Below are 69217 nucleotides of genomic sequence, written 5' to 3' on the forward strand. Positions count from 1 at the left end.
TCACTCTAAACACAGGCTTTTTCCTTTACACTTCCCTTCTCTGATTCTCATTAGAGTGGTGTAAGATACACACTTGGGGGTGGGCATTTGGCTTAGAGGTTAAGATGCTCCTTGGGACTGCACATCCTATATCAGAGTCCTTGGTTTGAAGCCTGGTTCTGCCTCCAACCCTAGGCTCCTGCTAGTGCACACCCTGGCAAGCAGCAGTTGATGGCTCAACAATGTGGGAAACCCAGATAGAATTCCAGGCTCCTGGGTGTTGCCTGCCATGGCCTGGCTCTTACAGGCATTGGAGATTGAGCCAGCAGTTGGAAGATATCTATGTCTCTCTTTCTTATAATAACAATGATAATAAATGAATAACATAATAAAAAGCCTAAACCCTGACACTGAGCAGGTGTTGGCAAAAGTTCATTCCTAGAATTTCAGCATTTACCACAGATACAGGCAATGACACCTAGGATTACATTGTCATCTCTTCTAAAATGAGCGTGGAGGCATCTGGGAAATGTCCCAGCTCAGTTAGTGGAGGAAATGAGCACTCAGTTGATCCCAGAAAAGCCAGCTGGGTGGTTAAAGTGAAGGCAAAGCCAGGATGTTGGAGCTGCCTCCTCCACTTCTATCACTTGTCATGTCACACAGGGTGTGATCACACTGGCCCTGCCAACTCCACAGGCCATTTAGGTTTACCTGTGGGGCAGGTGTTTAATTGGAGTTTAAGAAGCCCATGTCCCACTCTGGAGTGCTTGAGTAAAGTCCTGCAACTGGCTCTTGACTCCAGCTTCCTGCCAATACGTAGCCTGGGAACCAACAGTGATGGCTCAAGTGATTGGATCCTTGAACAGAGTTGTTGGTTCCTGGCTTTGGCCTGACCAAGCCCTGGTCGTGGTGGGTATTTGGAGAATGAACCATCAGATGGGAGCTTGCTGGCTCTCTGCTGTTCAAATAAATGTCTACATGCAAAATTTAAGTGAAAAATAATTTTGCCCATAACATTGCTAGTATTCACTTGCTTTAACCCAGGGATACAGTAAGAAGCAAGATGTGTTTAATTAGGGGCTTCTGTTGTGAAGCAGCAGGTTAAAGCACCACCTGTGATGCCAGCATCCCGTGTCAGAGCGCTGGTTCAGGTTCTGATGCTCCGTGTCTCATCCAGCTGTTGTGTCTGAGAGAGCAGTGGAGCATGGCCTGAGTGCTTGGCTCCCTATCACCCACATGGGAAACCCCAGTGGAGTTCCTGGCTCCAGGCCTAGTTCAGCCCTGTTTTAGCCATTTGAGGAGTGAACCAACAAATGGAAGATCTCTCTCAATCATTCTGTCTCTCTTTCTCTCTCCCTCCCTATCTCCTTGTTTCTCCCTCTCTCTCCATTTTAAATAAATAATTTTTTTAAAGAAAGATTCAGTGATCCACCCATCATCCCCAGACATGCATGTTGATTGCTAAGCATTCACCACCACCAACAGCTAGTGGAGCTGTGTGATTTGGGAAGCTTGCAGCCTTGCAAAATAAAAGTCATCACCCCCACTTTACAGAGAGGAAAAAAGACAGTCTGACACTTGCCATAGGTGAAATTGGTATAGAGAAGGCCCTACTTCCAAGTTTAGCCTGACAGGGCTGCCAGATTTAGACAAGAAAAAAACAGAAGTACCTGAAACAATAACACCCAAATGCCCAGTTCCATTTGTAGATAAACTTCGAATGACATGACCCCTTAGTGTATCATATCCTAAATGTTCCATGGAATGTAATATATTTGTTTTTTTTTCCATTCATCTGACATGTGAATTGATCTGGATTGATCAGAAATGCAAATGCATCTAAATATTGCATAGAATATTGAATAAACTCACAAATTATGAATTGGGCAACTGTTGAGAAAATTCATCTTGGAGTCCTGTATTTTTCCTTTAAAAGATATTTTAAAGATCCTTATATTTATTTGAAAAGCAGAGTGACAGCACAGCAGGGAGAGACAGAGATATGTTCCATCCACGGATAGACTCCTGAAATCCTTGCAACAGATGGGGCAGGGCCAGGCTAGAGCAGTGAGCCAGGGCCTCATTTCAGCTCTCCCATGTGGGGGGCAGGAACCCAATTACTTGAGCCCTTGGCGTTGCCTCCCAGTTCTGCAGTAGCAGGAAGCTGGAGTCAGGAGCAGAGCCAGGCATCAAACACAGGCACTCTGATGTGTAAAAGAGGCAGGGAAACTCCACTTTTTGAATAAGTTATCCTTTCTTTTTAGAATTCCCTGTGGTACTGAGTAAAAAAATTCAATTGAGCATATTTGTGTGGCCTATTTGGGTTCTCTGTTCTATTTGTCTATGTCTGTCCTTTCCCCAGTGTCACAAATTCTTGATTACTGCATCTACAGAGTGAGACTTGACATTGACTGCAGTGAATCTTCCCACTTTGTTCTTCCCACTCTCCCAAGACTGTCTTAACTCTCCATATGAATTTTAGAATAAGTTCACCTAGACCTACAAAAATCTTGCTGGGATAGTGATGGAATTGTATTAGAGTTATTTACTAATTTGGGGTAACCAGTGCCTTTATTACATTTATCCTGTAATCCATGGGCACAGTACGGTTTCCAGTTCTTTAGATGTACTTTGCCTTTTTTAAATCAGTATTTTGTTATTTATAGTGTACAATATTATACATATTTTGTTAATACTATACATAAGCATTTGATTTTCTCAAATTAGTTGAAAGTGGCATAGTTAATTTCAGGTTCTACATTTCCATTGTTAGTATTCAGAAAGAGAATCAAATTTTTCATGTTTTGTAGCTGGAAAACTTGCTAGAGAGAGAGAGAGAGAGAGAGAGAGAGAGAGAGAGAGAGACTCAGGCAGCATGGCCCTTTGCAGTAACCAGGAGAGGCCAGGCCCACACGGCTGGGACAACCTGTCCCCAAATCATCATGACATGAAGAGAGCAAGTCCCACTCACCTGGACCTGAATCCATCCACGTGTCCTGAACTTGCTTGCTGCCTAGAAAACAAACTCCAGCTCAGCCGGTCACTTGACACAGGAGTGGCCTCTAACTGCTGTAGAATATGGAAGGAGCAGTGCTTGGCAATGATGACATCATGGAGTGCAGTCACAATGGCACCCTCCTAGATCAGCAAGTCTCGGGGTCAGGGTTCCCAACCCCCTGAGGAATCAGAATCCCCTAGCAGGGGGCCTGTGGTCTCTTCTGGGATCAAGAGAAAAGGACAGATGTGTGGGAGGTAAGTCATGGGCTCAGATGTCCCGGTGCCTTCTGTCACCCACTGGACAAGGTCCCAGATCCATGCCACTCTCCATCCTCCATCCTCCTTTTCCTACTCTACAATTATATTTTGTATTGACTTTTGAGCATTTGCATTTTGGATTAATATGAGTGCAATGGGTGCCCTCACAATTGGTATACAACTACCTGAGGTCTCCCTACTTTCCCCACCCTTGCAAATGACCAGAACTGGGGAATCCATGTGGCACAAACTCCTGCCACAAGACAGGCTTACTCCAGCACTGCTGATCCAGGCTGTGCCTCCTGCCCTCCTCTGGTGTTTCCTTGCTGCTGCTGTTGCTTTTGGGTGTCAAAGAGTCCAGGGACTAGGGTGAGTGGTGAGGCAGGCTGCCTGCCTCCTGCCTGGGACCGTGAGCCAGCAGGGACCAGACTGCAGAAGGAACAAGAACTCTGTTCTGGACAAAGGCAAGAGTGAAGTATTGAGTCACTGTGACTTCACCACCAGCCCCTGACACTGGTGCTGACCACACAGAGGCTGATGGTGTCAATAAGCATGTGAGGCAGGAGCACCCACAATCTCCAGGGCTCCCAGATGAGGGACATCTATGTCTGGGGGACACCTTCACATCAGCACCATTAGGCCCCTTCCAGCTCCTCAGCTGGGCATGGTTGCCTCTGGTCCTGCAAGGACAGTGAATGCCTTGCAGGATTTGTGGAGCCTCCTGGGTCTTGCTGTGGCCAAGCTTGTCACTACTCTCCCTGTCCTGGGGGGCCTGAGCTGTAATATCCCACTGGGTACAAGTGTGAGCCTGTGTGTGTGTTTGTGTGCACAAGCCCACGTGTGTTCCTAGCTATGCAGGTTCCATTGCTGCTGTTGTATTCACCTGTCTCCTCATCACCCTTGTCTGGTCTCCCCTGGAGGTGAGGATGGAGGGAGGCCAAGGGCAGGGTCCTGTGAGGAAGCTGGGCCCTGGCTGGTGGAGGTGAGTGTGGTGTGGTGCTGGGTGTGTTCTGCAGGGCAGGGATCCCCACCCTGCCCCAGACATCATCACATTCAGTGGCTCCAAGGATGAACCACTTCCCAAGGTCTCAGGGCAGCTGGGTTACCAGGTACTGCTGACCAGGCCATGGGTTGAGTAATACAAGAAGAAAGATGGGAGAACTCACCTCAGGGACATTGCTTCTGTCAGAAGGTCATATGGGGGCACCTCCCATCTGTCATGCCCTCCTCTGCTATCCACCTGAATCACTGGAGACTAACCAGGAGGGAGTAATGATGAACATGTCCTTGCAGCCTGTCCTACCCTCCTGATGCCCCACAGGGTCCCACTCCCTGCTCCTGAACCATGACTCATGCTGTGACAACCCCACACCATTGCTGGCCTGGCCAGGGCATGTGACCATCAGGGTTAAGGAAATGACAAAGCTCCTCCCACACAGAGGAGCCTGAAGCCTCCCAGCCCTGCTCCTGCCAGGACAGTCATTCAGGCCTCACCTAACCTGTGCTTAGTCTTGGACCCCACCCACTCTTAGGCTGCTACACTCCTGCCTGATGATTCTCCATCATCCCCTCATGGTCCTGCTTGTGCTGATCTCCTGTGAGCTCACAGCTTGCCCAGGAACTGAGCCTACAGTGTCCAGTGTCTCCAAGGACTGCACTTCCACAGTGTCTGCTCAGGACAGCCACCAGCGCGTCCTTATCCCAAGGAGACTCTTCATGTCCATGAACTCACCAGTTGTCTCCATCACCCACTGGTCTACTTCTTCAGTTGTTAAATTATAGTATATATAGTAATTATTCTTAGTCATTTTGTTTCTCTGCTCTAGGTTGAATCCAAAGATTTTGTTCAAATAATTAAAAGAAGAAATATTTATAGAAGATAATTCACATTTTTCCATTTCTAATGTTTAGATGCCTATCAACAAACACTGTGCATTTTCTGTGAATCCGTAGAGTCTTGTGGTTTCTGGTCCATAACATGAAGCATTTATTGAATGAATGCATTATTTTGAAACAAACAAGTGTCTGTTGCATGTTACAACAATGTAAAAAAAGCTCCAATATAAAAACATTTTAATAGGTTGTGAAATATACAATTATAAAATCTCTAAATATTACCTATAAAATTAGTACCTTGTTTTAAATTATTCTATAAAAACAAAAATAACACATTTGTAATAACTCTTGAGGTTTAAGAATATCCCCCATCAATACTACAAACCACAAACACATAAAAATCCTACAGATATTATTTAGATATTTAAATAAAACTATGATTACAGTAAATATATTCATTTCTCAAGTACAATACATTAGAATTGTGGCTTAGAGACACTAAGAACACAATTATAGGTGCAGTTGCATCAATTTTCATCATCCATATATAGCTCACTTGTTGCTTGCTAAATTATATGGTCAACTTAATCAATTTTTAAAACAAATTTTACTGGTGTAAGTGTAGAGAGTCAGAGCAAGACCAGAATAGTAATCACATATACAAATCCTAGTAAACATTAAAAAAAGCTTCTATTTGGAGAAATAGGACTTAGGGCCCAGCACTGTGGCATAGCAGGTAAATGGCATCCTATATGGGTGCTTGTTCATGTCCTGGGTGTTCCACTTTTGCTCTAGCTCCCTGCACCTGGGAAAACAGTGGATGATGGCCCAAGTCCTAGGGCTCCTGTGCCCATGTGGGAGAACCAGGTGAAGCTCCTGTCTCCTGGCCTCAGATGGACCCAGCTCTGGCCATTGAGGCCACTTGGGGACTGAGTCAGTGGATGAAAGATCTCTCTCTCTCTCTCTCTCTCTCTCTCTCTCACTCTCTCTCTTGCTCACTCTCACTTTCGCTCTGATTCTCTAACTCTAAGAAAGAATGCTATTCTGTTAGTATCAAAGACACTGCCCACTCCAGAATTATCAGGCTCTTTCCAGCCCCATATCCAATTTCACACAAGCCCCTCTTCTCTGGTGGGCTGAGCAAGTGTCTCCACCCCCACCATCCACACACATCTTCCAGTTCTGCTCTTTCACTGTGTGACAGGGGAACTGGATCACAGCCTGGTGAGGACCTCTATGTCCAGTGTTTGCCTCATGGGGGAAGAGGAATTGCACCAACATAGGTGACATGGGGCCGGCTGAAGCGTGCTGCATGTGTGTAACTCATCTTCTGAATCTTTGCTCGCAAGGGCTGAGATAACACCCATTCTGGCCAGGTCCAGAAGAGAACTGGAGTAGCCCCTGCTCAGTATCTGGGGCTCCTGTGTTCTCTGCACCCCTCCTCTGGAGGCAGTGGTGGTCCCGTTGCATCTCCTACACATGTGTGTGCCACCCTGGCCTGCTTTGGTCTGCTGCTTCTTGTTAGGATATGGAGCCTCAGGAAGAAAGGGATGTTTTTAAAATATTGGGGAAATGATTTCAGACACCTGGAGGCAAATGTGGAGCTGTAATCTGAGTCCACTCAGGGCAGCGCACATAAGGACTTGTCCATGTGTGCTGGGAACTTTACAACTTCAAAACCACAGTGCGGATGCCTAGTTGCTTCATGTTTACATTCAGCAGTTCAACATACTTTAAATGTATTTTAATTCATGCTATATATTGTGGCTTTGTGTTTCAAATAATGTTTACTCTTCTGTTTTGGCACCAGATAAGACAGTTTCTAAAGAATAAATTTTTTATCTTTCTTAACTTCAGAATATTAATTTTGGAAAATCAGCTAAACTTGTGTGTTATGTGGCTGTAAATGATGTACATGCTATAAAATAAGACTGTCACTGTTATGTGGGATTATAATTTCTAAATGTTACTCATTGAAATGAGCATACAATAAAAAGCATTTATTGTAAAAAAATCAACCAGAAAATGCATGTTTCTGGGATTCTGTTAGAATCCTGGTAAAGAGATAATGACTACTTATAATTGAGTTATTCCAATGGATGGAGCTTAAATTTGATGAGCAAAGCTTCACAGAGTCACCACTTTATTGTAACAATGCCATAGAAGTAACCCCTATGTTGTGGCTCCTTCACTCACAGCAGCCCCCAATGTCCAGATTCCAGACCCAGTGATATTTTTACACAATATTTTACTTGCTTACAATAAATGCATGGTAGAAATGTCATGGGCATTGCATGGGTTTCACTTGAAAAAGCCGCTCTGGGGGTCCTTGCAGCCACTGTGTCACACCAGCATCATGTGCAGGCACCCATGGCCGGTACTCACCTCAGTGCATACATATTTGCTCTCTTTCCATTTGCAATGCATTTTCAGGATGCTGTGAGTAGGTCTTCCTCAACACAAAAAAGCAAACTGGAAGAGCAAGTTTGATGTGTGACTTCCAGTGACCAAAGTGGAACAGAAGCATTGTTTCCTCTGTTATTCTTGACCTGTACACCCTGTCCTGTGGTCTGAATGGCAGGATCACTCCATCTCCCAAAATATCTGCAGCTCAGGGTTGTTTCAGGGCCAGGGATTCTGCATTATCATCTATTTCTAAGACTGGGTGTATGTGAGACTCACCTGTCTTGTTGATATAACATGGATACCTGTCCACACAGCACTGGTCTGATCTCCTTCCAGCATGATGACTTCCAGGACATGCAAAGCCCATTTTACCTGTTTCCACTCCTGAAGAGGAGTCCAAGACATTAGGACCTCTGCCACAAGGTATTATGGTCCTATAAGAGGCCACATGTTCCCTGGCAGGAAACCCAAATACTGTGGACTGTGAGAGATGTCAAACCCATGCACAGTCATCAGGGATGCTGAGGCACTCTGGGCCAGATTCTGAAAGAACACTCCCAGAGCTGTAAGCAGATGCAGAGTCTTTATTCAGCCAGGAGCAGCACCAGCAGCACAGGGGACCTAGCAGAACAGCAGCATCCCACAAGGCTCTTTCTACGCAGGGTTACACAATAATGGCCATTAGCCAAGGAGGTACTTGGATTGAGATCCCGGCTCCAGACTACAGTCCTGGCTGAGACCTGAACATCGCAGGCATTTAAATCGTAAACCATCAGATAAAATCACATGTACATGCTCTCTCTCTCCTACACACTCTCTCAACTAAATAAAATTTTCACAAGTTAAATGGTAGTAGAAGAGGAAGCATCAAATCAATAGTGACGCTTATACAGCTTAGTATGGTAGCAGTTTGTACTAAGGGAACTGCAATGGATTCCTTTGAAATTTCATAAATTATTGGACACTGTTATGCCAAAATGCAGATATAATAGTACATATATTTTAGACTTTTTCTTGGGTATTCATTAAAATCTTGCAATCCACTTGTGAGCTTCAGCTTAATATATATCTGTTGCATCGAAAAGATCCACAGATTATTTTTCATTTTTGTTATATTTACAATAAATTTAATGTATATACATAGCAAGATGTAAATCATGTATTTCCAGCCTCCTCTTGAGAATTACAACTGATTTAGACTGCTTAAATTCCTGATTTCCTAATTCTATCCAGAATTTTGAATCTAAAATAGTCATGACTTCCATATGAAATATATTTTGTACCAGTCTATAACCATCAGTGTGATGATATATTTATGATGTATTTACCAATTGATTTTCTTATACTTGTTGAAATAATTATAAAAGTATGTTCATTAGTTTTGAAGTATGTCTTAAATGTTCCTTTTTTGATTTATTGAACATCTATTAGTATTTTATTAGTGGAAACTATTTTTTGTTTTCATTCTTTTTCCAATGATATAAATTGTTTTTGTATTTTTAATTAAGATATATAGAAAATTTTTATTCCCAACAATCTTTCCCAAGGCATTTCAGAGTACATTGACACTCCATGGGTTCTCACCAAGTGTATCAGTGTGTATTTCCCAAAGCAGGGACAGTCTCTGGTATATACAAATGGTAATGACTGAAGTCAGGCAATTGGAACATGTTGCTACTACTGGAGCCTTAGGACACTTCTAGGCTTTGCAGTTGTCTCAAAAATGCCTTTTATGGGTGCGAGCATTGTGGCATAGGCAGCTAAGCCACTACTTGCAACACTGGCATCCCATGTGGAGCACAGGTTCCAGTCCTGACTACTTTAATTCCAATCCAGCTTCCTCTTAATGAGCCAGTTAGGGCCACCCAAGTGAGAGACCCAAATGGAGGTCCTGGCCCCTTTCTCTGTGATTACTGAATGCTTTGGGACTTTGAAGAGAAGCAGACATGACTGTTTCCCATTGTACAAAGGGGACTGATCTCTGGCACATGCTTCCCAGCATTGCCCAAACAACAACATGAAATGGCCACACAGCCACCTGGTGTACCAGGTGTTTTTTAAAAATCCCCTTTTGCATACACTAGAGAGGCAGAGAGAGAGACAGAGGAACAACAGACAGACCTCTCATCTACCGATTCCTCCCACAAATGTTCAAAGTAGTCCCTGGTTGGGGCCAAAGCCAGGACGTGGGGTCCCCAGCCAACTCCATCCTGTGTGTGACAGGAATCCAATAATTACTTGAGACATCTGCTGCCTCCCAGGGTCTGCACTACAGGGTTCTTAGGAGCATGGTTGCAAAGTGAACCCAGGTGAACTCAGGTGGGACACGGGCATCTTAACCTCTGCACTAAAGATTTGGCTCCATGTTATGAGCTCCTAATTTGTTCCACCTGGCAAGGGAAGGATGCACTCCTGAAATGTTCTCACTTTCCTCCCTTGAGAGTGCTCAGGAACCATTCTATGGTTTCTCAGCTGTCTCTGTCATAAGAAATACAGACCCTGAGCCACAGTGGCTCAGACGCTCATGAGGCAGACGGAGTTCCTGGCCCAAGATGTAATATCTTTTTAAGAACCTTACTGGTCATCTCTGCCTTTCCCTTTCCTGGATTCCCCTGGTTAACTTCTGCTGTTTGACACAGCAGGGACTACACCCCTTGAGACAGCAACATCCTGTATCAGAGTGCCTGAGTTCAAGTCCTGGCTCCACGTCCAGGTGTAGATTTCTGCTAACACACACACTTGGAGGCAGCAGGCAGCGGCTCCAGTTGTTGGGTCCTTTCCTTTCCAGGGTTTCTGTCTCTTCTTCTATTTAACGGGTCCACCGGCCTATTGCCTGGTGGTCGTAGCATTGCACTTGTCATGGGCATACCAGTGGATCTCTCTCTTTCTCTCTCTCTCCCTCTCCCTCTCTGTTTCTCTTTGTCTCTTTCTCAGCTTCTCAGAGACACTGAGTCAGTCCAGGGACATAAGTTTGGTTCTACAGTTGCCAACAATCCCCTTGGAGGGAGGCTTCCACCAGTTGTACACCACCATTGGGGCCTGGCTGGCATGTGGGCCACCTCCTACCCTTTGCTCAACAGTCAGGCAGCAAGGGGCCCAAGGCTCACTGCACTGTGCAGAAGAAAAACAGCCAAATTTCATAGTTCCCTGTGTGCTTCCTGTGATGATGTGCTGACAGGAAATGATCATTTCTTTCTTTCTTTTTTTTTTTTTTGGACAGGCAGAGTGGACAGTGAGAGAGAGAGACAGAGAGAAAGGTCTTCCTTTTTGCCATTGGTTCACCCTCCAAAGGCTGCCACAGCTGGCACACTGTGACCGACACACCCCTCTGATCCAAAGGCAGGAGCCAAGTGCTTCTCCTGGTCTCCCATGGGGTGCAGGGCACAAGCACTTGGGCCATCCTCTACTGCACTCCCTGGCCACAGCAGAGAGCTGGCCTGGAAGAGGAGCAACTGGACAGAATCCGGAGCCCCAACCGGGACTAGAACCCAGTGTGCAGGTGCTGCTAGGTGGAGGATTAGCCTATTGAGCCATGGTGCCGGCCCGATCATTTTCCTTTGTTTTGTAAACCAGTATGGAGAAAGACCCATGAAATTCAAGGGGATACATTAATATGTTGTTGAAAGTGAATATCCCCACTAAGATTCCAGAAGAGTCCCACACACCTTTCTAATGACACTCCCTCACTGTCTTGAGAGATTCTCATGCTCATCTTGAGTATATGCATTCTTGCATTCACCTTAGAACTGCCTCCTTACTGTGCACTCCCAGCAGGTCTGCTTTAACCTGTACTCACATGGTATTGGACTATGTCTGGCTTTTTTCACTAGACTTGATGCATGTAGACACGTCCTGTGGCATAGAAGCAATCTTGACTACAGTTATCAGAAGACACCTAGAATTCCAGGTTCCAGTGTTATACTAATCCATGTATTTGTGAGGTTTAAAGATTATGGAGCAAAATATTCAACCCAAATAATTAACAAAACCAAACTTTAATATAAATGGGGTCCTGGAATGAACAGAGTCAGGTTTCATGGTATCCACCAGAGGAAGTTCTTAGCACCTGAGAGGGAGACAGAAAGAAATCAAATGAGAGTCTTGGTCAGGGCCTGCTGCCAGCTGAGTCTGGAGGGACTGCTCAGCAGTGACAGAGACTAGGACCAAACTCAGCTCATCTGCAGGGCATGAGTTACTAAGAAAACCTAGAACCTACAAAACAATTCTAAGTCAGACATTCTGAAAACCATTTGACTTAATAGTCCAACAGAAAGAATACAGATTTTTTTCCCAAAACCCTCAAATGAGATATAAATACTTAAGAGTAAATAATTTGTTCAGCAACAAAAGTTTAGTAACAAAAGCTGGGGCCATGCCCCATCACGTGCTTCAGGCACAACAAGTGTCAGTGTCAGAAAGGGGGGCATAACCTGGGACTATGAGGCCAAGACACACCAGCCACACTACAACTGTGCTGCAAACTCCACCATGGGTTCTGCCTCTGTCCATCCAGATATAGCCCAGGGGACAGCCTGCCACATCACCACCTTTCCCTGGGGAGTAACAGCAAGCAGGCCTGCATCATAGGAGTCCACTCGGGCACTTTGACAGGTCTGCAGCAAGATTCACATCTAAGGACTCACCCAAAAAGCCTCAGCACAGCAGATGGGCTGCTGAGTTTTTGCATGCAAGGCCTCAGCCCAGACCTGGGCTGGTGCTTCAGGCTCATCTGCCCAGTATCCACAGAGCAGGTAGGATCCATCTTCTTTGAGGATAGGCACGATGGCATCTGGCCCTTCCAGTGGGGGTGGATCTCCACACACCCTGAGGTGTGAATGCAGAGGGGAGGACGGAAGAGGTAGAAAAGATGAGGGCTTAGCACAAAGTCATTGAGTTCCAACCCAGTTCCACCAAACCTTCCTAGCAGTCTGAAAGCAGCCAACAGGGAAAGGATCAATCTCTATGAGCCATCTGATCTAGATCCTCCCCTGGTGCAGACAAAGTGAGCCTTCACACAGATAGCTAAGACCCAGCAGGATGCAGAGAAGGATGGGACGGGAAGACAGAGGAGAGAAGGATGGCAGCCGAAGGGCAGAAGGCGCTGAGGATCAGAGGGTTCTGTGTCCCTCTCCCAGCCCCCTGGGACAGGAAAGGACAAGCTGAGCAGAAGCCTGTTTAGTTTCAGGGAGAAGAATCCCCTTGGTCTGGAATGCTTCCAACCAAGGAAAGCAGTTTAACAACCAAGATGCCCTTGGCATTGATCCCATTTCACTAAGCACTGTGGAGAGCATTGGTGCATTGGACATCCCTGTCTTTATTGTTGTACTGCAGGGATGTGGATGAAGCACAAGCAGAGGGGCTGAGGGAGCTGCCAAACACTTTTTATGGAGGTGACATAAAAGTGTGGCATGAGGAATGACCTCGGCATGACTGGACCCCAGGAAAACTTATGTAGGTTCCAAAGAGGATATGTAGTTGGTGACCTGCACAGTGTTTGTGACCTGCCTCAGCACATGGGGCTTTCAAGACATGGTCCACAGTCTGTAGGATGAGATTTGAATGGGAAAAATGGCTCATGGGTCCCTTTCTCTCCTCCCGTGTCTGCCATGCCAGATGTCCAGAGTAAAACACCCTCAACCCATCTGTAGATTTACCTCTGATTAGCCTCGGCCTGGTCTGCACGTGCCACCTTCCCTTCCTCCTCTTGTGATGAGGGCTCTTCCACTGCAAAGATGTGCAAATGGGGCAGGACATGGCAAATGAGATGACGAACAAAAGCGATGGTATATTAAAGCTCAGGTACCACCCACAGTCATACAGGGATATCTATGTTGTCCAGCTGTGGCACTACCTTGCTTAGCAACAGCTCCCAAACAGGAGGACATGCCTGTTTAGACAGGTCCTCTGCCCAATAGTGGAAATCTCCCTCCCTGCTGGGCATGTGCCCTCTCACTCATTTGGCATCCTGATCTTCCAAAAGTGATCAGCTGCTCTCAATCCCATGGCTATATGTTGTAAGTTCCAGGTGTGTGTTACTTTTTTAAAGATTTTATTTATTTTAATTGAGTTAGGGTTACAGACAGTGAGAGGGAGAGACAGAGAGAAAGGTCTTCCTTACATTGGTTCACTCCCCAGATGGCCACAACAGCCAGAGCTGCGCCAATCTGAAGCCAGGAGCCAGGCACTTCTTCCTGTTCTCCCATGCGGGTGCAGGGGCCCAAGGACTTGGGCAATCTTATATTGCTATCCCAGGCCATAGCAGAGAGCTATACTGGAAGTGGAGCAGCCAGGACTAGAACAGGTGCCCATATGGGGTACTGGCACTGCAGGCAGAGGATTAACCTACTGCACCACGGTGCTGACACCCAGATGTGTTTTAAGTGACCAACCACACAATGGGGGCTCATCCAATCCTAAGCCATGGTGAGGGACTCCCAGACTCCTCCACCATGCCAAAATATGAACATGTGTACCCTCAGGGCTCCACACACACAGGAGCCTTTTGGTGCCATGCTGACACTGTGGTTCTTAGTAGATCCTGAGAGGCACGAGCCAGCACAGGCAACCACAGGATGGAATCCTCAGTACATTCCCTAGGATTCCAGAAGATGAGTGGAGTCAGAGCACCAGGCCAGGGTTATAGGAGTGCACTCAGGAGGTTTATCAGGTCTGCAGCTAGAGTCACATCAAAGACTCACCGAGAATGGCCTCAGCACAGCAGGTGGGCTGCTGGGCTGTAGGGTGCAGGGCCCCAGCCCAGGCCTGGACTGGGGCTTCAGGCTCATCTGCCCAATATGCACAGAGCAGGTAGGATCCGTCATCCTTGAGGATAGGCACGATGACATCTGGCCCTTCCAGTGGGGGTGGATCTTCACCCACCCTGAGGTGTGAATGCAGAGGAGGGGACAGGAGGAGAGGAAAAGATGAGGGCTTAACACAAATTCTTTCAGTTCCAACCCAGTCGCACCAAACCTGCCTAGCATTTTGAAAGCATCTTTCACCCAATAGGGACAGGATCACCCTCTAAAAGCCTCTGATCTAGATCCTCCCTGCTTCAGACACAGTGACCCTTCACACAGATAGGGCAGACCCAGCAGGATGTAGAGAAACTGGACAGCAAGACAGGAGACAAGGAGGCTGTCAGTAGAAGGCCAGAAGTCTCACTGTGGAGCACAGGGCTCGCCGCCCCTCTCCAACACTCACCCCCCTTCCCCAGGGGGACAGAAAAGGACAAGATTGCCAGAAGCCAGTTGCTAGTTTCAGTGAAAGAGTCCCCTTTGGTGGAATTCTCACACCCTCCTAAAGCACGTTAACACCACAGAGCACCTCAGGATGGTCCCCATTCCCTCAGCACTAAGGAGTGCATGGGTGCAGTGGACATTCCCTGTATCTACCATTGTACTGTGGGGTGGGGGGGCTGATGAGAGACAACCAGTAGGCTGAGCGAGTGGTCATTCTCTCAATGGGCCACAGAGAGTCAGTGGCATTAGGAATGACCTGGCCTGGTGACTTTCCCAGGGAAACTTCTGCAGCTGTCCAATGGAGGCTGGACATGGGGCTGACATGGAAAGTGTTTGGGGCCCTCCTTAGACAGAGTCTACTTGGGAGGAACTTTGAATGCTATAAATGGACTCCAGTTGCACATTGTCTCCCACCGTGTCACAAATCTCCAGATATTCACACAAAAAAAGAAAGAAAGAAAGAAAGAAAGAAAGAAAGAAAGAAAGAAAGAAAGAAAGAAAGACCCCATCTGCAGATTTACCTGGGTGTGGCCTCAGTCTGCTCCACAGATGCCATCTCTATTTTCTCCTTCTGGCTGGAGGCATCTTCCACTGCAAGGAGGGCAAATGGGGCAGGACATGGTCAATGAGATGGCATGCAAACACATTCTCATAGTAAAGCACAGGTATCACAAATGCCCCACCAGCTTCTGAGGACACCTATGCTGCTCACTTAGTGAACAGGTGTTAGCAACAGCCTCACTCCCAGGGAACATGCCTACAATGGCAAGTCCTCTGCCTACCAATGGAGAGCTCCCTGCCTGTCTGGAGTGTGATAGCCACAGATCAGGCATCTGATCTTCCATGAGGGGCCAGCCGCTTTCACCATGTGGCTCCTTGGTCTATGTCTGATGTGTCACAAAAGGGGGCTCATCCCCACAGCAGTCATTGGTGGGGGACTCCTGGGCATGTACACCCTGCCACAGTATGAACATATGAAACCCACAGAGCTTCACACACACAGGAGCCTTTTGGTGTCATTCACACAGTGGCCCTTAGTGGATCCTGAGAGGCATGAGGCCAGCACTGGCAACCTCAGCATGGAACCCTCAGGACATGGCTCAGGGTTCTAGATGAAGAGTGACATCAACACAATTGGAATGAGAGAGACAGCATGCCCAGTTCATCGGGATCTGAGAAAGATATCAGGCTGAGAAGGTAACCTGAGTAGAGCTGTGGTGGCAGGCATGCAGTGTAATGGCATCTAGGGCAAGGCCAAAGGTGCCCCACTCTTCCATGTGTAGGCTAGAAGAAATCCTTGACACATGCAGGAGCACAGGCTGGGGCCCTGCCATCACACTTGCCTCTTATACAGCAACATGGTCAGCTTGCTTGTCAGAAAACGGAGCATAACCTGGGGCTCTGAGGTTATGAAATACCTGCCTACACTACATCCCTGCTGCAAACTCCACCCAGGGCTCTGCTTAGTCCACCCAGAAGTAGCACAGAGTTCCTGCCACATCACACCTTTCCCCAGGGGTATAGAGCAAGCAGGCCTCTGTCACTAGGGTGCACTCAGGTGGTTTGGCAGGTCTAGAGCAAGATTCCCACCAAAAGACTCACCCACAATGGCCTCCGCACAGCAGATGGGCTGCTGGGCTGTAGGGTGCAGAGCCCCAGCCCAGGCCTGGACTGGTGCTTCAGGCTCATCTGCCCAGTATCCACAGAGCAAGTAGGATCCATCATCCTTGAGGATAGGCACGATGACATCTGGCCCTTCCAGTGGGGGTGGATCTCCACACACCCTGAGGGGTGAAAGCAGAGGGGAGGATGAGAGGATTGGGAAAGATGAGGGCTTAAACCAAAATCATTGAGTTCCAACCCAGTTCCACAAACCTTCCTAGCAGTCCTTAAGGTCTGTCACACAATGGGGACAGGACCATCCACTAACAGCCATCAGAATGGATCTTCCCTTGATTCAAAATTAGTCTCACAGGGACAGGGCAGACCCAGCAGGATGCAGAGAAGGTGAGACAGGAAAATAGGAGAGGAGTCTGTCAGCCCAAGGCCAGAGGGCCCTCTTACAGCATCCTGGGACAGAGAAGAACAAGCTGGCCAGAAGCCAATTGTCTAGTTCCAGGGAAAGAATCCCCTTGGGGTGCAATGTTCCCACCCAGCTAAAGCTCTTCAGTACTCCAGACAGCCTCGGGATGGGTCCCATTTCCATCAGCACTGTGGTGTCATCAGGCACTGCACACTCCCTGTCTCACCATTGCACCACAGGGATGCTGATGAAGGACAAGCAGAGGGACCAAGGGAGTGGCCCTCACTTTTTAGAGAGGCCACACAGAAGTAGTGGCATTAGGAGTGACCTAGACAGGTGACGGGTTTCCAGGGAAATTTATATAGGGGTCCACTGAGGGTAAATGGGCAGTGAGCAGGACAGTGTTACAGTGCAACTCAGCACATGAAGCTTTCAGGATGTGCATCCAGTCATTGTGGGAGGAAAACTGAATGATATAAATCACACAAAGGGCACATTCTCTCACCTCACGTCTGATATCTCCCCGTGTCCATACTAAAACACCCTGAACACATCTGTCGATTTACCTGGAGGTAGCCTCAGCCCAATCAGCAGTTGCCAACATGACTTTCTCTTTTTGGTAGGTGGCATCTTTCACTGCAAAGAAATGCAAATGAGGCAGGGCATGTGAAATGAGATGCCATGCAAATGCGATGGCCTAGTAAAGCACAGGTACCACACCATATTCTAGCATATTCCTAAGAAAGGTGTGGTCACATGACCTTGGTCAGCCACTGCCTCACTCCCAGGAGGGCAGGCCTGCAATGCCAAGTCCTTTGCCTGACAATGCAGCCCTCCCTTTCTTGGGAGTGTTTCATCACACATAACAGGCATCATGATCTTCCACAAGTGGTCAGCTGTTTTCAATCATATGGGCCCTTGGTCTATGAGTTAGATATGTTCTAAGAGACCAACCACACAATGAGAGGCTCATCCCATCCTACAGCCATGGTGGGAACTCCCAGGCTCACACACTCTGCTGCAATATGAATATGTGAAACTCTCAGAGCTTCACATGACTAAGACTTTTGGTGCTATGCAGACACTGTGTCCCTTAGTGAACCCCAAGAGGCAATAGGCCAGCACTGGCTACCACAGGATGGAGCCCTCAGGACATGGCCCAGGGTTCCAGATGAGGTATGACATCACCACAGTAGGAATAAGAGAGACAGTATGGCCCTGTTCAAAGGGATGTGATTAAGATCTCAGTTCAGCAAGGTGACCAGAAGTATAGCTGGCCTAGTGGGCAGACATTGTCTTTGCAAATTGCTGGGGCAGAGGTCTCACAGAGAAGCCTGCCACTGGCAAAAGGCATCCCACTCTTCCAAGAGGAGCCTTAGAAAAATACCTTGTCGCATGCATGAGCACAGGCTCATGGTGGATCGATGCCACAACATCTGCCTTGGGCATAGTGACACAGCTGGCTTTGGTGCCAGAAAGTGGAGAATAACCTGGGCTCTGAGGTTAAGAAACACCTGCCTACACTAAACAGTTGCTGCAAACTCCACACAAGGTTCTGCCTCAGTCCACCTCGATGAAGTCTAGTGGATAGCCTAAGATTTCAGACCTTTTCCAGAGTGTTGCAGAAAGCAGGCCAAGGGTTTATGGGTGTACTCCTGTGGTTTGGCTACCCTGCATCAAGTTTCACATCAAAGAACTCACCCACAATGGCCTCAGCACAGCAGATGGGCTGCTGGGCTGTAGGGTGCCAGGCCCCAGCACAGGCCTGGACTGGCGCTTCAGGATCATCCATCCAAACTGCACAGAGCATGTAGGATCCATCATCCTTGAGAATAGGCACAATGACATCTGGCCCTTCCAGTGGGGGTGGATCTTCACACACCCCGAGGTGTGATGCAGAGCAGAGGCTGGGAGGGGTGGAAAAGATGAGGGCTTAACACAAGGTCATTCAGTTCCACCAACCCAGTCCCACCAATCCCTCCTAGCAGTCTGAAAGAGTTGTCACCCAAGAGACAGGATTATCCTCTAAGATCGATCTGATCTAAATCATCCTCTGGTTCAGACAACATGAGCCTTCACATGGACAGGGCAGACACATTAGAATGCAGAGGGACTGGGACAGGAAGATAGGAGGAGAGGAAGCTGTCAGTAGAAGGCTTGAAGGAGGAGCACAGGGTTCTGGTGCCCACTCCCACAGCCCCCTGAGGACAATGAAGGACAAGCCGGCCAGAAGCAAGTTGTCTAGTTTCAGGGAAAAGATTCTCATTAATGTGAAATGCTCCAACCCAGGGAAAGTACTTCAACAGCCCAGACAACCCCAGGATGGGTCCCATTTCTGTCAGAACTGTGCAGTGCATCCCTGTCTTTATCATCGTATTGCAGGGTTGCTAATGAAGGAAAAGCAGAGGGGCTGAGGGAGTTGCCCTCAGTTTTTAGAGAGGTCACACAGAAGCAGTGGCACGAGGAATGACCTCAACAGGAGACTGGGCCCAGGAATATTTGTGCAGGTGTCCAAAGGAGGATAAGTGATGGCATCTGGCAGGATTTGGGGTCCACCTCAGCACATGGAGCCTTCAAGAGGTGCTCCAGAGCATTTGTAGGAAGAGATTTGAGTGGGGCAATTTCTCTTCTCCCACGTCTTCCATCTCTAGGGGTCCCTAGTAAAGCCCCCTCAACCCATCTCTAGGTTTACCTCTGATTAGCCTCGGCCTGGTCTGCAGGTGCCACCACACCTTCCTCCTCTTGAAATGAGGGCTCTTCCACCACAAAGATGTGCAAATGGGGCAGGACACGGCAAATGAGATGATAAGCAAATGTGAGGGCATGCTAAAGCACAGGTACCGCCTACTGTCACACCAGATTCCAAGGATATCTATGCTGTCTGGTTGTGGTACTATCTTGGTTAACAACAGAACCAAACCATAAGGACATGCATGTTTTGACAAGTCCTCTGCCCAACAATGGAAATCTCCCTCCCTGTCTGAGAGTGTGTCAACTCACTCATTGGGCATCCTGATCTCCCACAGGGGTCAGCCACATTCAATCCCCTGGCTCTCTTAGGTGTCTCAGTGTTCAACTGCACAATTAGAGGCTCATCTGATCCTGCAGGCAATGTGGGGACTCCCTGGTTACTATCCCCTGCCATAAAATGAACATGGGAAACCCATAGAGCTTCCCACAGACAGGCGCCTTTTGGTGTCATACAGACACTGTGGTCCTAGTGGATCCCGAGATGCACGGGGCCAGCATTGACAACCTCAGGATGGAACCCCCAGTACATGGTTAAGTGTTCCAGAGGGGAAGTGCAGTCTCCACCATGGGAACAAGAGAATGAACAGCCCACTTCAAGAGCATCTGGTTAAGATCTTGGGCTGAGAAGGTAGCCAGGAGTACAGATTTCCTGGGAGAAATGGCAGGGTCATGGCACAGGGCTGGGGCAAGAAACACCTACCTAGACTACATCCATGCTGCAAACTCCACCCAGGGTTCTGCCTTAGTCCATCCAGATGTAGCCCTGGGGAAAGCCTACCACATCACCACCTTTCCCCAGGGGCTTAGAGCAAGCAACTAGGGTCATTGGGATGCTCATAGGTTTATCATACCTGCAACAAGAATCATATCAATGGACTCACCCAAAGTGTCCTCATCACTGCAGATGGGCTGCTGGGTTGTAAAGTGCCAGGCCCCAGCCCAGGCCTGGACTGGTGCTTCAGGCTCATCAGCCCAATATCCACAGAGCAGGTAGGATCCATCTTCCTTGAGGATAGGCACGATGGCATCTGGCCCTTCCAGTGGGGGTGGATCTCCACACACCCTGAGGTGTTAATGCAGAGGGCAGGACAAGAGGGGAGGAAAAGATGAGGGCTTAACACAAAGTCATTCAGTTGCAGCCCAGCACTGCTAACCCTTCCTAGCTCTCAGAAAGAGTCTTTCACCAATAGAGACAGGAGCACTCTCTAAGAGCCATCTGATCTAGATCCTCCCCTTGTTCAGACAAAGAGACCCTTCACAGGATTGGGCAGACACAGCAGGATGCAGAGAGGATGGGACAGGAAGATAGAAGGAGAGGTCGCTGTCAATAGAAGGCCAGAAAGCATTCTAGGAGCAGAGGGCTCTGGTGTCCCTCTCCCAGACCCCTGGGGCCAGCCTCACCACATGGAACTTTGAAGAGGTACTCGCAGAATATTCATGGGAGGAGCTTTGAATGGTAAATATTGCTTATGGGGCACATTCTCTCCTCCCCATGTCTGCCATCTCCAGGAGTCCATAATAAATAACCCCCACCCCATCTGCCGACTTACCTGGGTATAGCCTCGGCCTGCTCTGCAGATGCTGAGTCCCCTTCCTCCTTTTTGCAGGAGGACTCTTCCTCTGCAGAGAGTGCAAATGGGACAGGATGTGGTCAATGGGATGACATGTACATGAGATGGCATAAAGTAAGGCACCACCCACTGTCACAAGCTTCTGAAGACACCTAGCTGTCAAGTTGTGGAACTGCCTGTGTTAGCCACAGCCTCACTCACAGGAGGACAAGCCTGGAATGGCAAGTCCTCTGTCTAATAATGTAGCCCTCCCTCCCTACCTGGGAAGTTTTTCATAACACAAAACAGGCATCCTGATCTTCCACAAGTGGTCAGCTATTTTCAACCATATGTGTCCTTGGCCTGTGAGTCAGATATGTTCTAAGAGACCATACACACAATGGGAGGACCATCCCATGCAACATCCAAAGTGGGAGATTCCCAGGCACACACACTCTGCTGCAATGTGAACATGTGAATCCAACAGGGGCTCACAGCACTGAAGTCTTTCGGTGCCATGCAGACACTGTGCACCTTAGAGCATCCAGATAGACACGAGGCCAGCACTGACTACTTCAGGATGGAACCCTCAATACATGGCTGAGGATTCCTGATTTGGAATGACATCACCACAGTGGGAATGTGAAAGAGTGTGACCCTACTCAGCGGGATCTGGTGGAGATCTCAGGCTGAGAAAGTAGCCAAAATAGCTGTCCTGGCAGGCATGCAGTGTCTTGGTAACCAAATGGGGCAGAGGTTTCACAAGGAAGCCTGCACTGATAAAAGGCATCCCACTCTTCAAGTGGAGGCCTGGAAGAAAACCCTGTCACATGAATGAGCACAGGCTCCAAAGCCTGGGCCATGCCATCACACCTGCTTTGGGCACAGTGACTTGGTCAGATTCATTGCTGAGCATGGGGTATAACATGGGGATCTCAGGTTAAATAACACATGCCTAAATTAGTGCAGCAAACTCAACCCCAGGTTCTGTCTCTGTCAATCTAGATCTGCCCCATGGTTCAGCCTACCCCATCACAATCTTTCCCAGCAGTGTTCAAGAAAGCAGGACAGGGTCACCAGGTGCACTCAGGAGGTTTATCAGGTCTGCAGCTAGAGTCACATCAAAGGACTCACCCGCAATGGCTTCAGCACAGCAAATGGGCTTCTGGGTTGCAATGTGCCAGAGCTCAGCACAGGCCTGGACTGGTGCTTCAGGATCATCAGCCCAAAATCCACAGAGCAGGTAGGATCCGTCACCCTTGAGGATAGGCACGATGACATCTGGCCTTTCCAGTGGGGGTGGATCTTCACCCACCCTGAGGTGTGAATGCAGAGGACAAGACAAGAGGGGAGGAAAAGAGGAATGTTTAACACAAAGTCATTCAGTTGCAATCCAGTCCCACCAATCCTTCCTCCCTGTCCAAAAGTGTCTGTCACCCAACAGAGACAAGATCATCCCTTAAGAGCCATCTGATCTAGAGCCTCCCTTGGTGCAGTCAAAGTGAACCGTCACATGGACAGTGCAGACCCAACAGAACATGGGGAGGATGGGACAGGAAGATAGAAGGAGAGGAGGCTGTAGGCAATTGTCAGAAGGCATGCTGAAGAGCAGAGGGCCCTGGGGCACCTCTTGTCAACCCCTGGAGACAGAAAAGGACAAGGGATGCTGATGAGGGACAAGCAGTGGGGCTGAGGGAGTGGCCCTTCACTTTTTAGGAAAAGCACACAGAAGCAGTGGTATTAGGAATGATCTAGATAGGTGACTGGTTTCCAGGGAAACTTATGCAGGTGTCCAGGGGAAGATAACTGGGCAGTGACCTGGGCAGCAGCACAGTGTAACTCAGCACATGGGGATTTCAAGAGGTGTGCCAGGTCTTCCTGGGGAGGAGCAATGAATGTTTTAAAAATCTCACAGGGCACTTTCTCTCACCCCATTTCTGCCATCACCAGATAGCCATACCATACTAAAAACCCTGGAGCCAGCTGTCAACTTACCTGGACATAGCCTCAGCCTGATCTGAGGATGCCCCCTTTACTTTCTCCTTTTTGTTTGAGGAGTCTTCCACTGCAAAGGAGTGCAAATGGGGCAGGGCATGGTAAATGAGATGACATGCAAATGCAACGGGCTAGTAAGGCACAGGTATCACAACTGTCCCACCATATTCTGAGTAAATCTGTACTGTCTGGTTGTGGCACAGCCTTGGACAGTGACAGCCTAATTAACAAGAGGACATGCCAGTAATGCTCAAGTCCTCTGACTAACAATGCTGCTCTACCTCCTTTTGGGGGAGTGTTTCACAACACACAACAGGAACCTTAACCTTCCCAATTGGTCAGCCATTTTCAACATTTTGTGTCCTTGGCCTGTGAGTCAGATATGTTTTAAGAGACCAAACACATAATGGGAGGACCGTCCCACGCAACAGCCAATGTGGGAGGCTCCCAGGCTCACACACTCTGCTGCAATATGAACATGGGAAACCCAAGGAGCTTCACACCACTGAAGTCTTTTGGTGCCATGCAGACACCGTGCCCCTTAGTGAATCCTGAGAGGCTCGAGGCCAGCATGGGTAATTTCAGATAGAACCCTTAGTACATGGTCCTGGGCTTCAGATAAGGGGTGATGTCACATAAAGGAAATAAGAGAGACAGTGTGGTCCTGTTTAGGGGTGTGTGGTTAAGAACTCAGGCTGAGAAGGTAAGCCAAGACTACAGCTGTCCTGGCAGGCATGCAGTATCTTAGCCATGGTTGGGCAGAGGTCTCACAGGGAAGCCTACAACTGGCCAAAGACATCCCACTCTACCAAGTAAGGCCTAGGAAAAAAACCCACCCCATGCATGTGCATAGTATATATCGCTGGATCCATGCCATCACACCTGCCTTGGGTGCCGACATGACTGGCTTTGGTGCCAGAAAATGGAGCATAACCTGGGGCTCTGAGGTTAAGAAATACCTGCCTGTAAAACATCTTTGCTGCAAATTCCACCAAGATTCTACTTCAGACCATCTAGATTGAGCTAAGGGACATCTTACCAAATCAGGACATTTTCTCTGGGGGTTAGAACAATCAGGCCAGTGTCACTGAGGTACAATCAGGTTTGGCAGGTCTGAAGCAAGATCAAATCAAAGGACTCACCCACAATGGCCTCAGCACAGCAGAGGGGTTGCTGGGTTGTAAAGTGCCAGGCCCTAGCCCAGGCCTGGTCTGGTGCTTCAGGTTCATCTGCCCAATATGCACAGAGCACGTAGGACCCGTCATCCTTGAGGACAGGCACGATGGCATCTGGCCCTTCCAGTGGGGGTGGATCTTCACCCACCCTGAGGTGTGAATGCAGAGGGGAGGATGGAAGAGGTAGAAAACATGAAGGGTTAACACAAGGTCATTCAGTCCCAACCCATTTCCATCAAACCATCCTAGCAATCTGAGAGATCTGTCACCCAATAGGGACAGGACCAACCACTAACAGCCATATGATCTAGATCCTCCCCTGATCCAAAGTGAGCCTTCATTGGATAGGGAAGACCCAGCAGAAGGCAGAGAATATGGGACAGGAAGACAGAAGGAGAGGAGGCTGGCAGCCAAAGGCCAGAAGACACACTGAGGAGCAGAGGGCTCTGGTGCCCACTCTCAAAACCCCCTGGGGACAGAGAAGGACAAGCTGGCCAGAAGCCAGATGTCTAGTTGCAGGGAACAGAATCCCCTTGTCGTGGAATGTTGCCACCCAGCTAAAGCACCTGAGCACCCCGGACTACCTCAGGATGTGTCCTAATTACATCAGCACTGTAGCATGCATCCGGGCATTGGAATCCCTGTCTATGAATGTAACACAGGGATGCTGATGAGGGACAAGAAGAGGGGCCAAGGGAGAGGCCTCTCACTTTAATGGAGGCCACACAGAAGCAGCGGCATTAGAAATGACCTGGACTGCTGACTCGTTCCCAAGGTAACTATGCAGGTGTTCAGTGGATGTTGGGGGGAGTTGACTGGACAGTCTTTGGGGACCTCAACAGCACATGGAGGTTTGGAGAGCTGCTCTCAGAGTCTCTGTGGGAGGAGTTTTGAATGGTATAAATGGCCCTTGGGGCACATTCTCTCCTTGCTGTGTGCAATCTCCAGATGTCCATGCTGAAACACCCTGAACCCATCTGAACGTTTACCTGGGGATAGCCTCGGCCTGGTCTGTAGATACCAACTCCACTTCCTCCTTTTGGTGGTAGGGGTTTTCCACTGCAGAGAGTACAAATGGGGCCGGATGTGGTAACCAGGATGATATGCAAATGCGATGGCACAGTAAAGCTCAGGTACTGCCCCCCATCACACAACTTATAGAGACATCCATGCCATCTAGTTGTGGCATTACCTGTGCTAAAAAGAGTGTCATGTCCAGGAACACACACTTCCAATGGCAAGTCTTTGCCAACCAAAGGAAAACTCCCTCCCAGGGACTCTGAGGTTAAGAAACACCTGCCTACATGACATGTGTGCTGTAGCCCCACCCAGTGTTCTGCATTTGTCCATACAGATGTAGCCATGTGATTGCCTACCCATCACCTCCTTTCCTGGGGGGTTACAGCAAGTAGGTCAGAGTTATTGGGGTGGTCTCAGGAGGTTTGGCAGGTCTCAGCAAGATTCCCATCAAAGGACTCACCCACAATGGCCTCAGCACTGCAGATGGGCTGCTGGGTTGTAGGGTGCCAGGCCCCAGCACAGGCCCAGATTGGAGCTTCAGCATCATCATCTGCCCAAAATCCACAGAGCATGTAGGACCCATCATCCTTGAGGATAGGTACGATGACATCTGGCCCTTCCAGTGGGGGTGGATCTCCACACACCCTGAGGTGTGAATGCAGAGGGGAAGATGAGAGGGGTGGAAAAGTTGAGGGCTTAACACAAAGTCACTCAGTTCCAACCCAGACCCACCTAACCTTCCTAGCATTCTGAAAGCATTTTTCATCCAATAGGGATGGGGCCATCCTCCAAGAGCCTTGTGATCTTGATATTCCTCATGTTCAAAAAGCACCTTCCCATGGATAGGGCTGACCCAGTAGAATGAAGAGAGGAAAGGACAGGAGATAGAAGGAGAAGAGGCTGGGAGCAGAAGGCCAGAAGTCACACTGAGGTCAGAGGGCTCTGGTGCCCCCCCTTACAGCTCCCTGGAGATAGAAAAGTAGGACACACTGACCAAAAGCCAGTTGTCTAGTTCCAGGGAAAAGAAGCCCCTTTGTGTGGAATGCTCCCAAGCACCTAAAGCACTTTGGCACCCCAGACCACCTTAGTATTGAGTCCCATTTCCTGCAGCACTGTGGAGTGTATCCGTGCACTGGACATTCTCTATCTTAATTACTATACTGCAGGGATGCTGATGAGGGACAAGCAGAGGGCTGAAGGAGGGGTGCCTGACATTTTATTGAGGACACACAGGAGCAGGGGCATGAGGAATGACCTGGACAGTTAAATGGCTCCTAGGGAAACTTAGAGAGGTATCTAATTGAGGTTAAGGGGGTGGTGAACTGGACAGTGTTTGGGGCCCACCTCAGCACATGGAGCTTGCAAGAGGTGTTCCCAGAGATTTCATGGGAGGAGCTTTGATGGTATAAATGACTCATGGGGCACAGTCTCTCCTCCCCGTGTCTTCAATCTCCACATGTCCATACTAAAACACCCTCAACCCATCTGTAGATTCACCTGAGGTTTGCCTTGGCCAGGTCTGGAGATGCCACCTCTCCTTCCTCCTTTTGGCTTGAGGCATCTTCTACTGCAAAGGAAAGCAAATGGGGCAGGACATGGTAAATGAGATGGCATTTACCAAAAAGAATTCCCTCCCTGTCTGGGGAGTGTGACACCCCACACATATCATCCTGATCTTACATACATAGTCAGTTGCTTTCAACCATGTCAGTCAATGGCCTTTTTGTCTGAATGTTTTAAGAGACCAACCACATGATGGAAGACTTGTCCCATTCAACAGCCACTAGAGTGGGGCTCCCCAGCTCATACACTCTGCTGCCATATGATCATATGAGTGCCATCGAGCTTCACACACACAGGAACCTTTTGGTGCCATGCAGACACTGTGCTTCTTGGAGGATCCTGAGAGGCACGAGGCCAGCACCAGCTACCCCAGGATGGAACCCTCAGAACATGCCCAGGATTCCAGATGAGGACTGCAGTCACCACAAAGGGAACAAGGGAAGGAATGGCCCCGGTCACGGGCATCTGGTTAAGGTCTCAGGCCAAGAACATAGCCAGGACTATAATTGTCCTGGCAGGCATGCAGTGTCATGACACATAGCTGGGACAGATGTCTCACAGGAGATCCTGGCACTGGCCAAAGGCATCCAACTCTTCCATGGGTAGGCCTAGAATAAACCTGTCATGTGTATGACTTCAAACTGGGGCTATGCCATCACACTTGACTCTGGTGCAGCATCTTGGCTGGTTTCAGTGCCAGAAAGGAGAACATAACCTGGGACTCCAAGGTTAAGAGACACCTGCCTACAATTATTTTGTTCCCCTTCACCCAGGGTTCTGCCTCTGTCCATTCAGATGTAGCCATGGGACAGCCACATCACCACCTTCCCTGGGGGAGTTACAGCAAGCAGGCCAGGGTTATTGGGGTACACTCAGGAGCTTTGGTAGGACAACAACAAGATTCAAACCAAAAGACTTACCCACAATGGCCTCAGCACAGCAGATGGGCTGCTGGGTTGTAAGGTGCCAAGGCTCAGCAGAAACCTGCACTGGTGTTCCAGACCCATCAGCCCAATATCCACAGAGCATGTAGGATCTGTCATCCTTCAGGATAGGCAGGATGACATCTGGCCTTTCCAGTGGGGGTGGATCTCCACACACCCTGAGGTATGAGTGCAGAGAGGAGAGGAGGGTGGAAAAGATGAGGGCTTAACATAAAGTCATTCAGTTCCAACCCAGTCCCACTAAATCTTGCAAGGAGTTGGAAAGGTTGTTACCCAACAGGGACAGGATTATCCTCTAAGAGCGATCTGATCTGGATCATCCCCAGGTTCAGATAAAGTGAGTTTTCACATGGATAGGGAAGACTCAGTAGAACTTAGGGAAGACTGCACAGAAAGATGGAAGGAAGGCCGGAAGCCATGCCGAGGAGCAGAGGTCTCTAGCACCCATTCCCAGACCCTGGGGACAGAAAAGGACAAGCTGGCCAGAAGCCAGTTCTCTAGCTTCAGGGAAAAGAATCACCTTTATGGAATTCTGCCACCAGCTAAACTACTTTAGCATCCTCAACCACCTCGGGATTGAGTCTCACTTCTGTCAGCCCTGTGGAGTGTGTTGGTGCATTGGACATTTCCTGTCTTTATCAACATACTGCATCAATGTTGATGAGGGACACTTTTAATGGAGGCCGCATGAAACAGTACATTAGGAATAAACCGGACTGGTGACTGGTTCTGTGAGAAATTTATGCAGCTGTCCAATGGAAGTTGGAGAGAGGTGGCTGACCTGAACAGTGTTTGAGGCCCACTACAGCACAGGGAGCTTGCAAGAGTTGCTCCCAGAGTCTTGTGGGAGGATCTTTCCATGGTATAAATGGCTCACAGGGCATGTTCCCTCCTTCCGGTGTTGCCTTATCCAGATGGCCATGATAAAACACCCTCAACCCATCTGTAGACTTACCTGGGGATAGGCTCAGCCTGGACTGCAGTTGCCACCTCCCCTTCCTCCTTTTTGTAGGAAAGGTCTTCCACTGCAAAAAGGGCCATTGGGGCCGGATGTGGTAAGTGCGATGACATGTAAATGAGATGGCATCATAAAGCTCAGGGGCTGCCCACTGTCACGGAGCTTCCAAGGACGCCCATGCTGTCTGGTTGTTTCATTGCCTATGCTAATAAGAGCCTCACACCCATGTGGACATGGCCTGCAGTGGCAAGTCTACTGCCAACCCAAGGAGAACTCTCTCCCCATCTGGGGAGTGTGGTATCCCACACTTTAGGCATCCTGATCTTCCACAAGGGGGAAGCAGCCATCAGCCATCTGGGTCCTCGGTCTATGTGCTCTAAGAGACGGACTGCACAACTTGGGGCTAGTCCCAGGCTCATATGAGCACCCTGCCACAACATAAACATGTGAAGCCCATAGATCTTCACACACACAGGAACATTTTGATTTCATGCAGCACTGTGGCACTTAGTGGATCCTGACAGGCAAAAGGTCAGCAGAGGCTACCCCAGGGTGGAACCCTCTGCACATGGCCAAGGGTGCCAGATGAGGAGTGATGACAATAGAACAGGAATGAGAGGGACAGCATGGCCTAGTTCAGGGGCATCAGGTTAAGGATCTCAGGCCGAGAAAGTAGCCATGATTACAGTTCCCATCAGGCATGCAGTGTTATGTCACATGGTTGGGGCAGGGGTCTCACAGGGAAGCCTGCCACTGCCCAAAGGCATCCTACTCATCCAATTCACAAGCATGAGTGAGCACAGGCTGCATAGCTGGGGCCATGCCATCACTCTGGCCTCTGCTACATAGACATGGATGGGTCCAGTGCAGGAATACAGAGCATAATCTGGGCTCTGAGGTTAAGAAACAGTTGATGACACTACATCTGTGCTTTGAACTCCATCCAGGGTTCTCCCATAGTCCACTCAGATGTAGTCAGGGGACAGCCTCTCACATCACCACCTGTCCTTGGCAGGTTAGATCAAGCAGTGCATTGGGGTACACTCAGGAGATTTGGCAAGTCTGCAGCAAGAGTCAAATCAGAGGACTCACCCACAATGGCCTCAGCACAGCAGACGGGCTGCTGGATTGTACATTTCACAGTCTCAGACCAGGCCTGGGCTGGTGCTTCAGGCTCATCAGCCCAAAATCCACAGAGCAGGTAGGATCCATCTTCCTTGAGGATGGGCACGATGGTATCTGGCCCTTCCAGTGGGGGTGGATCTCCACACACCCTGAGGTGTGAATGCAGAGGGCAGGACAAGAGGGGAGGAAAAGATGAGGGCTCAGCATAAGGTCATTCAGTTCCAACCCAGTTCCACCAAACCTTCCTAGCAGTCTGAAAGGGTCTGTTAATCAAAGGGACAGGACCATCCTCTATGAGCCATCCAATCTAGATCTTCCCCTTGTTCAGACAAAGTGAGTTTTCACAAAGATAGGGCAGACCAAGCAGGACATAGAGAGGGTTAGACAGAAACACAGGAGCAGAGGATGCTGTCAGCTAAAGGCCAGAAGGCACATCAGGAGCAGAGGGCTCTGGTGCCCCTCTTCCAGCACCCTTGGGACAGGAAAGAACAAGCTTGCCAGAAGCCAGTTGTCTAGTTTCAGGGAATAGAATCCCCTCGGCGCTCAATGTCCCAATGAAGCTAAAGCACTTTAATACCCCAGACCAGCTTGGGACTGTGTGCCCATTTCTGTGAGCACTGTGGAGTGTGTCAGGGCATTGGACATTCCCTGTCTTTGTCACTGTACTGCAGGGATGTGGATGAGGGACAAGTAGAGGGGCTGAGGGAGTGGCTCCTCACTTTATGAATGCCACACAGAAGCAGTTCATTCCCAGGGGAACTTATGCAGTTGTTCAGCGAGGTTAAGGACACAGTGTTTGGGGCCTGACTCAGCACATGGATTTTCCAAGAGGTGCTCCCAGAGTCTTCATGGGAGGACCTTTGAGTGGTATAAATGGCTCTCAGGGCACTTCTCTCCTCTCCGTGTCTGCCACCTCCACATGTCAAATACAAATATACCCTCAGCCCATCTGTAGATTTACCTGGGGATAACCTCAGCTCTGTCTGCAGATACCACTTCATCCTTTTGGGAGGAGGTATCATACCCTGCAAAGGAGAAAAATGAGCAGGAAATGGTAAATGAGATGACATGCAAATGCTATAGCAAAGTAAAGTACAAGTACTGTGCAATGTCCCATTAGCATCTGAGGACTTCTATGCCGTCTGCCTGTGGCACTGCCTCTGTTAGCAACTGTCTCATTCCCAGGAGGTCATGCCTACAGTGGCAAGTCCTCTGTCAATAAATGGAGACCTCCCTCCCTGTCTGGGTAGCATGTTATCCCACACAATAGGCATCCTGATGTTCCACAAGTGGTCAGCCACTTTCCGCACTAAGGGTCCCTGGCTATGTGTCAGGTGTGCTCTAAGAGATTAAATACAACATAGGAGGCTCATACCAACTGCCTCCCCCCTGTACATCAACTAATGGGAGCTATGGGCTCTAAGGGTCAAATGCCTTAGGGTATTTGGGATGGACAAGTGTAACCCATGAGTCTCCCATTCATGGGAGTCCTTGCAGTTATGCAGGGTTTGCAGGGTTTGCAGGGTTTGCAGGGTAGCCTGATAGGCATGAAAATTACACTGGATGCTTCAAGATGGAACTTCAAGACATGGCCAAGGGTTCTACATCAGTGAGGTGTGAAGTCAACATGGAAGACAGAGTATAGACTGGTTCAGGGAGATCTGGGTAAGATCATGTGCTGAAAGCTGGTCATGATGGCAGCTACCCTGGCAGCCATGCAGTGTCATGGCATGTGGCTAGGGCAGAGATCTCACAAGAAAGACTGCCACTGCACACAAAAACAATTCCATTATCCCAAGTGGAGGCCTGACAGAAACCATGCCACATGCATTTTAAATGCTCCATGGCCATTGCAGGGGTCTCAGGCAAGGAGACCCAACAGGGGCTTTGAGGCCAAAGGTGTTTGTGACCCAGGGATACGAGGCTAACACAAAGGTGTAGACCCATGCTATCGTTATGTTGCAAACTCCATCCTCACATCTGCCTCCATCCATCCACATGTGCCCTTAGGATTTCCCACCACATCACACCTTTCACCAGAGGGCCAAGGATGTTATGGTGAATGCAGGAACTCCAGAAGGGCTGCAGCAAGATTCCCAGTGGGACACTCACCCTCAATGGCCTCTATCCAGTGGATGGACTGCTGGGCTAGGGGCTGCTGGACCCTGGCCCAGGCCTGGAACAGTATTTCCAGCTTGTCCCCCCAGGAGGCATGCCACATGTAAGGTACATCTGCAAGGTGTGTGCATGCCATGATGCGATGCCCTTCAGCTAGAGATCGGTTTTCACACAATCTGAAGTGCAAATGTAGAGGGGAGATGGAAAGGATGAGGGTTTAACACACAGTCCGCCCCAGTCCCACCTGGCTTTCCTAGCAGGAAGAAAGGGTCTGTCACTCATTGAAAACATGCCATCATCTAAGAGCCATTGGACTGTGAACTTCCCATTCTGAGACAAAGTGAGCCTTCACGGGGAATGGACAGACCCAACAGGATGCAGATTCAATTCAGGACTCCTGGCCCCATTTCCTTCAGCACTGGGGCATGACCCAAGACATTGGCCACTTCTGTCCTTATCAAAGTCCCATGGGGACACTGAGGAAGGAGAAGCAGAGAGGCCTAGGGAAGGGCACCCCAATTTTTATGGAGGCCACACAAGCTGTGAAAGCAGCAATGGCCTGGAAACATGACTGGATCCCAGGCCACCACATGCAGATGTCCAATGGAGTTGGGAGGTGGGGATCCACCTCAGCACATGGAGAAAAGTGGTGCTACCAGAGTCCTCAGAATGAGCTTTGAGGGTGTAATTACTCCGTGGGGCCCATTCTCTCCTCCCCATGCCTTCTACCTCCAAATGTCCATACCAAAGAACCCTCCATCCATCTGTAGACTTACGCAGGTTTGGCTTCATGTGGCACTCTGTCCTCAAGGGAATTCCCATAGACTACAATAAAATTTAGATAGGGAAGTTGCTGTGAGACAAAGAGCCCAATTATAGGTCAGAACAGCCCCAGAGGCCCAGGGAGATGCCTGCTGACAGCTGTCTTGGCGGCCTTTGCCCATTAACAGGGGACCACTTCTCTCTTCCAGTCTGCCTGCCTCCTGCATATCAGGCATCCCCAAACTCCAAAAGGGACCAGCTGCTGTTTGGCCCTGTGGGATCACTGCAAATGGCCCAGCTGGTTTCTTCCTCAACAGCTGCCCTAAAGAGCCTCCCCACAACTAACAGTCAGGCCTTTGTGATTCTCATATTGCAGTGTGCCATAGGTTGGATGGGGAAAGCCCTGGAACCTATTCCCATAGGGGTTTTTAGGGTCATGAACACACCCCAAATGTTAGGGACCTGTGAGAGTCATAATGATCAGACTGGTTCCCTCCACATGGTAATCAGTGGTATGGCCAAGGGCTCTAGATAAGGAAAGAGTGACATCAACTCAATGTGGGAGAGTGACATGCTGTGTCTCAGTTTAGAGGTTTTGGGTCTTTCGTGAGATCACAAGTGGAGAGGGTAGCTTTGATGATAGTGGCCCCTACAGGCAGTGTGTCATAGCATGTGACTGGGACAGGGATCTCACAAGGAAGACTGCCACTGGCCACTTGATCCACTAGTACAAGTGTAGGCTTGGAACACACCATGCCATGTGCACAGGGCTGGTGCACACCACACTGGGATCCACAAACTGCTGCCATGTTGTCACCCCTGCTAGAGGAGCTGCAACACAGCAGTGTGCTGAGCAAAACCACCCTTTGGGGAAGCAGAGCTACTGGGTGAACACACAGGTGTAGACCCACATGACATCTTTGCTTCAAACTCCCTCTGGGGGTTCTTAGGCTTTCCTTTCTAGTCCAACTAGAGCAGCCCATCCATTGCCCAAGCACGCCAGGGTCTTTGTGAGAGCAGGGCAAGTATGCTGGGGTTTACTCCTTACCCTAAGTGGCACTGGAAGCACCCCCCCCCCCGCCGGGTTGGTGTACTCACCTCCAAACCTTGTGCACCACGAGTACTCTTCCAGCACTTTCGTCCAGCCACCACCAGGATAATGCTGCTGCATAACCAGCGTGGCTTTCATGATGATGCACCAACAATATTCACCCATGATCAGCCCTGGTACCAACTCAGGCTCTACTTGAGGTGGAAAGCACCCACTGATCCTGCTGGATTAGGAAGGGCGGAGAAGTTATCATGGTAGTTAAGGTACTAGAGGGCCCTATCAGGCCTGCATCACAGGCAGGTTGATTCTGCCACCAATGAAAATGGGCCTTTCAGCTAACAGCTGTCTGAGCAGGATCCTCCCCTTGCTGAGCAAAGTGAGGAACTGCAGGACGTGGAGGCACAGCACGAGCTACAGGTGGAGGCACCAGAAAAAGGATGGAGAGATGGTGTTGGCAGATGGCCAGGATTCCGGCTGAAGAACAAAGAGCTGTGATGCTCAGTAATGGAATCCTCATGACACCCAGATACAAGCAGAACAAATAGTGTTTGTCACATTTGACAAAATCAGTTGAATATTACTAATCTCAGGTGTGGCAATATACCTGCTACAGCACAGTGGGCTTCTAGTTCTGTGGCCACCCTGCTGGCTTTCTCAACATTTTGGTATGGTATTTTCCCCTGTACTTCTTTCTATCAGCCATCTCCATAAACACAGAGATGAGAAAAAAAAAAAGGAAGAAGATAAGGAACCCTGTCTTTTAATCTATGCACAACAGAAGTAATAACTGCAGGAGACCCCTGTAAAGTCCAGTTGATCTGAAGCAACCTAATGGAGACCACATGGGTGTTTGAGGAAGAAATGGCAATCTCTATGGGTGCCAAAATGATTACAATAATACTCTTCATAGAGAAACAGTGTGATCACCTAGGGTGTGTGAAATCCTCCCATTCAGCATATTCAGTTTCTCCCTAAAATATGAGTCCCCAGATGTCAATATCAATGAAATATCCATGATTCCTTAGTCTTACCTGGGGCAGATTAAGTCCCAGCAACCACCCTTCATTTGCGTCATTTCTTTTGCTGCAAATAAATTCCAACAGGGACGGTCAAATTAGGGAGGTCCTAGTACATGTGCAATCCAGTTCCCAACAATGACACAGTAATACCCATAAACTCTATTTGACAATGGCATACTGTGAGAGAAATATTTCATGTGCTGACCCTTTGAGCAAAACCTTCTTGGCATGAAAATCAATATCCAGACCTCTTTGTCTTGAAAACAATGAACCTCATCTTTTCCCCGCTAATTCTGGGAAACTACCCTATCTGCATTCTAAAAGAATTAAAAGTTATTCACTTTTCTCCTGTTAGAATGCCAGGATGTAGATGATTTAGAGGAATCTATACACTGAGGTGAGACTGAGGATGAGATATATTCAATTTCTTCTCAAGATTAGTCTTCGATGCTTCACAGAAACAGTTGTCATTCATGACCACTACGAGCTACAGTGGTCATTGTTGCCTCTGGAAATCTTGGAAGTATGGGAGTGGCTTCAATGTAAATGTCCTAGGTTTAGATGGATAATGAGCTGGAAGAAGAGAACTTAAAAGATACAGAGGATGGGCTATGTTTGGAGAAATGTGGGTTATGTCTGCAACAGAGATGTAGACAAGATGCCTCTGGTAGTGTGCAAGCATAGATCATCAAGAGACAGGTTCTACTGCCTCAAGTATATGTAACGATGCCACATGGCAAAGGCTGTGTCTTATTTAAAATACATGTGTAATTGTTCCTAATGGCAATGCCACAACTGCCAGGCAAATGTTTCATGGGCCCACTCTGTAGAAGAGGAAACAGAAATACAGAAAAGAAATCAATGATCTTTCTACAGTCAGTGAAAACAGTGCTGAGGACACAGGTGGGCCCTTTCACTCTCAGCACAGGGCTCAATCTCCCTCTTACAAGCCACCACCTGCCCCAACCTCCTTCCTGTCCTTTCAAACTGGATGGATACTGCATCTTGATCAAAGGCCACCTGCACTGGGGAAAATGGAGACTTCTGAAATGCTAGGAACTTCAAGCCTGTGCGTTTCTCACTCTAGTTCTCATCCAGAATTCCTGATCATGTCAGGGCCACAGATATCTCAATGAAAACAAGGTAGCAGGAAAATGTCTCCTGCAGGGAAGTGGAGTCTCCTGTAAATGTGAGACTTTCTGAAATCAGAGCCTGAGGTCCCCTTACCCAGGCTACATTTGTAGACAAGATGCTTTTCCAGCCTGACGTGAACAACCAGTGGCTCCAGCAAGCCCCATGTGTGGTGGCTGTCAGGGTCATGCTGGGTGAGGAGGGCTCTGGGATGTAGGCTGAGATGACAAATCTGTGTCTGTTTTCTTGACTTCTTACGTAGCCGGCGCCGCTTGCGGGTGCGTGCCTTATTTACATGGCATTTCCTAAGGTAGGACAGGAGAGAAAATGTAAGGATAGAAATATGTGCATGATACCATCTCTGTATGTCAACAGATTTCATGGAGAATTCTCTCACAGAGCCCTGCAAACAGCAGCACTGACAGGTTCAGGTAAATGCTTGTGGTGAAGAAGACAAAACGAGAGCTTCCTCTGTGTTAGAGGGTGACCCTGTGTTCAGTCCACATTGCCAGGACTCTTCCTTCATCCCCCCCACACAGCAGCTCCTTTAGCTGCTAACTTAAACCACAGGCATTTCCAAGTAAAACACATAGCCCACTGCAGTGACTGAACACCAAGGCGCACTCAGATGCATGTCCCTTGTTACTGGTGTTCTTCAGAAAGAAATGAAAGGCTGGCAGGGTCAATCTTAGACAATATCCTCAATCAGGAGGTGATGGTGATCTAGAGAGAATGACACAGTGATGACAACACATCATGTGCATACCACGCCATGCGTTGCTCACTATCCTCTGGTTAGTTATGAGAATTTGAACTCAAGAAATTCCTTGTTTTTTGAAAGAGGAAAGGAGGCTTTGATAAGCACCACAGCCCATCAAGTAGTATTTTCATTGTTGTGCACATGTTTTATAAATATTTATGAGATAGGTCCCCAACATGTAAATTCCTGCCCTTCTCCTGATGCAAGTCTGTCTCCCCAGCTGAGCTGGCCCACTTCACTGATACCACATATATCTTCCTCCTGCTTGCAATGCCCGAAGCCCCACTTACTTGAACTCAGCAGGTGCCAGCTTCTCAAGCTGTGGAGTTCCAAGTGCTGGCTTCTCCCTTAGCCTGGATTGAATCACCTCTTGGCCCTCACCATAATCTGAAACAGACACACCTGCCTCAGTGGACAGCTGGACACGCAGCTGAGGTCACTGTCTCTAGGGAGGAGCCACTCTAGTACCACGCTCCAGGTAAGCATTTCTTCATCTTTGTCTCTCCACCTCCCAACAACAGGATATCTGATAATCCCCCATTTAGAGTGAACAATGTTCCAAGGTGAATGGTGACCTGACAAGGCAGTTCAACTGGTATTTGACAGAATCAGAATTCCCTTCCACTAAGCTGTGACTGAATCATGGCAGTGTAGTTAGCACACCTTGCAGGTTTTTAAGTCAAGCACTAACTTGTAGCATGAAGCAGTGACCTCCAGTATGGTTGGTAAAGTACACTAGCACTGGGGATAGTGGTTCTTCTATGCTGAGAAGTTCAACTTTCATGTTTGGGGAGTTTCCAAAGACAAAATCACAGCTAAGTAGAATTGTGTAAAAACAGTGCTAAACACCCAAAGGCCCTGAAAGAAATATACACACCTACTAATACAGCTCCTGTTAAATTAGAAAAAAAATGAAAAGGAATGAATAAATCTACTCCAGGCCAGGAATCACCTTACATATTGTACAAAAATATATCCCATATTTCATGGCAACAATTTACAGAGGTAGGAATTATGACAGCACTTGTGGGAACCAAGGAGGGGTCTAAGGCATGCAGAGATTGGCAAGTTGGAGAAAAGCCCAGGGAGGGTCTCAGAGTCCCTGCTCTACATTCTGCTCTGTGCTACCACAAAGACTCAGGAGCCTTCTTCCTCTTTGAGAAGAGCTTTTGCTCCATGAGTGTGTTTCCCCCTGACCAGGGCAGTCCCTGGTCTAGACAATGTCATTTACAAGTACCACAATGTCCGCACAGACTCCATTAGCACCTATAACAGAGATCTTGTGGACTCTTCACATTTCTCTGTGTGACCAGCCCAAGGATTTGCCAACTGGAACTCAAAAGAAGCTTGAATTGAGTAGAAGTTCATTAGTCCCACACATGAAACCCACACCAGCTGGTACAGGACAAAGAGGGTGCCAGTTAACTGACATCTCACCCCACACTTAAAGGAAACATGGAAAAGTTGAACTAGTGCCTTGGTTATTCCAAATTGACATGAAAATAGCTTATACAGTTCTCAGAGTATTGTAACAATGGATTTTCTTAGGATAAAGGGAAGAACCAAACCTAGAAAGCCTTTATTTTCTCAGAGGGACAAAATCATCATGTACCACTTTTGTGAGAGGACCTATGGAACTCACTGTTTTCCTCTTGGTGGAGGATGAAGCTGAAATGATGAACTATCTCTTTCAGATCTTGTATTTCCCGCTGGTTCTCTGCTAGTCGGCAATGCAATGCCTGGTTACACGCAATCATATTATTTTTATTGGCTGGATCGGATGCAGGGCTCAGTGGTACTGCCATGCTGATGGTTCTGGCAGACCAGGGGGCTCCAGAGACTAGGTGGAAGATACCCAAGAACAGAATGAGTTACGACAAATGACATTCAATAGCTCTAATGAGGGCTGGGGGATGACAACAGCCATATTTCTGAACTTACTGTTGGGAAACACCCCACAGAACTTCAAAGTCTTCAATCAAAATCCTGTCACTATTAAGTGATCAACACTCAGCTTTTAAGTGACTTCTTATTACTCAGTCACTGTCACAAGTGAGAGAACGAACTCCCTGCTTGCCAGCTTGCCAAGTAACTGTTGGAAGTAGCAATAGCAGAATGAGAAGATGGCCGGTACTGGAATGTTAGGAGTTGTTGACTTCCTGTCGCCAAGGATACCTGGTCCCTTCTTAAAGGCACCACCAACTCATTCCTCATTCTCAGGAGCAGCGTGCCCAGTGCTGATTTTAAACACCTGCATTTTCCACTAGGAAAATCTAAGCACATTTCCCACTCTCCCTCCCTCCCTGTGGTGGAAAACACTAAAGAAGAATTCATTTCCAAACAAGTGTTATTTCCTCAAAGCGCTCTCAGGAAGTCACTCACCCTGTCTTTCTGTTAAAATGGGTCTCCAGGCTTTTCCTCCAGGGAGACATGTCACATGATAAACTACCAAGATGCTCTTCTCTGGGTTTCTGCAAGCCTTTCTATAGCCATTAAATAGTGTAGGGTCAGAAAGCAGAGTAAAGCACGTACAGAATGAAAAAATAATAATTTGTGTCCCGTCCTGTCTCAAAATATTTTTGGCTTTACTCAGTGTTGTAATGGCTTCTCTTCCCTCACACAGGCAGCATGTTGCCATTTCACACTACTAAAATCAGTTAGACCTCCCTACATCCTAAGTCCTTCCTCAGACTTTGGGGGCATTGTTTTGTTTTCAGTGTCATTAAATACAGCATTTCCTACTTGTCACTTGCATGTTTTGTTCTAAACCCAAAAGAGATCATTTTAAAGATACCAAGGCACTCCAATAGTTTATCTATATTCTCCTGCATACACATAGTCACCATCTATGTCTAGAATAGATATGAAGCTGATGCTACTTTTCAGATGTGTTCCTTTGGTTCCAACACATATAGAGTTGAACAGGGCCCAGTGGTAGTTCTTATGCAATGTTAACTGATAGATTTTTTTTCTTATATGGTTGAACCCTATTGAATGATGGCTGAATTCCACTAAAAATCACTGTTAACACTGAGCATGCTTTTGTGGTGCCTGGTGATCCACCGTGTGCATGTGCAGTACAAGCTGATACTGTGGTGGGAGCACCCACCTTCTCACTTTCTTGGCTTCCATTCCCAACCAGCTTTCATGAACCTCAGACTTAGGGGACTTTCCTGGAGTCTAGGTTTCTTCAGTTCAGCTGCTGGACTTATCTAACTTGGGGTGGCAAGGGGACTGACATTGGGATGCTGAATATTCCTCTCCAAGTAGAGGAAGAAGTGGAATGGATCGAATACCTTCTAAAGCCTCTCTACCCACCCTACACTGTCTCCCAAAACACTGTATAATGGTATCATTTTGTGAGATGAATGAAAGGTTTCTTTTAAAATTTATTTTCTTGTGTCAGTGGACTTGACATTCAGTGGCAGAAAGTAATATATATCAAAACCTTCCTTGTCAAAATGAAAATCATGGGGAGCACAAAGTCACATATCTCAATCTCACACAAGGATGAGCTTGGGCAGTGCTAGTGAAAGATCATTATAACAGTAACAACTGCTTGAGTAGCATATGCCAGGCCTCTGGCTAAGTACTCTACACGTGATGGCATTTCATTCTCACTACAATCCTTGAGATAGCAGTGTAAGCAGAAGCAAACACACCTACAGGAGAGGGACAGGCAGTACCTTTTTAGCCAGGTTTAAATGTTTGTGTTTCACTGGTTCATGCAGAGCGATCAGTGAACCAGAGAAGTATTCATTGCAGCATCATTTGCCTGTACAGAGGACTGCACTCCTGGATCATCAGGAGCAAAGTGCACGGTCATGTGCAGCATTCTTCCATATGACGTGAAACTACTCCGGTGACATAGACTATCCTTTAGGATATCAAGAGAAGTACAAGACTTGAGTCTTCATTTGAATGGCTTTCCTGGAATCCACTCTTTAATACTTAGCATTCCCTCTGAAGACTTTTGGCTTTTAGACCCACAATATATGCATATAGAGAATATTTTACTCTTAGAAAGATGGAATCAGTGGCTTAGGCTTTCTTCCCTGAACCGAGAATTGTTCTGATTTCTATAGAGACTAAATACGTATACAAGTAATACTTCCTCATACTTATTAGAGCAAAGGAGTTATCAGGTTGGAACCCTCTGATGTCACTGAATTCACACGTGGTGGGATGATTATTATTTCAAATGCATTCAACTTGTGAGGAAAGCGTTGCATTTCCACTTGCTGCTGATGTACAAAACAAGGTGGAGTGAGTATTGCCCAGGTCCCCCTGATGTGAGAACTGGAGCCAGATCTCAGGTACAGATCCCTCTACCTGCAAATCCCTTAAAACATTTCCAATTAAGCTGACAGAAGGCTTTCCACATGGGAACATCACTTACCTCTGCCTCATTTCTGCTAAAAGCCATTCACAAATTCAAAATTTTCTTCTGAGGTTTTGTCACAATGGATCGTCAGCTCCACATTCTGGCCACTCACTATTAATTGGAGATGCACTGTTGGATAAAGATGCAGGGAACAAGAGCAGAGTGAGGGTGATATTTGGCACTAGGATTAAGATACTGCTTGTAAAGACATACTCTATATCACTGGCTGGGCAAACATCGCAGTTCAGTTTCCTCTTTCCAGTTCCTGGGAGGAAGATTGGAAAATACTGCCATCAATGTGGGGGTCCTGAATTAAGGTCTATTTTTCGTTCTTAAGGCTGGCCCAGGCCAAGCTGTTGCAGGCATTAGTATAGTAACACAGAGGATGGGAAATATCCCTCTCATTGGTTCCCCCTCTTCCTTTCTCTGCCTTTAAAATCAGTAGAAATATGTTGCTATTATAGAAATAAGAAACTGAGGCATGATAATGTGAAAAAACACATTATTGCTATTATTATTGAGGTAAAATTCAGCTACCATAAAATCTACCACTGTTAGGCATACATTTGTTATATTGCAGAGTTTTCAATCATCCCCAATTCTAGAATATTTTGATAAACTCTCCATTTCTATCTTTTTTTTTTTTGACAGGAAGAGTGGACAGTGAGAGAGAGAGACAGAGAAAAAGGTCTTCCTTTGCCATTGGTTCACCCTCCAATGGCTGCCATGGCCAGTGTGCTGCGACCAGCGCACTGTGCCGATCTGATGGCAGGAGCCAGGTGCTTCTCCTGGTCTCCCATGGGGTGCAGGGCCCAAGCACTTGGGCCATCCTCCACTGCACTTCCTGGCCACAGCAGAGAGTTGGCCTGGAAGAGGGGCAACCGGGACAGAATCTGGCACCCCAACCGGGACTAGAACCTGGAGTGCCAGCGCCGCAAGGTGGAGGATTAGCCTAGTGAGCCGTGGCACCGGCCTCTCCATTTCTATCTTACAATGTCTGGCATCCACTCCCCCACATTCTCTCTGGAGATGCCATTTGGAATATTTCTGGTGCATAGAATAATACATTTGACACTTTGCACCTGGCTTCTTTCACTTTGTGTAACATTTTCAAGGGTTATCCAGGTTGTAGCATGTATATGTACTTACACAGAATTCTATACATGAGGTCTCCTGTCTGTTTCCACCTGCATCCTGTTGGATGTTCAGAGGGTGTAATGCTACCTGTGAAATCTATTAGCATCTATGGATTACAGTGCTATATTCACTTAATGCTGTGGCTACTCTTTTGGTATAGCAGGTCCAGACTGCCACCCGTGATGTTTGCAACCCATGATTTTTCATATACTGGCTACCCTACTTTCCATCCAACACATTTTTAGTGGCCCAGGAAAGCAGGAAAGGATGACCCAAGTACATGGATGCCTGTAACTCATTTGAAAGGCCTGGATGAAGCTCCTGGCTTCTGGCTTTTGCCTCGCCCAGCCTTGCCTGTTGCAGTCATCTGGGGAATGAGCCAGCAGTTGAAAAAATCTCTGTCTCTCCCTCTTGTTTTGTAACTCTGACTTTCACATAAATTAATAAATGTTTTATGCGCATAATTATAGCAGTAACAGTTTAGAATAGGCACTTCTTTGGTTGGATCAGAAACTAAAATTTGAGAAGTAGAAGCTCAGTCATTATTTGTGACCTTTTCTTGAATAAACACATTTTCATTTCTGGTGTATCACTGCTCTGCTGATGTGTTATCACCCTTACAGAAGTCATTGCTGGCTCAAGTCAGAAAGAGGATCATCTGTAAAGGATGACTGTAGAAAGTGGGCTAAATGGTCAGTGTCTACAGAGGCAAATGGTACTCTCTCATTGTTTTTTTCTAAGGTTTTTCTCTTAGCCAGCTCATTAGCTTGTCCCAGAGCAATAGATCATTTCCTCCGGTATCTCTAGGCTATTATGAACTCCACTCTGTCTCTTCCTATTGCACCCACAAACAAATTCATTACCTTGAATTGGCCCTGCAGGCAGAGCTTCTTCTCCAACTTGTTGAAGTGTGTTCAGGTCCTACTACTTCTATTAGACCAGAGCCTCATGGTCATATTCTTATTCTACAGGAAGTAGTGCATCCACTCCCTATAAACCTAATCTGGGTCCATCAGGGAAGCTCCCTGGCCAGGTACACAAGTCACTGTGGAGTAAGTTCCTCTCCCAATCCTTACTGCTCAGCTCAGGTTGCCCCTTGAGGAGCTGGAGTAGATCAAACAAAAGTCAGAGTTTCTTTAAGTTTCTGATTCAGGTTATATTATTCTCACCCTCTTTTGGTGACATTTTATATAGTGTTACCTGTTATTTCTTGGTCTAATTCTTGTCCCAAAACAGGCTTTCTTTCTTTGGTGTGCTCCCTTGGCTCTTGAATCACAAGATGTACCTCAGCCCAGATGCTACAGGAGACAAAGAATAAAGACCAAGTTCACCTCTCAGTTGTAGTTCACCAGGCATATGTTACACACATCACTAGCCCCCAGGGACTCAGAGAAGTCTCATAAGGGACCTCAGAGTGGTAGAACATTGGGAGGGAAAGCTTAATGAACTGCTACTCGAATTCCATGCAGATCTCACATGGGTAGGAAAAAAAGGGGGGGGATGTGCATCTCTATTCCCTCTGCCATCACTGCTACAGTGGAGACCTGTGGCCAGCAGGGGGAGAGCCTACACCCAGTGTTGGACACAGGCAAGGAGCAGATGCACAAGCTTTAGTGTCAGTTGCACACTACTGGTTGTCTGGTAATGAGAGAAGAGGGGGAAAGCTGCATAAGGGAGCCTTTTACAAGCCAGTACAATTGAGTGGCAAGTGGGGCTGAAGCAATTGAGTATCTGGCATGCCTACAAACCACAGATATAACCAGAGAGAAAAGAAGTCTACAAATACCATGAACAAAGGCAAAAATCAAAAAATCAAAAATAAGGATGACACTATGAGACCCCCAAAGGAACATCACAATATGTCAATATTAGAAAATGATGATGAAAAGATTAAGGAAATGCCAGAAACAGAATTCAAAAAATTAATCATTGGATTACATAGAAGCAATCAGAAGCAAATTCATGAACTAAAGAAAAAATATATGATTGAAACTTTTTCATTTGAAATTGAGGTTTTAAAGAGAAATCAAAATGAAATACAAGAAATGAAGAATTCAATAGCTCACATAAAATATTTAGTGAAAAGTCTTAACAACAGAGTAGGTGAGGCAGAAGAAAGAATATCTAAGCTAGAACACAAATCCCTGAAAATTTTATAGTCAGACCAAAAGCAAGAAGAAATCAGAAAACAAAAATACTGTTGAAGAGCTGTAAGAAGCTCCTGGTTCCTGGCTTTGCATGAGCCAAGCTACAGCCATTATGGCCAATCAGGGAGTGAGCCAGCAGATGGAAAACCTCTCTCTCTCTCTCTCTTTTTCTCTCTTTCTCTCTCCCTCTCCTTATCTCTCTATGCAACTCATACTTTCAAATAAATAAATAAATCTTTAGAAAAAAAGAAGTGGAGTAGCCAGGACTGAAACTGGCAACCATATGGGATGGACATTGCAGGCAGTGGCTTTACTTGCTGTCACAAGGCTGGCCACTTTCAATTTTTTTTTAATTATTTATTTGAAAGGCAGACTGACAGAGCAGAGAAAGAAAGACATAGAGACAAACATCTTCCATCTACTGGTTCACTCCCCAAATGGCCACAACAGCAAGGGCTGGGCCAGGCTACAGCCAGGAACCTGGAATTCCATCCAGGTCTCCTAGATGGGTGGCAAGGGGACCAAGTATTTGGGCTGCTCTCTCATGCACATTAACAGGGAGCTGGATCATAAGTGGAGCAGCTGAAACTTGAACTGGGGCTGTGATATGGGATGCTGGTGTCATAGGCAATGGTTTAACCTGGTGCACCAAAATTCCAGCCCCCATTTGCACATGTATTTTACTCTCTGTATATCAACTTCCACAAATTATAAAAAGCATTTGATATTTGTCTTTGTGAGTCTGGGTTAATTCACTTAGCTGATGAAGTCCATTCCATCCATTTTGTTGCAAATGTCAAAATTTCATTCCTTTTTCATAGCAAGTTAAACAATTCTTATGTAAAAGTATCTCTTTTATATCCAGTAATGTTTGCGGACATCCATTTTTTTTATACTTTTCAGAAGGTTTAATTTTTTTAGAAACCATTTACTTAATGTGTATAAATTTCATGAGTATGTCTTTAGGAATACAGTGATTCTTCCTGCCATATCCACCCTCCCACCCCACTTCCCTCCCCTCTTACTACTCCTTCTCATTCCCAGATCCATTCTCCATTAAGATTCATTTTTAATTAACTTTATATACAGAAGACCAACTCTATACTAAGTAAATATTTCAACTATTTGTACACAAGAACACAATATATATAAAAAACTGAGAACAAGTTTTACAGTTGAATTCAATAGTATGACTTATTTAGGACCAAGGTCCTGCATGGGAAGTAAGTGTACAATGACTTCGCTGTTAATATGTCTTGAAATCTGGTATGGTAATGCCTCAGGCTTTGTGTTTGTGGTATACAATTGTTTTAGCTGATCAAGGTCACCTGTGTTTCCAAATGAATTACAGCATCACTTTTTCTAGATCTGAGAACAATGATTTTGGTATTTTAATTGTTATTGAACTGAATCTGTAAATTGCTCTTGGAAGTATGGACATTTTGGTGATACTGATTCTTCCAAAACATGAGCATAGAAGTTTTTTTTTCCATTTTATGTGTCCTCTTTTTTTTCTTTAGTGTTTTATAATTCTCATTGCACAAGTCTTTGACATCCTATGTTTATTCCTAGGTAAATTTATTCCTAGATCTCTTTTTCCCTCTACATCTCTTTCTCTGTCACTCCCTCTTTCTCTGTCGCTCCTTCTTTCTCTGTCACTCTGCCTTTTAAATAATAATAATAATAATAATAATAATAAAATGGCCAACAGACATTTGAAAAAAATACTCAGGATCACAAGCCATCAGGGAGATGTAAATCAAAACCACAATGAGGTTTCAACTCACTCCAGTCAGAATGGCGCTCACACAAAATTCAACAAGTAACAGATGCTGGTGAGGATGTGTGGAAAAAGGTATCCTAATTCACTGTTGCTGGGAATGTAAACTGGTGTAGCTACTGTGGAAGACAGTCTGGAGATACCTCTGAAGTCTGAATATATACCTACCACATGACCCAGCCATCCCACTCCTGGAAATTTAGCCAAACCAAAAGAAATCAACATATGAAGGTGTTATCTGTATACCCATGTCCACTGCAGCACAATTCACAGTAGCTAAGATATGGAATCAACTCAGATGTCCCTTAGCTGTTGACTGGATAAAGGAATTATGGCATATACACTATGGAGTACTACTCAGCTGTAAAAAAATGAAATCCTCTCTTTTGCAACAAAATGAATGCAAGTGGAAACCATTATACTTACTGAAATAAGCCAGTCTCAAAAAGACAGATACCATATGTCTTCCCTGATCCAAGGTAACTAATAGAGTAGCTGAATTGTAATGTATTGTAGTGAAATGGACATTTTGAGGTATCTGATGATTGTTTACAGCCTTTGTCTCATCTATTGAGGAGCAGTGGGTATTTTTTCATCATACAATTTGTTGAACTCCTTTATTTAGGGTAGGGTTAACTTGATGATCATTAACTAAACTGAAAGTAGATCTTTATAAAAATTAAGAGTGAGAATGAGATAGGGAAGAGAAAGAATGGTTGGAGCATGGGTGGGAGGGAGGATAGGGTAGGAAGTATCACTGTGTTCCTAAATCTGTATATATTAAATACATGAAACTTGTATAACTTAAATAAAATTTTTAGAAATGTGATTCCAAATTCTGCAGAAAGAAAAAGAATACAAGAAAATAAAAAATAATAATAAAACTAGCCACCATGCAGTGATACACATGAGAGCTTATGTTAACACTGATTTATAATCTTAGTGAGTTTTCCATTGATAAACTGTCAACTACCAGTCTTCTGAGTGAGCCCAAACTCCAGTAGTCTCAACTGATATAATAATAACCCCGTGAAGATTCACAGACAGTAACTGATCAACTGAGTCCAGGAAGCTCACTAAATCCACTAAGGCATGAGAGTTCAGAACAATCTATTCCTGGAGCCAACATTATGGCATAGCAGATAAAACTACCACCTGCAGGGCTGGCATCCCACATGAGCACCTGTTCAAGTCCCAGCTGCTCCACTTCTGATTCAGCTTCTTGCTAATATGCCTGGGAGTGCTGCAAATGAGCCAAAAACTTGGGACCCTGCTACCTATGTTGGATATCCAGATGGAGTTCAAGGTTCCTGGTTTCAGATTACCTCAGCCCCAGCTATTGTTGCCATTTGGGGTATGAAACAGAGAGGGGAAAATGTCTCTCTGTCTCTTCCTCTCTCCGAATAAATGATATAATATAATAAATAAATAATCCTTTTACAATAATATATTATTTATATCCTTTTACAATAATATATTATTAAGTTATTGCATTTTGAAATTAGAACGTTACATCAGATAAAAGGAAAAGAAGATAATTTCGCAAATGTAGAAATAGTGTGCTCATCTCCATAGAAGGTAGGTGGAGGAGGAAGAAAAAAGAGCAGAAATAAAAGATACATGATAGTTACAGATTTATGAATTAGAGATAGACATTTGGTCTAGAGGTTAAAATATTGGTTGGGTTGCCATGTCCCATATCTCAGTATTTGGGCTCAAGTCCCAACTTTGCCCCAGATTCCAGTTTCCTGCCAATGCAGATCCTAGGAGGCAGTGGTAATGCCTCAAATAATTTGGCCCTTGCCTTCCACTTTGGTTCAGGAATTGAGCTCCTGGCTCCAAGCTTAAGCATGGCGCTGCCTCAGCCATTGCATGCACTTGAGATATGGCTCAGTAGATGGGAGCTCTCTCTGTGTCTGTGTGAGTGTGCTTCTCAAGAAATAAACAAAACAATTTTGCCAATTATTACTGTTCCTATTTCACCCAAACCACCAAAAGCAGACAAGATAATAACTAAACTATATTAACCTTTCTTGAGTGACAAGGACTCTACTAGATGCCCTCTGTTAGAGTCCTTATTTTTCTTGGCTGTTTATAAATCATTGATCACAATTTTTAAGGTATGCCACTCCTTGACTTAAGGTTAAAAAAAAAAGCAGGCTCAGAGAGGATAATTAATTTTCTTCATATCACACATCTAAGGGTTGACACAAACCAGTTGTGGAGTTAAGTCTTTCTAAACCCAAAGGCGGGACTAGCATTGTGGTACAGTGGGTTAAGCCTGCTGTGCCAGCTTCCCATATAGCAGTGGTTCAAGTCCCAGCTGCTCTTCTTCCATCCAGCTCTCTGCTATGGCCTGGGAAAGCAGTAGAAGAAGGCTCACATCCTTGGGCCCCTGCATCCATGTAGGAGACTCAGAAGAGGTTCCTGGTTCCTGGCTTCAGGTCAGCATGGCTCTTGGAGTTGTGGTCATTTGGGGAATGAACCAGCAGAACGGAAGACTTCTTGCTCTCAGACTCTCTGTCTCTTGCTCACGTTCTCTCTCACTCTAACTCCTCTCTCTGTAACTCTCAGTCTTTCAAATAAATCTTTTTTAAAAACCCAAGGGCCTAATTTAAGTCCATCAGTTTGCAAGACTTGCCATTTTTTTGTTATTCAATAGCCTGAAGCTGGTTCAGTAGAAGTTGCTTGCTTATTTCAAAAGAAAGGATACAACATAAATCAATTCAAAGCTAATAGCTGAGAGTCACTCAGGTGATTTTGAGAAAATACCAACTCCTGGTGATCTATATTTCCAACTGTGTATCTAATTTCATGAGCAATGCTAGTGCTGGAGGCCTGTACACAAAATTATTCCTTTTGAAATATGATTGACTAATTAATGTCCTATCAATACATGCCTTTAGGGCCATTCTAAGACTTGCAAACCACCCATTTGTCTGTACCCAACAGCCTAAAGATAACAATTCATTGTGGAGTAAGTGCAGAGATATATAAAATTGCTCAAAATCATTATTTCTTTCTTTATTTTATTTATATAAAATATAAGTAGTGTATGATTGTGGAGTCACACACTGATTCTTACTAAAATAAATTAGTTTTGTAATGAATTCTTACCTTGGCATGATTACTAGTAATTTGTAACAGGGAAACTATAACAATGAATATATCCAAGCACATTATTTATTAATGGCATGCTAAGTCCACAATCAAAACAGGCATCTAGGGTCCAGTGCTGTGGTGCAGCACATTAAAACACTGGCCTGAATCACCAGCATCCCATATGGGTGCCAGTTCTAGTTCTGGCTGCTCCACTTCCAATCCAGCTCACTGCTATGGCCTGGGAAAGCAGAAGATGGCCCAAGTCCGTGGTCTTCTCCACCCAAGTGGGAAAACCCAGAGGAAACTCTGGCTCCTGGCTTTGGATTGGCACAGCTCCAGCTGTTGAAGTTATCTGGCAGTGAACCACAAGAAGGAAGACCTCTCTCTTGCTCTGCCTCTCCTTCTCTATCTGTATAACTCTTTCAAATAAAAATTATTTTAAAAAAGGAACATAAAGAGTTTGGCAAACTTGCTGGATATAAAATAGGCTCACATAAATCAATAGTCTTTTTATATACAAACAATGCCATGGCTGAGTAAAAGCTTCAAAGATCAATCACATTCACTGATTGGATTAAGATGGCAGAGTAGGGAGGGAGCTCAATTATCTAGTCTAGGATAAGATAGTTTAAAAAAGGGAGAGAGTGCAGTCTCAGAGAAGAGGTAGGGAGAAAATGGCAGAGGGAAGTCCACAGAAATTAAAGGGACACAGTAAACCTACAAGGAAGGTGTGGACATGTACAATTCAGGATCCTAGAAGCTGAGAGCCCCTGCACCAGCTTTGGAGAGTAAGGTGATATTAGACTGAAACAGCCTAAACCATGGGTGATGAAACTGCTGGAAAAGCCTGCAGGGAATAGGGCTTGGAACCCTGTAGGCAATAGTGTACCTGCCAAACAGAGGAGAAAAAAAAATAGCTCATGTTTCTCTTTCCCCAATCACCCTGCCGTGGCATCCTGAAACAAGCAGATAGAGAGCAGGAGCCATTTTGGATGTACATAAAAGCTGCACCAGTTCATGTCCATGCACAGGAACCAGCCAAGCAGAAACTCCTGAGTCTGGCAGGGAAAAGTGACAGGGGGCAGGGTGCTCATTACTGTTGGGAGCCTTGTGTGCTGGGACTGTAAAAACACTGAGGCTACAGGACTGGGAAAACACTGAGGTTGCATGGGAAGGCTCAGGGTGTGGCTGAGTCTTTGGGTAATCACTGTGGGGGCTCCACATACTCAGGGGTCCCTGGTTCCCTGGTGAGGGACATTGCTGGGGAATCTGCTACACTAAGTATGGCATAGATCCTTTGTGTGGGCCTTGTAGAATGTGGATGAATATTATACCCACTGGGACTAATGCCCAGGCACTGGTGTGCTTGGAGAGGAAGTGAGCTGAGTCTATATGAACAGAGCAGAAGAAACCTTCCCTCTGATTAAAAAAACAGAGAGAGAGAGAGAGAGAGAGAGAGACAGAGAGAGATTTACCACACCCAACCTGGGTGCCAGCTTAACACTCCTTTCCATCTGGAACAGTGAACAGAGCTCCCTGGCCACATCCACCACATGCCTCTAGGTAATCACTGAAAGCAAACACTCTCCAATATGCAGACGTGGTCCAAAGATAAAATCTGCCACAGCAAAAAAAGAAAATAAAAGAAGAAACCAACAAGTATCTGCACAAATGCCAAATAATAAATGCACCAATTCAAGAGACAAGAATAAGACACACAACATGATGCCCCCAAAAGAATACAATACTTCAATACTAGATTGTGAAGATGAAGATATTGAAGAAATGACAGAAATGGAATTCAAAAAATTGAAAGTAGGATTACTTCGAAGTAATCAGAAGCAAATGCATGAACTAAAGAAATCCATACATGAAAGAAAATAACTCCCACGAAACTGAGATCTTGAAGAGAAACCAAAATGAAATTTTTGAAATTAAAAATTCAATAGAACAAATTAAAAATGCAGTGGAAAGCCTTAACAACAGAATCTGTAAAGCAGAAGAAAGAATATCCAACTTAGAAGACAAATTGCATGAAATTAGACAGCCAGATAAAAAACAACAAGAAGAAATTAGAAAACTAAAAAACACTGTTGGGAATCTACAGGATACTATCAAGTGACCTGGTATATAGGTCATAGGAGTTCCTGGAGATGTGGAAAGAAAAAAAAAAAAAGAATTAGAAGGCCTTTTTAGTGAAATAATATGAGAAATCTTCCCTAATTTGGAGAAAGAAACAGACATCCAAGTACAGGAAGCACTCACAGTTGACTTCTCACCAGAAACTATAGGCTAGGAGAGAATGGAGAGATATAGTCTAAGGCTTAAGAAAAAAAGAACTGTCAACCCAGAATACTGTACCCTGCAAAGCTCTCATTTATGAATGAAGGTGAAATAAAGACTTTCCATAACAAACAGAACTTGAAAGAATTTGTCAGGACCCATCCAGCCTTGCAAAAGATGTTTATGATGATCTGCACACAGAAACACAGAAACATGGCCATCACTAAAAAAGAAGGTAAAGGAAGAAGATCTCCCAGTAAAAGCAGAAAAGGAAATCCAAAGTAAAAAAAAAAAAAAGAATATTTATGGAAAAATGGCAGGGCAAAGTCATTACTTATAGAGAGTCACCTTTAATGTAATGGCCTCAACTCTCCAGTTAAAGACACAGACTGGGTGAATGGATTAAAAAACAAATTTGCTGCCTGCAAGAAACACATCTCACCAACAAAGATGAATGCAGAGTAAAAGTGAATGGATGGAAAAAGATTCCATGCTAACATAAAGCTAAAAAGAGCTGGTGTGACCATTCTAAGATCAGATAAAGTAGACTTTAACACAAAAACTGTTGGAGGAAACAAAGAGGGGCACTATGTAATGATTAAGGGATAAATTTAACAGGAAGCTGTGACTATTATGAATGTAACAAATAACAATGCACTTGGCTATTTAAAAGAAATGTAAAGGAACCTAAAGGGAGGCATAGATTCAAATACAATAGCAATGGGAAACTTCAATACCCCACTTTCAGTAAGGAACACATCAACCAGACAAAAGTCAGCAAGGAAGCAACAGACTTAATTGACACTACAGACCAAATGGACCTAACAGATATCTACAGCACTTTTCATCCTACAGTTGCAGAATACACATTCTTATCAGTGCATGGAGCTTTCTCTAGGATTGACCACATGTTAGGCCATAAAGCAAGTCTCATCAATATAGAAAAAATCAAAATCATACCATGCATCCTCTTGGACCACAATGGAAAAAAACTGGAAATCAGCAACTCAGGAATCTCTAGAACATACACAAGCACATGCTCCTGAATGAACAGTGTGACATAGACAAAGTCAAAAGAGAAATTAAAAAATTCTGGGAACAAATGAAGGTGACAATACAACACATCAAAACTTATGGGATATAGCAAAAGGAGTATTAAGAGGAAAGTTTATAGCAATAGGTTCCTACATCAAGAAATTGGAAAGGTACCAAATAAATGAGGTAGCAATGCATCTCAAGAATCTAGAAAAAAACAAAAACAAAAACAAAAAACACCCAAAACTAATAGGAGGAAAGACATAATTAAAATTAGAAAAGAAATCAACAGAATTAAAACCAAAAAAAATAAAAGATCAGTAAAATTAAGAGCTGGTTTTTTGAAAACAATACACAAATTTGACAAACCATTGTCCCAAATAACCAAAAGAAAGGAAAAGACCAAAATTAATGAAATTAGAGGTGAAAAATGAAATGTAACAACAGACACCACAGAAATAAAAATCATCATCAGAAATTACTACAAAGAGCTGCATGCCAACAAGCCAGGAATCCTAGTAGAAATGGATAGATTCCTGGACACATACAACTTACCTAAATTGAGCCATGAAGACAGAGAAAACCTAAACAGACCCATAAATAGGACAGAAATTGAATCAATAATACAGACCCTCCCAATAAAGAAAAACCAAATGGCTTCAGGACCGAATGGCTTCAATGCTGAATTCTACCAGAGATTTCAAGAAGAAGTAACTGCAATTCTTCTTGAGCTATTCAAAACAATTGAAAGAGAGGGAATCTTCCCAAATTCTTTCCATGAAGCCAGCATCACCATAATTCCTAAATCTGAAAAAGATGCAATTAAGAAAGAAAATTACTGACACTTTTCCTTAATGAACACAGATGCAAAAATTGTCAACAAAATCCTAGTGAATTGAACCTGACAACACATCAGAAAGATCATACACTGGACTAAGTGGCATTGACCCCTGGTATGCAGGTATGGTTCAACATTTGCAAATCAATCAATGTGATACATCACATTAACAAACTAAAGAACAAAAACAATATGATTATATCATAGATAAAGAGGAAAACATTTCATAAAATATAACACCCTTTCATGATGAAATCTCTAAGCATTTGATAAATACAAAATGATTTTATGATGAAAACTCAAATAAATTGAGTATAGAAGGAACATTCTTCAACATGATCAAGACAAAATGACAAACCCACAGCCAGCATCCTACTGAATGGGGAAAAGTTGGAAGCATTCCTACTGATCTGCAACCAGGCAAGGATGCCCAATATCACAACTGATATTCAATATAGCCTTAGAAGATTTAGCCAGAGCCATTAGAGAAGAAAAAGAAATCAAGGTATACAAATTGGGAAGGAGGGTGTCAAACTCTCCCTATTTGCAGATGACATGATTCTATGTATAGGGGATCCAAGAGACTCCACTGAGACTACTGGAACTCATAGCAGAGTTTGGTAATGTAGCAGGATATAAAATCAATCCAGAGCGGCGGAGCCAACATGGCGGAATAGTGAGGGTGTGCACCGATAGTCCGGGAAAATTTAGTTTAGTAAAAGGGGAGTTACGGTAGCCTCAGAAAAAAGAACCAGGAAAATATTGCAGAGGAAACTCTTCTGGATCGAGTGGCTGGGAATCGGAGGACCTACTGGGAAAACAAGGTCGCCAACCGCGCAGAAGCCGAGCCGCGGGACCGAGCCGCGGAAGCTGCAGGGTCTGCGTGCCAGTGCTCGAAGGGGAGTGCATGCCACACAGACAACAGCGGGGAGACTTGGGACATCCAGGGCTCCGAGTCCACACATCAGCGCTGGAAGGGGAGGTGAGCTCAATATCCCGAGACATTGGTGGGGAAACGGGGGTCAGAATCTAGAGGGGGGCCGGAAAGTACAGCAAACTCACTACCGGAAAGAAGGAAAAAAAAAAAGATTGGGGGTTTCTCTTCCCCCTAACCTTGCAAAGGTTGCAAGGCTGCAAGGATTGAAGAATTCCCAAGAGACAAAGAGCAGGCCCCCTCTCTGGATTTACATATCAAAAGCAGAGAGCTAAGGAACTGAGTCACTACAATTCAGTAGCCTAGGAAACCCAGTGGGAGTCCAGAGGAGCCTAAATGGACTCTGGGGGTAGAAGCCAGAGACTGGATGCTAAATACCATCAATTCTGCACAGCCGTACCATGCGGTGTTACTTACCCCCTGAATAAATAAAATAAATAAATAAATAAAAAGAGAGATTTACCACACATAACCTGAGGGTGTCATCTTTGCACACCTGTAACCAGGAAGAACCAAGCAGAGCTCTCAGCCCGCAACCATCTCAGGCCTCCAAGGCTCCTCCAACAGCAGGCAGTCCACTTAACACGGACATAGTATAAAATAAAAAAAACGCACAGTGACAAAAGAAGAATTAACTATGCCAAGTAACAAACACAGAAATCTAGAGAACAAGACCAACGATGACACTATGATGCCTCCAAATAAACAAAACACCCCAAACCAAGATTATGAAGATGATGAGATAGAAGAAATGCAAGATACGGATTTCAAAAAATTTATGATAAGAACATTTAGAAGTTTTCAAAAGCAAATCCTTGAACTACAGAAATCCTTATTGGACAGGATTGAAAATCTCTCTCGTGAAAATGACATTTTAAGGAAGAATCAAAATGAAACTCAGAAACTAGTAGAACAGGAAAGTGTGATAGTGAAGAGAAATCAAAATGAAATGAAGAGCTCAATAGATCAAATGACAAACACATTAGAGAGCCTTAAAAACAGAATGGGTGAAGCAGAAGAGAGAATATCGGACTTAAAAGACAGAGAACAGGAAAGGATACAGTCAAACCAAAGAAAAGAAGAGGAAATTAGAAATCTAAAAAATATTGTTGGGAATCTACAGGATACTATTAAAAAAAACCAACATTCGAGTTCTAGGAGTTCCTGAAGGCATGGAGAGAGAGAAAGGATTAGAAGGCCTTTTTAGTGAGATACTAGCAGAGAACGTTCCGGGTTTGGAGAAGGACAGAGACATCCTAGTACAGGAAGCTCATAGAACCCCCAGTAAACCTGATCAAAAGAGATCCTCACCACGACACGTGGTAATTAAACTTACCACAGTGAAACATAAAGAAAAGATCCTAAAATGTGCAAGAGAGAAACGTCAGATTACTCTCAGAGGATCTCCAATCAGACTCACAGCAGACTTCTCATCAGAAACACTACAGGCTAGGAGGGAATGGCGAGACACAGCACAGGTGCTAAGAGAGAAAAATTGCCAGCCCAGAATATTATATCCTGCCAAGCTCTCATTTGTGAATGAAGGTGAACTAAAGACCTTTCATAGCAAACATAAATGGAAAGACTTTGTGGTCACTCGTCCGGCCCTGCAAAAGATACTTAAAGATGTGCTACACTCAGAAACACAGAAACACGGCCATCAATATGAAAGAAGGGAAAGGAAGAACACCTACCAGTAAAAGAGCATGGGAAGCTCAAAGCATATACTAGAAAATATTTCTGGGAAAATGGCAGGGCAAAGTCACTACGTATCAATAGTCACATTGAACATTAATGGTCTGAATTCTTCAGTTAAAAGACACCGTTTGGCTGACTGGCTCACAGAACACAACCCAACTATTTGCTGCCTACAAGAAACACATCTCTCTAACAAAGAGGCATGCAGACTGAAAGTGAAAGGTTGGAAAAAGATATTCCATGCCAACAGAAACCAAAAAAAAGCAGGTGTAGCCATATTAATATCAGACAAAATAAACTTTAATGTCGCTCCCCGTCTTCGTGGAGGAACGACACAGGACCCTGCGCTGTTCTTTCATCTGCTCAGCCCTCCCCAGGTTTGCTGCTGGTTCTTCCCGGGTTGGCTACTGTCCCTTCCACCTCCGTGGAAGGGCGGTTCCCCCTGGCCACATTCCCCACTTCCGCAGGGGAGTGGCACACCGCCGGCCGGCTCTCTCGGGGGCTGCACAGGTGTTCCCCTTAGATGTTCCCCTTAGATGTTCCCGGTGCATGCCGTCTCTCTCCTCCTTTATAGTCCTCCTCCGCCAATCCTAACTCGGCTGCCCACACACCGAGTACGCTGCTCTCCAATCAGGAGCAAGTCCTACAGTTTATTGGCTGAACTGGAGGCAGCTGTGTAGAAGCTGTTTTCTTCTCTCCCAGCGCCATATTGTGGGAGAGCAGATGAATAGAATAAGTCTTAATTCCAGTAACTTAGTCTAGTCCGAGTTGCTCCCCACACTTTAATACAAAAACTGTTAAGAGAGACAAAGAGGGACACTATATTATGATTAAGGGTTCAATTCAACAGGAAGATGTAACTATTATAAATGTATATGCACCTAATTACAGGGCACCGGTCTATTTAAAAGATATGTTAAGGGACTTAAAGGGAGACTTAGATTCCAATACAATAGTACTGGGGGACTTCAATACTCCACTCTCAGAAATAGACAGATCATCCGGACAGAAGATCAACAAGGAAACAGAAGATTTAATCCACACTATTGCCCAAATGGATCTAACAGATATCTATAGAACTTTCAATCCTACATCTGAAGACTTTACATTCTTCTCAGCAGTGCATGGAACCTTCTCTAGGATTGATCACATACTAGGTCATAAAGCAAGTCTCAGCAAATTTAAAAGAATGAGAATCATACCATGCAGCTTCTCAGACCACAGTGGAATGAAGCTGGAAATTAGCAACTCAGGAAAACCCAGAAAGTATGCAAACACGTGGAGACTGAACAACATGCTCCTGAATGAACACTGGGTCATTCAAGAAATCAAAAGAGAAATCAAAAATTTCTGGAAGTAAATGAAGACAACAACACAACATATCAAAACTTATGGGATACAGCAAAAGCAGTATTGAGAGGCAAATTTATAGCAATAGGTGCCTATATCAAGAAATTGGAAAGGTACCAAATAAATGAGCTTTCAGCACATCTCAAGGACCTAGAAAAACTGCAGCAAACCAAACCCAAATCTAGTAGGAGAAGAGAAATAATTAAAATCAGAGAAGAAATTAACAGGATTGAATCCAAAAAAACACTACAAAAAGTCAGCCAAGTGAGAAGCTGGTTTTTTGAAAAAATAAACAAAATTGACACCCCATTGGCCCAACTAACTAACTAAAGAAAAGACCCAAATCAATAAAATCAGAGATGAAAAAGGAAGCGTAACAACAGACACCACAGAAATAAAAAGAATCATCAGAAATTACTACAAGGACCTGTATGCCAGCAAACAGGAAAACCTATCAGAAATGGATAGATTCCTGGACACATGCAATCTACCTAAATTGAACCATGAAGACATAGAAAACCTAAATAGACCCATAACTGAAACAGAAATTGAAACAGTAATTAAGGCCCTCCCAACAAAGAAAAGCCCAGGACCACATGGATTCACTGCTGAATTCTACCAGACATTTAAAGAAGAACTAATTCCATTTCTTCTCAAACTATTCAGAACAATCGAAAAAGAGGGAATCCTCCCAAATTCTTTCTAAGAATCCAGCATCACTTTAATCCCTAAGCCAGAGAAAGATGCAGCACTGAAAGAAAATTACAGACCAATATCCCTGATGAACATAGACGCAAAAATCCTCAATAAAATTCTGGCCAATAGAGTACAACAACACATCAGGAAAATCATCCACCCAGACCAAGTGGGATTCATCCCTGATATGCAGGGATAGTTCAACATTCGCAAATCAATCAATGTGATTCACCACATTAGCAGACTGCAGAAGAAAAACCATATGATTATCTCAATAGATGCAGAGAAAGCATTTGATAAAATTCAACACCCTTTCATGATGAAAACTCTAAGCAAATTGGGTATAGAAGGAACATTCCTCAATATAATCAAAGCAATTTATAAAAAACCCACAGCCAGCATCTTATTGAATGGGGAAAAGTTGGAAGCATTTCCACTGAGATCTGGTATCAGACAGGGATGCCCACTCTCACCACTGCTATTTAACATAGTTCTGGCAGTTTTAGCCAGAGCCATCAGACAAAAAAAAAGAAATCAAAGGAATACAAATCGAGAAGGAAGAAGTCAAACTATCCCTCTTTGCAGACGATATGATCCTTTACTTAGAGGATCCAAAGAACTCCACTAAGAGACTATTGGAACTCATAGAGGAGTTTGGCAAAGTGGCAGGATATAAAATCAATGCACAAAAATCAACAGCCTTTGTATACACAAGCAACGCCATGGCTGAGAAAGAACTGCTAAGATCAATCCCATTCACAATAGCTACAAAAACAATCAAATACCTTGGAATAAACTTAACCAAGGACGTTAAAGATCTCTACGATGAGAATTACAAAATCTTAAAGAAAGAAATAGAAGAGGATACCAAAAAATGGAAAAATCTTCCATGCTCATGGATTGGAAGAATCAATATCATCAAAATGTCCATTCTCCCAAAAGCAATTTATAGATTCAATGCAATCCCAATCAAGATACCAAAGACCTTCTTCTCAGATTTAGAAAAAATGATGCTGAAATTCATATGGAGGCACAAGAGACCTGGAATAGCTAAAGCAATCTTGTACAACAAAAACAAAGCCGGAGGCATCACAATACCAGATTTCAGGACATACTACAGGGCAGTTGTTATCAAAACAGCATGGTACTGGTACAGAAACAGATGGATACACCAATGGAACAGAATTGAAACACCAGAAATCAACCCAAACATCTACAGCCAACTTATATTTGACCAAGGATCTAAAACCAATTCCTGGAGCAAGGACAGTCCATTCAATAAATGGTGCTGGGAAAACTGGATTTCCACGTGCAGAAGCATGAAGCAAGACCCCTACCTTACACCTTACACAAAAATCCACTCAACGTGGATTAAAGACCTTAATCTACGTCCTGACACCATTAAGTTATTAGAGAACATTGGAGAAACCCTTCAAGATATTGGCACAGGCAAAGATTTCTGGAAAAGACCCATGAGGCACAGGCAGTCAAAGCCAAAATCAACTATTGGGATTGCATCAAATTGAGAAGTTTCTGTACTGCAAAAGTAACAGTCAGGAGAGTGAAGAGACAGCTGACAGAATGGGAAAAAATATTTGCAAACTATGCAACAGATAAAGGGTTAATAACCAGAATCTACAAAGAGATCAAGAAACTCCACAAAAACAAAACCAACAACCCACTTAAGAGATGGGCCAAGGACCTCAATAGACATTTTTCAAAAGAAGAAATCCAAATGGCCAACAGGCACATGAAAAAATGTTCAAGGTCGCTAGCAATCAGGGAAATGCAAATCAAAACCACAATGAGGTTTCACCTCACCCCGGTTAGAATGGCTCACATACAGAAACCTACCAACAACAGATGCTGGTGAGGATGTGGGGAAAAAGGGACACTAACCCACTGTTGGTGGGAATGCAAACTGGTCAAGCCACTATGGAAGTCAGTCTGGAGATTCCTCAGAAACCTGTATATAACCCTACCGTTCAACCCAGCCATCCCACTCCTTGGAATTTACCCAAAGGAGTTTAAATTGACAAACAAAAAAGCGGTCTGCACCCTAATGTTTATTGCAGCACAATTCACAATAGCCAAGACCTGGAACCAACACAAATGCCCATCAACGGTAGACTGGATAAAGAAATTATGGGATATGTATTCTTTAGAATACTATATCGCAGTAAGAAACAACAAAATCCAGTCATTTGCAACAAAATGGAGGAATCTGGAACACTTCATGCTGAGTGAAGTTAGCCAGTCCCAAAATGACAAATACCATATGTTCTCCCTGATCGGTGACAACTGACTAAACACCAAAAAGGAAACCTCCTGAAGTGAAATGGACACTATGAGAAATGGTGACTTCATCAGCATAGCCCTGACTGTTAATGAACAACTTTAATACATTATCCCTCTTAGTAGTTTTTTTGTCTGCTCTACTTAATATGACAGGTTTAATTCTGTAATTATCACACAGTTATTCATAAGTGTTGAAAATTAACTGAAATGTGATCCCTGTTAAACATAAGAGTGGGAATAAGAGAGGGAAGAGATGTATAATTTGGGACATGCTCAAGCTCACTTGCCCCAATTGGTAGAGTTAGAAACATACCAGGGGATTCCAATTCAATCCCATCAAGGTGGCATGTACCAATGCCATCTCACTATTCCAAGTGATCAATTTCAGTTCACAATTGATCATAATGAAAGGACTAAGAGTCAAAGGGAGCACATAAACAAGTCTAGTACCTGCTAATACTAACCGATAGAATAAATAAAGGGGAGAGTGATCCAACATGGGAAGTGAGATACTCAGCAGACTCATAGAATGGCGGATGTCCTAAATAGCACTCTGGCCTCAGAATCAGCCCTAAAGGCACTCAGATCTGGCTGAAAAGCCCATGAGAGTATTTCAGGCATGGAAAGCCAAGACACTCTGGCAAAAAGATCTCTGTGAGTGAGATCCCAGTGGAAAGAACAGGTCTTCAAAGAAGGAGGTACCTTTCTCTGAAGGGAGGAGGGAACCTCCACTTTGACTATGACCTTGTCTAAACAAGATAAGAGTCGGAGAACTCAAGGGGCTTCCATAGCCTTGGAAACTCATGACTGGTGCATAGGGAGATTACTGAGGCCATAAACAGGAGTGTCAATTTGTAAAGTCAACAACAGGAGTCACGGTGCACTTACTCCTCATGTAGGATCTCTGTCCTTAATGTGCTGTACATTGATGCTTAATGCTATAACGAGTACTCAAACAGTATATTTCACTTTGTGTTTCTATGGGCGTGCAAACGGTTGAAATCTTTACTTAATGTATACTAAACTGATCTTCTGTAAAAAAAAAAAGAAATTATCAATTCCCAACTTGACTCTCACTGGGATTAAACATGACAATAGGTCTGATCTGATTTCATCATCATTTTAAAAAAATCATCTATTATTTTTCACTTTATGTTTCTGTGTGGGAGCAAACTGTTGAAATCCTTACTTAATGTATACTAAGCTGATCTTCTGTATATTAAGAGAATCGAAAATGAATCTTGATGTGAATGGAAGGGGAGAGGGAGTGGGAAAGGGGAGGGTTGTGGGTGGGAGGGACGGTATGGGGGGGAAGCCATTGTAATCCATAAGTCGTACTTTGGAAATTTATATTCATTAAATAAAAGATAAAAAAATAAAAATAAAATAAAATCAATCCACAAAAATCAAGAGCCTTTGTATACACAGACAATGCCATGGCTGAGAAAGAACTTCTAAGATCAATCTCATTCACAGGAACTACAAAAAATCATATATCTTAGAATAAACTTTTTTTTTATTTTTTGACAGGCAGAGTGGACAGTGAGAGAGAGAGAGACAGAGAGAAAGGTCGTCCTTTTTGCCATTGGTTCACCCTCCAGTGGCCACCACTGCTGGTGTGCTGCAGCCAGCGCACCGCGCTGATCCGATGGCAGGAGCCAGGTACTTATCCTGGTCTCCCATGGGGTGCAGGGCCCAAGGACTTGGGCCATCCTCCACTGCACTCCCTGGCCACAGCAGAGAGCTGGCCTGGAAGAGGGGCAACCGGGACAGAATCTGGCACCCTGACAGGGACTAGAACCCGGCATGTCGGCGCCGCAAGGGGTAGAGGATTAGCCTAGTGAGCTGCGGTGCCGGCCAGAATAAACTTAATCAAGGATGTCAAAACTCTCTCTGGAGGCACCTTTTTCTGAAGGGAGGAAGGAACCTCCACTGTGATATGGCCTTGACTAAACAAGTTCAGATTCAGTGAACTCAAGGGGCTTCCATAGCCTAGACAGCTCATAGCAAGAGTTTCGGGTGATTGCTGATGTCATAAATAAGAATGCCAGTTGTTAAATCAACAACAGGAGTCACTGGGTACATGCTCCCCACGTAGGATCTCTGTCCTTAATGTGTTTTACTATGAAACTTAAAAACAACACTACTAGTCAAACAATACCCTATACCTTGTGCAGTTGTGTGAGTGCAGCCTGTTGAAATCCTTGCTTAGTATACACTAAGTTGATCTTCAGTATATGAAGGCAATTGAAAATGAAACTCAATGAACGGTAGGATGGGAGAGGGAGTGGGAGAGGGGAGGGCCACAGGAGGGAGGGAGGTTGGGGGGGAAGCCACAACAATATAAAAGTTGCACTTTGTAAATTCACATTTATTAAATAAAAAAAACTCTCTGATGAGAATAAAAAAACATTAAAGAAAGAAATAGAAGAAGACACAAAAAATGGTAAAATCTTCCATGTTCATGGATTGGAAGAATCAATATCATCCAAATGTCTATATGTCCAAAAGCACTTTACAGATTAAGTAAGGTACAAATAAAAATACCAAGGACATTCTTCTCAGATATAGAAAAAATGATGCTGAAATTCATATGGAAATGCAGGAGATCCCAAATAGATAAAGCAATCTTATACAACAAAACAATGCCAGAGGCATTGCAATACCAGACTCCAAGACATACTACAGGGCAGTTTTAATCAATACAGCTGGATACTGGTACAAAAACAGATGGATAGACAAATGGAATAGAAGAAATCAATCCAATCCAAACATTTACAACAAACTTGTATTTGAAAAAGGAGCTAAGGTCAATCCCTAGAGAAAGACAGTTTCTTCAACAAATGGTGCTGGGAAAACTGCATTTCCACATTCAGAAGCATGAAGCAAGAAACTATAACTTATAACTTACACAAACTATAACTTATAACTTACACAAACATCCACTCAAAATCAATTAAACACATAAATCTACAACCCGATACCATCAAACTATAAGAGAACATTGGGGAAACCCTGCAAGACATTGGCATATACAAAGACTTCTTGTAAAAGACCCCAGAGGTACAGAAATCAAAACCAAAATTCACAAATGGGATTCCATCCAATTGAGAAGCTTCTGTGAAGCAAATGAAACACTCAGGAAAGTGAAGGGGCATCCAAGAAAATGTGAGCAATTTATTTGTAAACTATTCAACTCATAAAGGTATAGTAACCAAAATATATAAAGTGTGGAGAATGTGACTAGAAATTGGAGAGGGAGGAAGATAAGGGGTGGGAGAGTGTGTAGAATGGCAGGTATGGTAGGAAGAATCACTCTATTCCTAAAGCTGCACTTATGGAATGCATGAAGTCTGTATTCCTCATACAAGAGATTTCTTTGTGGAGAAAAATTTTAAAAGATAAAAATTTTTAGAAGTCCGTCTACACAATGGGCACTGTAACACCAGCAAATGCTAAAAGCATGAATCAAGGACCTAAATCCATGACATGATACTATCAAATTACTACAGCACATTGGGGAAAGTGTGCAAGACATTGGCATGGGCAAGGACTGCTAGGAAAATAACCTGAGGCACAGGTAAACAAATCCCATTGACAAATGGGATTACACAGAGCTGAGAAGATTCTGCACTGCAAAATAAACATTCAAAACAGAGAAGAGGCAACCAACTGAATGGGAGAAAATATTTCCAAACTGTGCAATTATGCCACTGAATTGTACACTTAAAAGTGGTTAAAATGGCATATTTTGCTATTTAACACAATAAAAAAAGAAGAAACTCACTTGTTCTGGCAAATATGAACTCAACATTCTTATCAGTTACAAAATTGGAAATTTCATAACACACATAAAAAAATTTGATATAACAAATATATTATAACTCACCAAATCTTCTCTAGGTTGTAATTTAGAGAATTTGGAACTTTAGGGTAATTTCCACTGGAGTTATTCTGACTACTGTATGCATATCTATATTTATTCTCTTTATCAGGTCATCTGGAATCAGAAATTTAAAAAGAAAGAAAAATATAAATATGTTCAAAGCTTCATTTAAAAATTTATAGCATCCATATGGTATAATTACATTCAAATTAAATCTTAGGTATTATCTTTGAGGAGTTTACATTTGTGAAAGTTGAAAACCAATGGTGAGTTTAATAAAAGTGGAGTTACAGTAGCCTCAGAAAAAGGATCAGGAAAAAATTGCGGAGGAAACTCTTCTGGATCTAGTGGCTGTGACTCGGAGGACCTACTGGGAGAGAAAGGTCACCCACCACGTGGAAGCTGAGCTGTGGGAGCCACAGGGTCTGTGCGCCAGTGCAGGAAGGGAAGTGGATGCCACACAGACACCAGCAGGGAGAGCAGGGACGCCCAGGGCTCCGAGTCCACACATCGGTGCTGGAAGGGGAGGTGAGCTCAGTAACCAGAGACATTGGCGGGGAAGCGGCGGACAGAATCTAGAGGGAAGAGGGCTTTGAGGTGGGAAAGTTCACCAGACTGACTACAGGAGAGAAGGAAAAAAAAGAAGAAAAAAAAGGTGGGGGGGTACAAGTACTAAGAAGTTTCTCTCTCTCTGCCAAACTTGCAAAGGTGAGCAAGAGACAAAGAGCAGGCCCCGCTCGGGATATACATAACAAAAGGGGAGAGCTAAGGCTACAATTCAGTAGCCTAGGCAACCCAGTGGGAGTCCGCAGCAGAAACTGAACTGGCACAGACTCTTTGGGTAGAAGCCAGAGATCAGAAGCTAAATACCATCAATTCTGCTCAGCCGTGCAGTATTACTTACCTCCTGAATAAAAATAAAATAAATAAATAAGTAAATAAAAAGAGAAAGATTTACCACGCATAACCTGAGGGTGTCACCTTTGCACACCCGTAACCAGGAAGAACCAAGCAGAGCTCTCAGCCCGCACCCATCTCAGGCCTCCAAGGCTCCTCCAACAGCAGGCAGTCCACTTAACACGGACATAGTATAAAATAAAATAAAATTAAAAAAACACACAGTGACGAAAGAAGAATTAACTATGCCAAGCAACAAACACAGAAATTGAGTGAACAAGATCAACAATGACACTATGATGCCTCCAAATAAACAAAACACCCCAAACCAAGATTATGAAGATGATGAGATAGAAGAAATGCAAGATACGGATTTCAAAAAAATTTATGATAAGAACATTTAGAAGTTTTCAAAAGCAAATCCTTGAACTACAGAAATCCTTATTGGACAGGATTGAAAATCTCTCTCGTGAAAATGACATTTTAAGGAAGAATCAAAATGAAACTCAGAAACTAGTAGAACAGGAAAGTGTGATAGTGAAGAGAAATCAAAATGAAATGAAGAGCTCAATAGATCAAATGACAAACACATTAGAGAGCCTTAAAAACAGAATGGGTGAAGCAGAAGAGAGAATATCGGACTTAAAAGACAGAGAACAGGAAAGGATACAGTCAAACCAAAGAAAAGAAGAGGAAATTAGAAATCTAAAAAATATTGTTGGGAATCTACAGGATACTATTAAAAAAAACCAACATTCGAGTTCTAGGAGTTCCTGAAGGCATGGAGAGAGAGAAAGGATTAGAAGGCCTTTTTAGTGAGATACTAGCAGAGAACGTTCCGGGTTTGGAGAAGGACAGAGACATCCTAGTACAGGAAGCTCATAGAACCCCCAGTAAACCTGATCAAAAGAGATCCTCACCACGACACGTGGTAATTAAACTCACCACAGTGAAACATAAAGAAAAGATCCTAAAATGTGCAAGAGAGAAACGTCAGATTACTCTCAGAGGATCTCCAATTAGACTCACAGCAGACTTCTCATCAGAAACACTACAGGCTAGGAGGGAATGGCGAGACATAGCACAGGTGCTAAGAAAGAATAATTGCCAGCCCAGAATATTATATCCTGCTAAGCTCTCATTTGTGAATGAAGGTGAACTAAAGACCTTTCATAGCAAACATAAATGGAAAGACTTTGTGGTCACTCATCCGGCCCTGCAAAAGATACTTAAAGATGTGCTACACTCAGAAACACAGAAACATGGCCATCAATATGTAAGAAGGGAAAGGAAGAACACCTACCAGTAAAAGAGCATGGGAAGCTCAAAGCATATACTAGAAAATATCTCTGGGAAAATGGCAGGGCAAAGTCACTACATATCAATTGTCACATTAAACGTGAAAGGCCTGAACTGTCCAGATAAAAGACACAGACTGGATGACTGGCTTAAGGAACAACACCCAACTATTTTTTGCCTACAAGAAACACATCTCTCTAACAAAGATGCAAGCAGACTGAAAGTGAAAGGTTGGAAAAAGATATTCCATGCCAACAGAAACCAAAAAAAAGCAGGTGTAGCCATATTAATATCAGACAAAATAAACTTTAATACAAAAACTGTTAAGAGAGACAAAGAGGGACACTATATTATGATTAAGGGTTCAATTCAACAGGAAGATGTAACTATTATAAATGTATATGCACCTAATTACAGGGCACCGGTCTATTTAAAAGATATGTTAAGGGACTTAAAGGGAGACTTAGATTCCAATACAATAGTACTGGGGGACTTCAATACTCCACTCTCAGAAATAGATATCATCCAGACAGAAGATCAACAAGGAAACAGCAGATTTAATCAACACTATTGCCCAAATGGATCTAACAGATATCTATAGAACTTTCAATCCTACATCTGAAGACTTTACATTCTTCTCAGCAGTGCATGGAACCTTCTCTAGGATTGATCACATACTAGGTCATAAAGCAAGTCTCAGCAAATTTAAAAGAATGAGAATCATACCATGAAGCTTCTCAGACCACAGCGGAATGAAGCTGGAAATTAGCAACTCAGGAAAACCCAGAAAGTATGCAAACACGTGGAGACTGAACAACATGCTCCTGAGTGAACACTGGGTCATTCAAGAAATCAAAAGAGAAATCAGAAACTTTCTGGAAGTAAATGAAGACAACAACATAACATATCAAAACTTATGGGATACAGCAAAAGCAGTATTGAGAGGCAAGTTTATAGCAATAGGGGCCTATACCAAGAAATTGGAAAGGTACCAAATAAATGAGCTTTCAGCACATCTCAAGGACCTAGAAAAACTGCAGCAAACCAAACCCAAATCTAGTAGGAGAAGAGAAATAATTAAAATCAGAGAAGAAATTAACAGGATTGAATCCAAAAAAACACTACAAAAAATCAGCCAAACGAGGAGCTGGTTCTTTGAAAAAATAAACAAAATTGACACCCCATTGGCCCAACTAACTAAAAAAAGAAAAGACCCAAATCAATAAAATCAGAGATGAAAAAGGAAACGTAACAACAGACACCACAGAAATAAAAAGAATCATCAGAAATTACTACAAGGACTTGTATGTCAGCAAACAGGAAAATCTATCAGAAATGGATAGATTCCTGGACACATGCAATCTACCTAAATTGAACCATGAAGACATAGAAAACCTAAATAGACCAATAACTAAAACAGAAATTGAAACCATAATAAGGCCCTCCCAACAAAGAAAAGCCCAGGACCACATGGATTCACTGCTGAATTCTACCAGACATTTAAAGAAGAACTGATTCCATTTCTTCTCAAACTATTCAGAACAATCGAAAAAGAGGGAATTCTCCCAAATTCTTTCTATGAAGCCAGCATCACCTTAATCCCTAAGCCAGAGAAAGATGCAACACTGAAAGAAAATTATAGACCAATATCCCTGATGAACATAGATGCAAAAATCCTCAATAAAATTCTGGCCAATAGAATACAACAACACATCAGGAAAATCATCCACCCAGACCAAGTGGGATTTATCCCTGATATGCAGGGATGGTTCAACATTCGCAAATCAATCAATGTGATTCACCACATTAACAGACTGCAGAAGAAAAACCATATGATTATCTCAATAGATGCAGAGAAGGCATTTGATAAAATTCAACACCCTTTCATGATGAAAACTCTAAGCAAATTGGGTATAGAAGGAACATTCCTCAATATAATCAAAGCAATTTATGCAAAGATCACAGCCAGCATCCTATTGAATGGGGAAAAGTTGGAAGCATTTCCACTGAGATCTGACACCAGACAGGGATGCCCACTCTCACCACTGCTATTTAACATAGTTCTGGAAGTTTTAGCCAGAGCCATCAGACAAAAAAAAAAAATCAAAGGAATGCAAATTAAGAAGGAAGAAGTCAAACTATCCCTCTTTGCAGACGATATGATCCTTTACTTAGAGGATCCAAAGAACTCCACTAAGAGACTATTGGAACTCATAGAGGAGTTTGGCCAAGTGGCAGGATATAAAATCAATGCACAAAAATCAACAGCCTTTGTATACACAAGCAATGCCATGGCTGAGAAAGAACTGCTAAGATATATCCCATTCACAATAGCTACAAAAACAATCAAAATACCTTGGAATAAACTTAACCAAGGACATTAAAGATCTCTACGATGAGAATTACAAAATCTTAAAGAAAGAAATAGAAGAGGATACCAAAAAATGGAAAAATCTTCCATGCTCATGGATTGGACGAATCAATATCATCAAAATGTCCATTCTCCCAAAAGCAATTTATAGATTCAATGCAATCCCAATCAAGATACCAAAGACCTTCTTCTCAGATTTAGAAAAAATGATGCTGAAATTCATATGGAGGCACAAGAGACCTGGAATAGCTAAAGCAATCTTGTACAACAAAAACAAAGCCGGAGGCATCACAATACCAGATTTCAGGACATACTACAGGGCAGTTGTTATCAAAACAGCATGGTACTGCTACAGAAACAGATGGATACACCAATGGAACAGAGTTGAAACACCAGAAATCAACCCAAACATCTACAGCC

General features: G+C 44.6%; 2 protein-coding genes and 1 long non-coding RNA gene across 3 annotated transcripts; all 3 read right to left on the reverse strand.

Annotated features, from left to right (window-relative positions):
- Positions 1-11426: 11426 nt before the first annotated feature.
- LOC127489171 (uncharacterized) lies at positions 11427-19678 on the reverse strand. The gene is made up of 9 exons (XM_070063847.2): positions 19433-19678; positions 18442-18647; positions 17307-17376; positions 16320-16501; positions 15239-15308; positions 14175-14356; positions 13131-13200; positions 12120-12300; positions 11427-11542 (listed from the first exon to the last, which is right to left on the reverse strand). Exons 2-9 carry the CDS (start codon positions 18548-18550, stop codon positions 11504-11506), a joined length of 903 nt encoding a protein of 300 aa, XP_069919948.2. The 5' UTR covers positions 18551-18647; positions 19433-19678; the 3' UTR covers positions 11427-11503.
- A 3357-nt stretch (positions 19679-23035) lies between these two features.
- LOC149120422 (uncharacterized) lies at positions 23036-25271 on the reverse strand. The gene is made up of 3 exons (XR_016225599.1): positions 25201-25271; positions 24179-24360; positions 23036-23106 (listed from the first exon to the last, which is right to left on the reverse strand). It is a non-coding gene; the product is annotated as an uncharacterized LOC149120422 (long non-coding RNA).
- Positions 25272-30778: 5507 nt separating this feature from the next.
- On the reverse strand, positions 30779-37128 carry LOC103347469 (uncharacterized). The gene is made up of 7 exons (XM_070064322.2): positions 36953-37128; positions 35999-36207; positions 34784-34835; positions 33800-33975; positions 32716-32764; positions 31934-32115; positions 30779-30846 (listed from the first exon to the last, which is right to left on the reverse strand). The coding sequence occupies exons 3-7, from the start codon at positions 34825-34827 to the stop codon at positions 30779-30781; spliced, it is 519 nt and encodes a 172-aa protein (XP_069920423.2). The 5' UTR covers positions 34828-34835; positions 35999-36207; positions 36953-37128.
- Positions 37129-69217: the final 32089 nt, after the last annotated feature.

The sequence above is a fragment of the Oryctolagus cuniculus genome, chromosome 19 (assembly GCF_051225735.1).
Source record: "Oryctolagus cuniculus isolate XC-2025 breed Fujian yellow rabbit chromosome 19, ASM5122573v1, whole genome shotgun sequence".
Classification (NCBI taxonomy): Eukaryota; Metazoa; Chordata; class Mammalia; order Lagomorpha; family Leporidae; genus Oryctolagus; species Oryctolagus cuniculus.

Coding starts and splice junctions, on each gene's coding strand:
- LOC127489171 (XM_070063847.2), bottom strand. CDS start 18,550: ATGCTCTGTGCAGTTTGGATGGATGATCCTGAAGCGCCAGTCCAGGCC. Junction 16,502..17,306: donor TGGGCTGAGGCTACCTCCAG/GTAAATCGACAG, acceptor TTCACCCCTCAG/GGTGTGTGGAGATCCACCCC. Junction 14,357..15,238: donor CAGACTGAGGCCACACCCAG/GTAAATCTGCAG, acceptor TTCACACCTCAG/GGTGGGTGAAGATCCACCCC.
- LOC103347469 (XM_070064322.2), bottom strand. CDS start 34,827: ATGACGCAAATGAAGGGTGGTTGCTGGGACTTAATCTGCCCCAG. Junction 32,116..32,715: donor CCACATGAAGCCAAACCTGC/GTAAGTCTACAG, acceptor TTTGCACTTCAG/ATTGTGTGAAAACCGATCTC. Junction 30,847..31,933: donor CTGGATAGAGGCCATTGAGG/GTGAGTGTCCCA, acceptor TCTCCTTTGCAG/GGTATGATACCTCCTCCCAA.